Consider the following 72,089-nt stretch of genomic DNA (forward strand, 5'->3'; position numbering starts at 1 on the left):
GATGTCTATGTTTAAATTTTTTCTTGTCTTGCCTTAAAATATGAATTTTATTTCACTACGTCTCTTACCTTAAAAAGTATATCCTCAAGTTAAAGAGATAGGACATCAAGGAAAATAGGAGGCACAGCACACGATATAATGAAAAGGCCTAGGGTTGTGTCAGGAGGCTGTCAGCACTGTCACTTTACCTCTCTACCTCTGGTCACATCTGTGAAATAAAGACATTTATATCAGCTCTGCATCATTACATGGGTACAGTAAGGATCTTGGAAGAAAAGTTATGACCAACCTGGATAGCATATTCAAAAGCAGGGACATTACTTTGCCAACCAAGGTCTGTCTAGTCAAGGCTATGGTTTCTCCAGTGGTCATGTGTGGATGTGAGAGTTGGACTGTGAAGAAGGCTGAGCGCCGAAGAATTGATGCTTTTGAACTGTGGTGTTGGAGAAGACTCTTGAGAGTCCCTTGGGCTGCAAGGAGATCCAACCAGTCCATTCTGAAGGAGATCAGCCCTGGGATTTCTTTGGAAGGAATGATGCTAAAGCTGAAACTCCAGTACTTTGGCCACCTCATGCGCAGAGTTGACTCATTGGGAAAGACTCTGATGCTGGGAGGGATTGAGGGCAAGAGGAGAAGGGGACGACAGAGGATGAGATGGCTGGATGGCATCACTGACTCGATGGACGCGAATCTGAGTGAACTCCGTGAGTTGGTGAACAACAGGGAGGCCTGGCGTGCTGCGATTCATGGGGTCGCAAAGAGTCGGACATGACTGAGTGACTGAACTGAACTGAGTAAGGATCAGGTCAAAAGAATGTGGAATGTTCAGGCAAATCATATTGGAATTATGTAATTGAAAAACTGATAATGAAGAAGCAACATGTTAATAATTATCCTATTTTAAATATGACAAATGTCAAAATCCCATGTTGAACTTCTTGAGTCTATAAAAATGGGGATTTTGGAAATCATCCTAAGGATTAGACAGGAAGACCTAATTCTTGCTGCTTTTCCCTTTGTGATGTCAATATGTCACATTTCCCAAGAAGACAGAATACTCCTTAATAGTTTTAACACCAATCTCTGAAGAAGTTCTTATGTTACTGAGGTTGTTCACACAATCTTGAAAAAGGCACCTCTTCCCCAAAATAAAACTGACCCCATCTTTAGATCCAGAAGTTGTACTTAATTAGTCAGTGGGAATTCTCATTTCCTTTGTTAGTAACTGGTTTGGTAAGAGGCTTATGACTCAACTGAGAACAAAGAAAAGTCCCCTTGCTTAAAGAGAGCTGCTAGATGGAATAGCTTCCCTTGTTCTACTAGATTTTTTTTAAGGAAACTACTAAGACCATGCTACTGTCTGTGCCTGAAGCCAACTCTTAAGAATTGCAGATCACAGGTGGAAAGAATATGAATCACTATAGCATCACAGAGCTATGGACTCAGCACCCCTTAAGTCCTACCAGTGATCTTCCTGTTACATGAGAAAGTAAATTTCCTTAATAGTTAAGCTAATTTGAGTTAAATCTCTGTTACTTTTAGATGAAAGTAGTCTGGTCTAGCATATATATCACAATAACATTTATATAGTTCTTATAACGGAGAAGGCGATGGCACCCCACTCCAGTACTCTTGCCTGGAAAATCCCATGGATGGAGGAGCCTGGTGGGCTGCAGTCCATGGGGTCGCTAGGAGTCGGACACGACTGAGCGACTTCACTTTCACTTTTCACTTTCATGCATTGGAGAAGGAAATGGCAACCCACTCCAGTGTTCTTGCCTGGAGAATCCCAGGGACAGGGGAGCCTGGTGGGCTGCTGTCTCTGGGGTCGCACAGAGTCGGACACAACTGAAGTGACTTAGCAGCAGCAGTTCTTATAATGAACAAGACCCATGATAAATACTCCAAACATTATCTCACTTTATGGAATCATCCCCTAGACCTTCTAAATGTTGTCATTTACAGATGAGGAAACCAAGGACAAATTAAGTGACTTGTCCAAGATCCCATAGGCCAGGTTTAAACCTCAGGCAGTCTGCTTCTAGGCCTTTCCTTTTTTTTACAAAGCATTCTTCTAGAGTATTTAATAATACCTGATTAAAACTATGGAAAAAGCCATTTTTCTTTTAAAATGCACTTGATAAACTAAACACACAATAGGTAGAATTATTACACTGTTTCCAATTTTCTATCCATTTCACAAGTATAATGAGCCAAAAGTTTGTTTAGTGACCCTATTCCTCTTAGACTGTCATGGATTTCCCCCAGAGATGAAAGAAATAATAGAATTAATTTTGTAGAGAAGCCAGTGGAATGTGTAATTCTTAATGAATACGCTGTGCATGCATGTGTATAAGTCTCTTCAGTTGTGTCTGACTCTTTGTGACCCCATGAACCACAGCCTACCAGGCTCCTCTGTCTGTGGGATTTTCCAGACAAGAGTACTGGAGTGGGTTGCCATGCCCTCCTCCAGGGGATCTTCCTGACCCAGGGATTGAACCCATGTCTCTTATGCTTCCTGCAATGGCAGGTGGGTTCTTTACTACTAGCACCACCTGGGAAGCCTGATAAGCTGTAGTTAATATTAATTCACAATTTTTAAAGGGAAGTATAAATACTGCTATAATAGCACAGAACATCTGGACCCCCTAACCAGAAAGCAGGGGTCTTATACCTATTTTGTTGTAAAGAACATAGAAACAGTCAAACAGTGTATGGTTGTTTTCCTCTTAAACAGACTGCTGATCCAACTCAACCAGGTTTATGATTAAACCTGGTTTGATGATTTGGTTTTGCTCAGGATCAGATTCCCTAGGTTGGAATGGGAACTGTACAGCTGTGGATACTCAGAGTCAAGTGTATACCTGACAATGAACCACGGGAAAATGAGGCTCAAAAGTCCAAGAGACAGAAGGCTAGTGCCAAAGCCAAGAGTAAAAGAGCGATCAGCACAAGGGACAAAAAGCCCTTGATCTGGAAGTCAGAATTCTAGCAGACCAGAGCCAGTCCAACAGGACATGAGTTTTCAGAAGAACCGTCTCCACTACTTCTAGGTATTCATGCTCCCTTGAAGAACTAAAGAACCTCTTGATGAAAGTGAAAGAGGAGAGTGGAAAAGTGGGCTTAAAACTCAACATTCAGAAAACTAAGATCATGGCATCCGGTCCCATCACTTCATGATAAATAGATAGGGAAACAGTGGAAAAAGTGACAGACTTTATTTTGGGGGGCTCCAAAATCACTGCAGATGGTGACTGCAGCCATGAAATTAAAAGACGCTTGCTCCTTGGAAGAAAAGTTATGACCAACCTAGACAGCATATTAAAAAGCAGAGACATTACTTTGCCGACAAAGGTCTGTCTAGCCAAGGCTATGGGTTTTCCAGCGGTCATGTATGGATGTGAGAGATGGACTATAAGGAAAGCTTAAGAATTGATGCTTTTGAACTGTGGTGTTGGAGAAGACTCTTGAGAGTCCCTTGGACTGCAAGGAGATCCAACAAATCAGTCCTGAATGACCAATAGGACAGATGCTAAAGCTGAAACTTCAATACTTGGGCACCTGATGTGAAGAAACTGACTCATTGGAAAAGACCCTGATGCTGAGAAAGATTGAAGGCAGGAGGAGAAGGGGATGACAGAGGATGAGATGGTTGGATGGCATCACCAACTCAATGAACATGAGTTTGAGTAAACTCCAGGAGTTGGTGATGGACAGGAAGGCCTGGCATGCTGCAGTCCATGGGGTCGCAAAGAGTCAGACACAACTGAGTGACTAAACTGAACTGAACTGAAGGAGCCAGAAGGTATATGGTGACTGAGAAGATAACAGTGGCTTCAAAGACTGAGTCTGGGCAGACCTCCAAGGATCTCAAATAAAAGCCAAGATTTAAACACTTAAATGTGAATGACCTTAGTGGCTCATAGCAAAATGTTTCTTGCCATGGTGAAAATCTGAAGGCAGAATCTTCCTCTTGGTGCAGCAAATTATCTCGAGTAAGACACAGCACGAGAGGGCACAGCTGTTACGACAATTATAAAGGTCAATAATTCTCAAGTACACTTAAGGATGCTAAAGTTTTAATAATATTCAAATAGTGCAAAAGAGTAAAGACCAAATGTCCTTTACATAATCCTTCTATCAAAAGGCATCAAGATTAACTGAAATTCAAATCTGGACTGCCAGACAGCTATCTGGAAAATTATGTTGCAGAACTACAACATAGCAAAGAAGTCAATCTACAAAGAGGATATGAACTGTAGCCCACTGGACATGTGTTATGTATCACAGGCCATACCAGACCATGCATGCCAGTGACTGTCAATATTCAAACCGGACATAATTTCAGTGATAAATATTGAATATTTACCAGCTGGTTCACCACTGGATCAGTGGGCTTATCCACCTCTCTGAAGTACACACAAAAATAAATGAATAGATTTGGGCTTCCACCAGCAGGAAAGGTTTTCCTGAAAATTGGAAATCAATGATACCACTACAGTTACATCAATAGGTTAAGCGATTAATGGAGGCTGCTGTCATTTTTTTTTAACTACTATAATAACAAGAAAAACAGGTAAAGAAAAATAAGACTTTTTTTTTAATGTTTGCTTTATGTACTTTGAATTTATAAAATGAATTCTTACAGAAGTCTGAGGCTATATGGACTTTTTTCAAGGAACATATTATCCCAAACTAATAATGTCTCCTAATACTAAATCCTGGAGAAGGCAATGGCACCCCACTCCAGTACTCTTGCCTGGAAAATCCCATGGACGGAGGAGCCTGGTAGGCTGCAGTCCGTGGGGTCGTGAAGAGTCAGACACGACTGAGCAACTTCACTTTCACTTTTCACTTTCATGCATTGGAGAAAGAAATGGCAACCCACTCCAGTGTTCTTGCCTGGAGAATCCCAGGGACGAGGGAGCCTGGTGGGCTGCCGTCTCTGGGGTCACACAGAGTCGGACACAACTGAAGCGACTTAGCAGCAGCAGCAGCAATACTAAATCCAGTTCCTGTCTATCTGTTCTTAAAAATATTTTAGGTTCAGATTTTTAGTTCCTGTCTATGCTAAGAAAAAGCACAATGACTAAACTTCTTAAGGAAGAATGGAAGATGGAGCTGCAATAAACAGTGTCATAGAAACATGTTAAAGAAAGAAAAATATGTATGTTTTTCTTTTAATCTGTATTGTATTCTATTAACTCTCATACCATATAACATCTGCTGAAACAAAAAGCTCCCAAGTCATGACTTAATCATGGTAAATTCTGGTGTTAGTGTTGTCTCTCTGAAATGATGACATTGGGCTCTGAAATATGAAAATGAGAGTGTTAGTCACTCAGTCATGTCCAACTCTTTGTGACCCCATAGACTGTAGCCTACCAGGTTCCTCTGTCCATGGGATTTTCCAGGCAGGAGTACTGGAGTGGGTTGCCGTTCCCTTCTCCAGGGGATCTTCCAGACCCAGAGATTGAACCCAGGTCTACTGAATTGCAGGCAGATTCTTTACCATCTGAGCTACCAGGGCTACTGATATTGGGCTCAAAGAGTAAATAACTAGTCTTGGAAACTTATTTAAGGAAATGGTTTATACTAAGATTGTTACTAAAATACTAAGTTGGTGCCTTTATCCATCTCTTCAATAGCCTAAATGAGATCTTCTGGTAGTGTGACAATAACACCTTTGTGAAGTGGCTATGAAAAAACCCAATCGAAGACATGACATAGAATCTTCAGACACACCAGTCAGGGTTTTCATCCATGAATAGCTTATTCCTATTAACCTGAATCAAAGAGTTGGTCCCAGTTAATTCAAAGGAGGTCCAGAAAAGCATCTACTTCTACTTCATTGACTACGCTAAAGCCTTTGACTGTGTGGATCACAACAAACTGTGGTAAATTCCTAAAGAGATGGGAATACTAGACCACCTGACTTGCCTCCTGAGAAATATGTGTGCAGGACAAGAAACAATAGTTAGAACTGGACATGAAACAATAGACTGGTTCCAAATAGGGAAAGGAGTACGTCAAGGCTGTGTATATTGTCACTCTGCTTATTTAATTTGTATGCAGAGTACATCATATGAAATGCTGGGCTAGATCAGAAGCTGGAATCAAGATTTCTGGGAAAAATAGCAACAACCTCAGATACGCAGATGATACCACTCTAATGGCAGAAAGTGAAGAGGAACTAAAGGGCTTTTTGATGAGGCTAAAAGAGGAGAGTGAAAAAGCTGGCTTAAAACTCAACATTCAAAAAACTAAGGTCATGGCATCTGGACCCATCACTTCATAGCAAATAGATAGGGACAAAGTGGAAAAAGTGACAGAACTTATTTTCTTGGATTCCAAAGTCACTGTGGACAGTGACTGTGGCTACAAAATTAAAAGACATTTGCTCCTTGAAAGAAAAGCTATGACAAACCTAGACAGCATATTAAAAAGCAGAGACATCACTCTGTCAACAAAGATATGTCTGGCCAAAGCCATGGTTTTTCCAGTAGTCATGTACGGATGTGAAAGTTGGACCATAAAGAAGGCTGAGCACTGGAAGAATTGGTGCTTTCAAATTCTGGTGCTGGAGAAGACTCTTAAGAGTTCCTTGGACAGCAAGGAGATCAATCCAGTCAACCCTAAAGGCAATCAACCCTGAATATCTGGAAGGACTAATACTGAAGCTGAAGCTCCAATACTTTGGCCACCTGATGCGAAAAGCTGACTCATTAGAAAAAAGCCTGCTGCTGGGAAGACTAGTGGCAGGAGAAGAGAGTGATGGAGGATGAAATGGTTGGATGGTATCACCAACTCAATGGACATGAGTTTGAGCAAACTCCAGGAGACAGTGAAGGACAGAGAAGCCTGGAGTGCTGCAGTTCATGTCAGACATGACTAAATGAATGAACAGCAACAATAACTCAAAGCATAAGACAGCAATGATAAAGGATATTAATGGGGCACATTGATGGAACCAGAAAATATGTCTCTTCTTTGAGAACTGGCACTAATTAAAAGGAGAATATAAGTTACACTTTATTTCTAGCCATAAGCGCTACAACATAGAAAACCATTTCAGGAACCTAAAAATACATTGTTTCTTCCATTGCTATTTTGAAAAATTGTCTTTCCTTGTATGATAATATTCAGTAAGATTCAGAATATTTGAAATGAACAGAGACTTGTTAGCTTTTGTCTGTGCCATAAATCTGTTCTTTATTATGTTACATATTCTTTCTCTGTATTTCCTCATGTGCAATATAAAAGAGATTCTGAAAAGTTAGATTATTTTTCTACAGAATCTATGTTTTTATGAAAATTCCAAAGCTAGAAAACATTGCTTACAAAATAATATGCAAGCAGACATGTCAATAGTAAGAGCTAGCTCAAAATGCCCCTGTCAGTAATCACTTAAGTTGTAAATAGATTACTCTGGCTTGGTTTTCTTTTCATTTCTTTGTTCTTCTAATCTATGCAGATTCCAGAAACTCCCTGGAGGAAACAGCCCAGTCGGTGTGTATTTCCTGCAGCTTCTGTATCAAGCCATACTAAAAAAGCAGATGTCAATAATGCCACCTCTTATTAAAGTGATAATCTCATTCAATAAGCATTCAGCATTTGTTTACTGAGCCCCTACTATACGCTACTACTTCTAAGTTAGATGATGAACAGATAAGACAGTAATCCGGCAGCAAACCATCGAATGCCAGTGTTTTTGTCCAATTAAACATGGTTCAAATGTGAAAAGAAAGTTAAAGTGTTAGTCGTTCAGTCATGTAACTCTTTGCAACTCCATGGACTGTAGCCCGCCAGGCTCCTTTGTACTTGGAATTCTCCAGGAGAGAATACTGGAGTGGGTTGCCATTCCCTTCCCCAGGGGATCTCCCTGACCCAGAGATCGAACCCAAGTCTCCTCCATTGCAGGCAGATCTTTTTGCACCTGAGCCATCAGGAAAGCCCCTTCAAATGTGAAAACATGCATGTAAAATTTAAAGAATATTTCAGCTCTCAAAACTCCTCTTGGTGCAAGCATTGCACATTTTAGTGAGATTTGAGACACCAGAGGACACATTCAACTAAAGGATTTTCATTCAAGTGTTTTCTAAGAATCAGAAACCTGTTAAATGTGGCCTCATGTTCTAGGTCCTGTGATGAGTGAGCAACAACCCAGGGGTAGGAGTAGTGAAAAAGCTGGGTCATTCTGCATAACAGAGGGCAAAGGAGTTTGAAGACCTCTGGGGAAATTTAAAAGAAGAAAGAGGACACAGAGAAGCAGAGGCAAGAGTGAAGAAACAGCAGCAGAGTCTTGGTAGGGGAGAGGCCAAGAAAGAAGTCCAGTTAATGTAAGTTATCTAGTACTATTTTTTTTTTCACCCTAGTCATTAAGTTTCTTGGTGTGTTTGATAATCTTGATACAACTTCCTGGTCAACTCATAAACTTCAATCTTGATTATTTTCTGATTGAATTGACTAATTATTCAATGTCATGCTGCTATGCTATCATGCCATTTCAACTATCAGTTCAGTTCAGTCACTCAGTTGTGTCCAACTCTTCGCAACCCAATGGACTGCAGCACACCAGGCTTCCCTGACTATCACCAACTCCTGGAGTTGCTCAAACGCATGTCCATCAAGTCGGTGATGCCATAATTTAGTGCATAGTATGATTAAATTAAAATTGGGGCTATGAATATGATGACATATCATGCCTGTGATTATTATCTTACAAGGCAAAAGAGATTTTGCACATATAGTTAATTAAGGCTGTTAGTTCTTGGTAAGGTGCTTATTTCCATGCATATATTAGAATGATATTGAACTGTTTCTAGTAGGTAACTGTGTGAACCATTTTTAACAAATAGATAACTGTATGGAATCTGATTCCTTTTTTTTTTTTTTTTTTCTTTTTTTACTGGCAAAGCAAAAGACTTTATTGGAAAGAGGTGCCTGGGCAGAGAGCAGTAGGGTAAGGCAGCCCAGGAGAAGTACTCTGCCACATGGCTTGCAGTCTCAGGTTTTATGGTAACAGAGTTAGTTTCTGGGTTGTCCCTGGCCATCTGTCTTGACTGACCCATACTGAGTCTGACTCAGGGTCCTTCCTAGTGGTGCATGCATCTCTCAGCCAAGACAGATTCCAGCATGCTGAGTCCATTTTTGATGTTTGATGGAACCATCTCTCAAGTCCTATCATGCTCTATGTTACATAGTAAGGTTTGTATGTTACTCAATTGTGTCTGACTCTTCTCCACCCCATGGATTGTAGCCTGCCAGGCTCCTCTGTCCATGGGATTCTTCAGGCAAGAATACTGGAGTGGGTTGCCATTTCCTCCTCCAGGGAATCTTTCCAACCCAGGATGGAACCCAGGTCTCCTGCATTGCAGGAAGATTCTTTATTGTCAAAGCCACCAGGGGGCTCTATGTTACATAATATAGGACACCTATTCCTACTCAATCCTCCCTCCATGTTCCTCCAGTCCATATCTTCAGTAAACATTATCCAAAAAATACACTAACAAAAATTCTTGATGTTATTGGGTTTCTTGACAAAGCTATTGACTGTACAGTGATCCAAATCTGGGTTGATGCAGCCTGAAACAGAATCAGGGTGTGGTTGAGGGGGTGGCTAACATTGGGTTGGTTAGATACATAAAATCTAAAAGCAGGGTAGACTCAGGGTTTCTGGGGCCTAAAGTGATAAAAATTGGAGGAATTATCTTTTAAGGAAAACAATTCCACAAAAATACAAAGTTGAAAACAGGGGCTAGGAAGGAGCCCAGATAAGTGAAGGATACTGAAACTTAAGTTTCATTTGCTTCAAAGCAAATCTACCTCTGCCTATAAATCAGTGAAATCATGGGGACTTCTAAAAGAAATATAACTATTTTGCAAGACTATTCTCTACATAAGACAAGAACCTCAGAACTCTGGATAGAATGGAGAAAAGATGGGAAATGTATAAAAATAAATTTGTTTGTAATGTCAATGTTTAACATTTATCATCTAAGTCATTTCCTATGTCCCTATCATTGACACATTCTTTTAGTTAAATGCATGTCAGATATAGAAGCCATCTCATTATACTGCTATAATCAGACGGGAGCAGTTTATGTCATTACACTTAAATGCATGGTAATTCCCAGTGTCAAGGTAAGTATATATAGAACGTTGATTGAACTGCTTTCCAGTTCCTCTTATTAAGAGTTGCAGATAATCTGCATGAATTATAGAGTGCGTTATTATTATAATTATGGTGCGAAATAAATAGAAAGTAGATTGGATTCGTTTCTCTTTAAATTCTTCTAACAATGAGGGATGTCTGTCTAAGAAAGAAGAAAGAGACATCATAGCAGTCTTTGACCACCCAGCTTTCGTAATCAATGCCTTTCCTTCAGCTCAGCGCCTTTCCTTTCAGAATGTTCAACTGAGAATCTACACAAAAACATCAGAAGAACACAGAAAGCATGGCAAAGAATCAGATTTTTAATCTGAACATTGTCTTTGTACCTGCAATCGTGTTGACATCATGTTAGGTGATATGGCTTAAGGGTGCGTGTGTAGTTGCTTCCGTCGTGTCCAACTCTTTACAACCCTATAGACTGTAGCCCACCAGGCTCCTCTGTCCATGGGATTCTTCAGGCAAGAATATTGTAGTGGATTGCCATGCCCTCCTCTAGGGGATCTTCTTGACCCAGGAATTGAACCCATATCTCCTGTGAGATCAAGATTCCGGGGGGAAAAACCAATAACCTCAGATATGCAGATGACACCACCCTTATGGCAGAAAGTGAAGAGGAACTCAAAAGCTTCTTGATGAAACTGAAAGTGAAGAGTGAAAAAGTTGGCTTAAAGCTCAACATTCAGAAAACGAAGATCATGGCATCCGGTCCCACCACTTCATGGGAAATAGATGGGGAAACGGTGGAAACAGTGTCAGACTTTATTTTTCTGGGCTCCAAAATCACTGCAGATGGAGACTTCAGCTATGAAATTAAAAGACGCTTACTCCTTGGAAGGAAAGTTATGAACCACCTAGATAGCATATTGAAAAGCAGAGACATTACTTTGCCAACAAAGGTTCGTCTAGTCAAGGCTATGGTTTTTCCAGTGGTCATGTATGGATATGAGAGTTGGACTGTGAAGAAGGCTGAGCACCGAAGAATTGATGCTTTTGAACTGTGGTGTTGGAGAAGACTCTTGAGAGTCCCTTGGACTGCAAGGAGATCCAACCAGTCCATTCTGAAGGAGATCAGCCCTGGGATTTCTTTGGAGGGAATGATGCTGAAGCTGAAACTCCAGTACTTTGGCCACCTCCTGCGAAGAGTTGACTCATTGGGAAAGACTCTGATGCTGGGAGGGATTGGGGGCAGGAGGAGAAGGGGACGACAGAGGATGAGATGGCTGGATGGCATCTTTGACTCGATGGACATGAGTCTGAGTGAACTCCGGGAGTTGGTGATGGACAGGGAGGCCTGGCATGCTGCAATTCATGGGGTTGCAAAGAGTCGAACACGACTGAGTGACTGAAATGAACTGAGCACGCTGGGCTAGCCTCCCTTCCCATGTGTCCTGTCAACAACTTCTGCTTTCCATTTGAAAAACCAAACCCCTTCCCATTCTTTTGGTCCCATGGACACTGGAAAAAGGGCATGTGATCTAGGCCAGACTAATTGGATTGTCTTTCCTGGGAGGCTCCATCTATCTACAATGGCAGGAAAAACAGATGGAAGCCATTAGGGCTGAGTTTTTCCAAGGGCACTGTGAGATGGTCAGTGGATTCCTGACAAACCCCTGGACTTGTTCCAGCTCCTGTCCTTCCATAGGCCTGGGGATTCCACAGTTCCTTGGAATGTGTAAGAGCTCCAGAATCCTTCCTACAAAATCCTTATATGCTTAAGTGAGAAAGAATCAGTATCTATTGCTTGCAATCAGTGTGCCCTAATGTGGGAAGTGTTAGTCACTCAACTGTGTCTGACTCTTAGCGACCCCACAGACTATAGTCCACCAGGCTCCTCTGTTCATGGAATTCTCCAGGCAATAATACTGGAGTGGGTTGCCATTCCCTTCTCCAGGGCATCTTCTGAACCCAGGGATCAAACCTGGGTCTCTGGCATCTGATCCACCAGAGAACATGGGAAGACAGGTGCTGACCCCGCTGTGGAAGGTAAGTTAGCATTAAATTAACAGGGCGTAAACTATCTGAGTTCCTAGTTATGCTCAATTCTCCCTTTTATCTTGGATCTACTTTTGAGAGAAATCTAAAAGCAGACTTAAAAATTCCCTTCATTTCCCCCCTCAAAAAATTTTTCATGAAAAGTTTAAAAATATTTAGTTCCTTTCATACTTCATCAAAGCTGCCATACTGTGTCTAAAAATACATGCAAAATGCAATATGAGAATAATAGTGTCTTATATGGAAATCCCCAAAAGAAAATTTTTTTTTCAAATGCTTATACAAGCCAGATGAATTTTGGAATTAAAAAAAAATTGTCTCTTGTGGTTTGAGACCTTACTGAGATTTTTTTTTAAACCCTCTTTAAGATCTAATTTGCAAGTTTGTAGTCACTTCTAGGGGACTTTTAGTTTTAAAATAATTTCAAAAATGATTAGCTAATTTTTTAATTATTTAAAATACTTTTGGCAGGTTTATACTTATATGTATGTTTGTATAACATGAAAGAAATTACTTTTGACAAATTGAAATTGGAAAGCCAGTTACCTCTAATAGCAGCTTAATTGCTTTATCTATTTGAACAACAAAAATAAGCTGATATAGAGAATTTTCCAAGCACAGCATTTTCCTAATGATTTCACTACCAGCCTAGTGAATCATATGACTCACAAATATAGACAAAGAGAGTGAGCCCTCAGTGGAATCACTCAGAAGAGATCCCCCCTTACCTCTTTTTCTGTATCAGATCATGCTGGAGATAGGCCTTTCCTCTCCCCAGATTATGACAGGACTTAAATTCAACAACTGCCTAGCTATCTGCTCTAAATTCTTCAGTGTCTGTTTTCCAGAGATGAGCCAAATGCATTTCTAGACTTGTGTATGAAAATGTTTTTAAAACAACAAAGGAAATCTATGTCCAATGTAGTATTAAATATTCATAAATTGCTATGAATTACAAAATAACCTTTGACTTTTTCTGCCTGTACTTCTGAATCACTCAAATTAGGACACACTTTCTCTAGAAGCAATGCATCTGATCTTTCAGAGACTAATTACTAACCATAGTTCAAGTCAGGGTAAGAGAATGGAAAGCTAGGGTTTCAGCACCACCTATAAACATCTAGATAACATTTGCTGATACTGAGATTATGGAGATAGTGTGTGCTATAATGTCAAAGAGCAAAGAAACTGATAAAAGTCTTGGTGACACCCATATTTTGGGTCTTCTTTAGAAATCAAAATTGAAGTAGAATATTACTTGTTTTGTTTTGTTTTTTTCTTTTTAATAGCAACGTGAGTTACGGGGTAGGGAGTTGTTCAGTCACTAAGTTGTGCTCTACTCTTTGTGACCCCATGGACTGCAGCACACCAGGCTTCCCTGTCCCTCATCATCTCCTGGAGTTCACCCCAGTTCATTTCCATTGAGTCAGTGATGCCATCCAGCCACCTCATCCTCTGCCGCCCCCTTCTCCTCCTGCCTTCAATCTTTCTCAGCATCAGGGTCTTTTCCAATGAGTCAGTTTCTTCACATCCGATGGCCAAAGTATTGAAGTTCCAGCTTTAGCATTAGTCCTTCCAATGAGTATTCAGGATTGATTTCCCTTAGGATTGACTGGTTTGATCTCCTTGCCATTCAAGGGACTCGCAAGAGTCTTCTCCAACACCACAGTTCAAAAGCATCAATTCTTCGGTGTTCAGCCTTCTTTATGGTCCAACTCTCACATTCATACATGACTACTGGAAAAACCATAGCTTTGACTACACAGACCTTTGTCAGCAGAGTGATGTCTTTGATTTTTAATACACTGTCTAAGTTTGTCATAGTCTTCCTTTCAAGAAGGAAGTAGGAATAGGGAGATAGCTTTAGAAAACATGTTTTTGTTGCTCACATAACAGAGATGGTACACGTGGCCATGTTTCCACATGTCCAGCTCTGAGAAAGAATCTCAAGTTGTTTCTCTTTGGTCACACCAAGTAAAGGCAGGAGGGTTTTCCTGTCCCATGTCCCATATCCCACTGTTTGTCAAGCACCTAAATTTCTGGTTTTGGATGTATTCTCTAGATGGCATTGGGAGTGACATTAGAACCACTAAGTTTTCTGGGTCACTACGAGGGGGAGATCCATACTGAGGGTTTCAGATGGAGCTGAACAGGCATCAATTTTTCCCATCACATCAGCTCTTAGCAAATACCCACACAGTTGCTGTAGCTGCTCTGCATCAGGTGTGATGCTGGCCACATGAACAGGAATGCACGGGTGCTGATGCACCGCCATGCCCTCAATAGCGTGCATGTGGCCGGAGCTGGCCGTCTCAAGTCTCCTCTGCTCTTTGTTGTGGGGTCCTTCCAAATCTTTCCCTTTCATCACATGGCCCATGCATGACATGTCACAGTCACACATAATCCTTCTCACACGTCACAGTCCATGCATAATCCTCTTGCACCACCACTGACCACACTACTCCCATCTCCTGAGGGCTCTGCATCCATTTCCTTCCCTGGCAATTGTGTACATGTGTGTCATCTTGCTTCGTTTATCTCCTTGGCTAGCTTGACTAGCTTTGCATTCCTAGAAGTGACATTTGCTGGCATCTGAGTGTACTGCATACAACCTGCTCTTCCCAGAAAGTGGGATAAAGTTAACAACTGGAATCTGTTTCTTCAGAACAAGAGGCTACCCAACAACATGTTTATTGGATGCAAATCTATTGAAGTGCTCACATCTTTCTACTGGAGAATCACCATTTGTTTTTCTAGACACTCTCCTTTCTTCCAGCATCACTGACCACAGCCACCCCACCGCACCCAGATTGCCCAGCCTCAGACACAGGCATGGCTTCCCTTGAGAGCCGACAGGCTTCAGGTAGTGCTTGCTCAAGGAGAGTGAGCAGCTGCTCTTGTTTAAGGGCAGAGAAAAGTACTGGGGTAAACACCAACACAGTCTCCTGCCATTCCTTTCTCCTCCCCAAAGTCATTGAGTCTCTGAGGCGTGGTCACCTACTCTGTGTAGATTTTATCTTCACTTTCTGGATCCTTTCTCATGCCCCCTCCCACTCCCTCCCTCGGGTTTCCCGAGTCTGCTTTAGTATCCCAATTCCTAGCTTGAAAATTTCTTCCTTTCCTGATAATGGGGTAAGCTCTCTTCTTTCAAAGACCCTCCTAATATGTCCCAGGCCTCCATACTTTTCATCTAAGATTGGACAGCATTTTCTCTTCAGGAAGAAGAGAAAACTACTCTTCAGTAGTTTCAGCTCCTGTATGTCTGTAACTGGGGCCTTTCCATGTCCATCCTTTGCTGTGATACACTTTCAGTCATGGGCTTATGAAAGTTTCTGTTCCAAAATCAGAGGGGACTTCAGAAAACATATTTCTTTGCTGCACACCATATTTCCCATTGGCTCGCAACTCTGATTTCAAGCTGACTTGTTCCAATGCTCATCTAAGATTATGTTATTTGTTTGTGGAGCAGAGGTGCCTTATACAAGAGTTCTTCATCATCCCAGACAAGTGTCCATGTACAAGGAATATGAATTTCAACAATCACCGAAGGCAATTTGTATAGCAATAGAGTTTTCCTTATACCTCCATAACTGAACACATCTCATACACTCCTTTTTTTTCCCTGCTGAAACTAAAAACATAATTATTTCAAGTATGGATATAAAGAATGGTAAAAGAGTCAAGTGGGAGGGGACATGGGCAAACATTTCCATGACTGATTCATGTTGATGTTTGGTAGAAACCAATGCAATACTCAAGAGCAATTATCCTCGAATTAAAAATGAATAAATTTTAAAAAGAAAATGTTACATCTAAGTTTTGGCTGAAGCTTCAAAATTATGGATGCCAGTCATTCCCACACTTGACTTCCTACAGTGGAGGTAGTTAAAACAAAAATAAAAACAAAAACAGTTACACAATCATTGGCCCCTAACCCACCAGTGAGTGTAAAGGGAGGAGTGTGGAATCTTTCTTGTGACCTCTAACCAAGTAAGAAAAGATTCAAAGAGACCAGTTCATAAAGTTTCCTAGCCACAGATGGAATGAGAAAGGTTCAAATAAATTGTGTTCTTCTTTCACAATTAGGGTAGGCCCCATAGGTTATCCAGGTGGTGTTAGTGGTAAAGAACCTGCCTGCCAATACAGGAGACATAAGAGGTGTAGGTTCAATCCCTGGGTCAGGAAGATCCCCTGGAGGAGGGCATGGCCACCCACTTCAATATTATTGCCTGGAGAATCCCTGTGGACAGAGGAGCTTGGCAGACTACAGTCCCTAGGGTCACATAGAGTTGGACGTGACTGAAGTGACTTAGCACTCATGCACCATAGGTTATCTGCTGCTGCTGCTGCTGCTAAGTCACTTCAGTCGTGTCCGACTCTGTGTGACCCTGTGGACTGCAGCCTACCAGGCTCCTCCATCCATGGGATTTTCCAGGCAAGAGTACTGGAGTGGGGTGCCACTGCCTTCTCCAATAGGTTATCTAACTTTCCTCAAATAATATCCTCCAGTTATGCCAGTACTGCCTAAAATAGACTTGTCTTAGTAATTGAGGTGTGTTTTATGTAATAACCAAAAACTTAATCTTCATTCAGAGTAAAAACTTCTACCTTCCATAGCTCTAACCCATGATAGGTGGGAAACCAGTAGTGGAAAAGGAAAGGTAGATTCTTCCTTCTTTATTCCATCAGCATCTCCAGAAACCTGTCCTACTTAATGGCCACAGTTTCTGATCCCTCAGGGCTTAGAGCATGGAAAGGAAGAAGAGACAAGGAAAGAAAAAATTTTGCCCAATTGGCACCAATCTGAAATTTGTTTCCACAGAGATTGGCTGGCGTGTAAAATGGATTCTTTCTCTCATGGGTGTCTCTTCATAGACTCTTTGGCAGGATGCTCTAGGCCAGCCCCAGGTCTGTTTGCTGTCAAATTCATTCTTATCCCACCTGTCCTGGATTTCAGCAAGCTGGCTTCTTTGGGTTTGGCCAATTAGGGCACTAAATGGGGACCAGAAAGGGGCTGGGGAGAGAAGCCAGGATAATTCTCCTCATGTCACTTGACTTCCAATGTCCTCTTCAGAAATAAATGGCTGTGCTTCCTCAGAGAGTCAGTCCTAGCAAAGAGCCCCACTCTGATGCCACCTTCTTTCTGCTGGTCCCAGCCCATGGACTGCAATAGCACCATTCCTCACTGTTCTCCACCCTAAGGATGTAGTGGTTTCCTGCTCTTTCCAATTTCTGGCTCACCTCTCCAGCCCCTGTCTGGTTCTCAGCTCCTCTGTCACCCACATAGACAACTCCCCACATTAAGTTTCATTCACTGGAAATACAAGAAGGTATTTTTTATCTGTTTTCCTAGTTAGACCCTGATGATGCTCTCCAACACACACACACACACACATTGTCTCCCCCAGTACTGGGACCTCATCTTCAATTCCCAGACATGGACGTGTACTCTGGGTAGGCACTTGCAGTTCCTGCCTCCTTCTGATCCTTGAAGATACTTTAGTATCTTTCAGTTGAGACCTCCTTGCCCTCCTTTCCTTTCTTTCCTTGGCCAATGGCCATCTTTGATGGGATTTAAGACAGACCAAGCAAATCTGATTTTTAAGAAAACAAACTGTAAGAACTGTCAGAGAAAGTCTAATTACTTCCTGTTTTAGCCTGGGTTCCCCTAAAAGCAGACTCTGAGACACAGGTGTCTGTATAAGCAATTAATATGGGAATATGATCCCAAGGAACAGAGTAAGGGATGAGGGAATTAAACACAGATGCTCTATTAGTTTTCTATTACTGCTGTATCTTAAAACAATGAAATTTATTATCTCATAGCCGTGAAGTCAGATGTCTGAAGTGGGTCTTACAGGCTAAAATCAAGGTGCTGACAGTGCTGGTTTATTTTGGAGCTTCTGAAAGCAGAATCCATTCCCTTGGGTTTTTTATTTTGTTTTATTTTTTTCAGATTCTACTTAGATGCTGCCAGTATTCCTTAGCTCCACAACCCCTTTTCCACAAAACTCCAGCCTCTTGTATCCATCATTATACTTTCTATTATCTCTAATTCTACTGCTTCCTTCTTTTTTATTTTTACTTTTGGCTACACCATGCAGCATGCAGGATCTTAGTTCCCCGACCAGAGATTGAATCCATGCCCATGCTGTGGAAGCACAGTCTTAACACTGGACCACCAGGGAAGTCCCCTACTGCCTCCTTCTTACAAAGTCTCTTTTGATTACATTTGGTCCATCCAGATAACTCAAGATAACCTACTCACCTCAAAATCCTCAATGCATTCATATCTGAAAATTCCCTTATGCCATAAGATAACATATTTACAGGTTCCAGGGTAAGAACATGATTATCTTTGGGGTATCATTTTTCAACCTACCGCAGATGCACTGGCCACTCCTATGTCAATTCATTCTGGTAGAACCTTCTAAGTAGTCATGAAATCCATCTCAGGCCACCCAGCTAGGGGAAGAAAGGAAGACAGAGTTCTCTGGCAGCAGCTGCTGCGGCTGCTGCTGTCGCTTCAGTCGTGTCCGACTCTGTGCAACCCCATAGACGGCAGCCCACCAGGCTCTGCCCTCTCTGGGATTTTCCAGGCAAGAACACTGGAGTGGGTTGCCATTTCCTTCTCCAATGCATGAAAGTGAAAAGTGAAAGCGAAATCACTCAGTCGTGTCCGACTCTTAGCGACCCCATGGACTGCAGCCTACCAGGCTCCTCTGTCCATGGGATTTTCCAGGCAAGAGTACTGGAGTGGGGTGCCATTGCCTCCTCTGGCGGCACCCATCCCTTATCGATCAAGGTTGTGCCTTGGGTGTAAACTCCCCCATAAGTCCAGAAGCTCATGCATTAGTGTGAAGTGGGGTCCTACAATGTCCTACAACATTCACCACAGCCTCAGAAAAACCACAGCACAGGAAGCAAGAGGTTCAAGGTAAGATATAGTCAATTCTCACTTCCCAAAATAGACTGACACCTGAATGGCTAAAGTAAGAGGTGAAACTTAAAGAATGTGAAGAGATTAATACTAGGCATCCAATTCACTTCCTTGCTCTCATCTGAAGACACTGGCAATTTTAGCCAGTTTGCTTCCCTTTCTTGGGCATCAGGCCACTCTTTCTTCCTTAGAACCCTTCTCACAGGGCTTTAGGCAAAAAGGAAGCATCCCATGGCCACATCCCATGAGGGAGAAAAGCAGTCAAGAGTACAAACTCTTCAAAAGCCTAAAATGAAAGAATCAAAATATATCTCTAGTGACTATCACAAGGAAGTGACACAGAAAGAAACTCCCAAAGATTGCACTAAAGCACAGGAAAGGAAGTCAAAGAAGTGTGGTTCCCTCTAGCTAGAGACAATTATTAGAGTTCAAACTCTTCTCAGAGAGAACCAGGGAGAGAGCATTTGTGTCCTGAACTGGCATATTTCTAAAATACTACCAAAGTGACAGAATCAGGAGGTAAACAAGATTTACGCCTTTGGGGTCATCCGTGTTCTCAATGACAATTCCCTTTAATGAACAAACATCCAGATTTCTTGCAAACCTTAGGGCTGACTTCACTCTTCTACCATCAGAAATGGGAGGAAAGTATTGGCTTGTGTATGGAGACTGGAGGTGCAGTGAATAGCAACATGGTCACACTGATAATCAAGAGTGTGAACAAAGACCATATTGTCTTGCTTATCAGATAAGCAAAGATCCAGACGAGAAAATAAATATAGTTTTGAAGAAAGGATGAAATAATTAATATTCTAAAAATGCAAAGTATAAATTGATAGTTTTTTAAGGGCAATCTGGCCTTATCTATCAAAATATAATGGGTGCTAGTCATGTGACTCGTAATTCTACTCCAGAAAAAATATCTAACAGAAATACATAAACAGATGAGCAAAAACGTATATTAAGGCATGCTTATTACAACATTGTTTTGAATAGCAAACCATTTGAAAAGCTATCTTAGAAAAAAAAAAGAATGAGTTAGTTCTTTACTGATGTGAAGGGGTTCATAATCTACAAAGAGAAATAAGCAATTTGCAAAACACAAGGTGTTACAATCCAGTTTATATATATATATATATATATATATATATATATAATATTTGCCCTTGTGAAAACTTAGGTAGGACTTCAATATAATGTCACATCCTTAATATGTTAAAAGACAAACACTGTTTATATTGTCCCTATCATGGCCAACATCAAGTTCACGGAAAAGAAGCCGTGAGAGCTACTTCCTGTGTTTCAGAAAAACTCTTTTGCTCCTCACAAGAATGGTAAAGTGGGTGATCAAGATGAGAATAATGAATATGAGCTCTGTGTTAATGAGAGTGCTAATATCAATAAGAAAAGAAAATCCACTCTCTTGAACAAAAACTGTGTATAATCAAATGTTAGATGTGCCCAGGGGTGTTTACATTTTGTTGCTATTCTTTTCAGAGTTACTCAAATTCTCAGAGATAAAAAAAATTTTGTTTTAAAATTCTAAACTCTACAGTTTCAACTCCTTTTTCTTTTGAAATAATTTATTAAGTGACTTTTTAAAAAGCCAGACAGACTTCCTAAAGAAGAAAATAACAGCAGAACAAGTTTATATATGTTCATAAAAATCTAAAAAGTCTGAAGACTTCAGGCTAACATGGCAGATGGAATGTGAACATAACTCCCTTGCAAAACCCACTAAAATAAGAGAAGATATCAAATCAAGATTTAAACCCACCCCTGCAGTATCAAGTTTTATATAAGTTACATCTGAGGGTGTATTTATTTTCATTTTACTTTTAAGAAGATTCATTATATCTATTCAATATTTCTTCATAGTGATATGTCTTTTTATCATCAACTTTATGGCTGTGATAGTAAATAATATGTTAATTGATTTTATATACTATTAAATAACTTAGGCACAAAATGCATGAAAATTAATGTTAAGCATTTATGTACTTTTGAAGTTTAATAAAAATTAATAATGCATTCGAAAAGAAGATTCACAAGGACTAAGAGAATGTAAGAGATAGTAGTAAAAAAGCAGTGTTGGGACATCCCTGGTGGCCCAGGGGCTAAGACTGTGTGCTCCCAGAGCGGGGGGCCCAGGTCAGGGAAGTAGACCCCACAGGCTGCAACTATGAGTGCGAATGCTGCAACTAAAGATCCTACACACTGCGACTAAGACCCGGCACAGCCAAATACACACATACATTAAAATATTTTAATAAATACATTAATGAGCAGTGTCAAGACATTTTGGAAGATGGAAAAGTATTCAAGTTACCAAAAGCTAAACAAGTGCTCCCAATGAGCACTGGAAAGGGAGGAAGAAGGGAATGAAGCAAGTCACTTCATTTCACAAAAATCCAGAGACTCAGGCACTGGGAGGGGAATAGTTGTCTCAAAAGCTGGGCAGAGAACCACACACAGAAGGAGTGTCTGAAAGCCTGCTACACTCCAGGTCCCCTTCCTCATCTGTCACCTCCAGACAACAGCTGCTGATCAGAGCTCAGAAACACATGGCTGTCTTGTTTCTGCATTCACAAGATACTGAAACGCCTACATGAGAGGCAGGGGTAAAACAGTTTCTGGAGGGAGAATAGCAGAAACTTGGGACTACCACCTGCATCTTTGTAATCCTGGGAAAACTACCACCATTCCAGTAGGAAGGAGGAGAAATCCAGGAAGGAGGAAAAGGCAGAGGAAAAGCTTGAGACCTTGTAAAGGAGAAAAGCAAACCCTTCTCCAGGAGAATCAGAATTGAATTCCAAGACTGAGAAAGTAAAACTGTTTAATGGACATTATATGAGAGGATAGGCTGCCCCTTTGTAATTGGTTTTCCCTCAAAGCAGCACGCCACAGTTTTCAGAGCACTTTTTTAAAAATGACCATGGTCTGCCCTGGAAGAAAGGGAAAAAAAAAGTTTAAGATGGCTGAAGATATCAAATTTAAATTCCAGACTTGTATCCACTAGAGTCAGCAGAAAACTCTGCCAATATAGACAGTTTATTTGGGAAATACTCAAAGCAGCAAAAACTTAGAGCAAGTATGGAGAGATTTCTTGTCCTTGGAGTGAGAGAGAAAGAAGTCCAGGGACATAGTGTGGTGACCCACGACTTCAATCAGCATGCACAGGCCCATGACAGTGGTGGTTAGGAAAGCACTCAGAACTACCCCGTGTGACAAGAGAAATATTGTTTCACATATGTGATTTCTATTCAAATCCACTTAGGTCCAGAGAAGGGGATCCTATAAAGAAGTGCTCATTAACTCGGGTTACGAAGGTCTGAGACCACTCCCAAGAAGGCCTACAACCTGAAAAGTTCAATGAATTTAACTCAACTTATTGGTGACAGTGAACTTTGGGTCACCATCCAGTCCCAACTGTATTAGCTATCTCTTGCTATGACACCTTTAACATAAACCAACCACAAATCTTAAGTGACTCACCATCTTAAACATTTATTTTGCTCACAAGTCTATGGGCCATTTGGATGACCCTTCTGCAATGGGACAGGCTTAGCTGATGTTGGCTGGACTTGCTCATGGATCTGAGTCAGCTGGGGTCTGGCTGTCTATGGCTTCAGTATACAGCTGGGATATCTCCTATCCCATTCATGTAGTTCCTCTGTTCAGCAGGTTAGCCCAGACTTGTTCTCATAGAGGAGGCTGGGGTCAAAGGGAGGGAGCAATAGCCACCCGAGGCTTCTTGGGATCCAGGCTTGGAATAAGTAGATATTGATATCAGCTGCATTTTATTGGCCAAAGCAAGTCACAAGGTCAGCTGGATTCAAGAATGTGGAGGTAGAGCACTTCTTTATAGGAGATACTAAGATTTCACATTGCAAGAAGCATGGATACAGGGAGGGGTCATCAATGAAGGCCATTAGGACAACTAATCTACCACACTAGCAACTGATGTAAGAGAATTAGTTTTGTGAGTAAATCAAAGGAACTTGGTTAAAGACAATGTGATATCCTGGCACAGCAACAAAAAAATCATATTGGTGAGAAAACTACTGAAATCTGAATGAAGTCTGTATTTTAAGAAAGAGTAATATTAATCTCCTAGTTCTGAAAAATTCATCGTGATTATAAGATGTCAGCAAGTGGAGAAGCCAGGCAAAGGACATATGGGAATTATACCGTCTTTGCAACTTTTCTGTAAAACTAAAATTAATTTAAAATAAGGAAGCTTGTTTTGGGGCTTCCCTGGGTCTCAGTGGTAAAGAATCTGCCAACGCCTGGCAATGCAGGAGACACGAGTTTGATCCCTGAACTGGAAAGATCCCATAGGCCATGAATCTAAACTCATGCAGCACAATTATTGACCCTGTGCTTTAGAGCCTGTGCTCCACAACATGAGAAGTCAACGCAATGAGAAGCCCACACACCGCAAGAGAGTAGTCCTCGCTTACCGCAGCTAGAGAAAACTAGCCCTCACCCCGGCCCATGGAGCAACAAAGACCCAGCACAGCCAAAAATAAATAAATAAAATTATTAAATAATAATAAACGAAGTTCAGTTATAAAAAGGAAGGGAGGGACATTATAAAAAGAACCTGGAACCTAAACCATGTCGGTGTGCAGCACCCTTACCTGGGTGCATCTCTGAGAGTCACGGTGAATGCTCTTAACCCATATTCAGAAACCTCGGTGCCCTGGGAAATTTTGGCAGCGGTGCGGGGGTGGGGGGGGGGGTTGGGCACTGAAAAGCCAGAGCAGGTGGTTTGGCCAGGGCCACGTCTCTGCAGACCTCCCAGGCGACAGCTACACTGAGCCTCAGGCTTCGGCAGGGGAGGTTTCAAGCTCAGCGGGGCCAGTGGTTGTGCCAGGATCCTTTCTCAGTGTGATGGATGGGGTGGTGACCCCACTGGCGCTGGTGGTTACAGCACACGGCACACGGCCATGGGGCTGCAGCGCTTAGGGAGTCTCTTTCCTTCCCTTTTCAAACAAATGAACTCCAGACTGTACCATGGCCTCCTGACTTTGTGGGAGGGACAAATTGTGATCTTCTTTGCCATGCTGTAGCTCTGAGTCTAACACAGAGGCTCAGTGAGACACATAAACACACAATTACGGCACAATGGTTGTACCTGGTTGTTCAGAGCAACCCATCCATGTGAGCATTGAAATTGGGCAAGGGAGAGGCACGTGAGTGGAAGACTGTGATTTCACCATTTTAAACCAACTTCCAGGCGGATAAATCCCATCTCATTATCCCAGCCTGTTCCAAGAACAGGGACCAAGAGGGAAACAGATGAATACATTGCTAAGAAACAGGAACTCTAAGTGGGCTAATCAGGCCTTCTCCATCACATTTGAGACATGGTCTCTGGGAAAAGAAGAGTCTTCTTTCGCTGGTGCTAGAAAGTGAAAGGGTCAGTCACTCAGTCATCTCTGACTCTTTGCTAGAAGCAGTTATAAAAATATAGACTGAAGCTAAAGACTACCAAAGAGAAGAGCCAAGATATGGAGAGGGAAAAAAAACTCATCGTAAGGTAGTTTAGGTCCCAGGATGCAGCCAACCGTGAGATCAGAGACACCTATTGGATTTCCATACTTCTAACCATAGTCTAATTTGAGTTGGGTTTCTCTCACTTGCACCCACAAGAATTCTGCCTAAAACAGCAATCAGTAGTGGGAAGCGGGGTGTTGAAACTGACAGGCATTACAACATGAGTCTGGTTGAAAACAAGCAGGATGCTGGGCAGTGAGAGTGGCCTTTTGTTACTGGGAGGGTGACAGTACTGGATAAGTGGTAACAAAGCAGCCTGGCAGATTTTTCCTATCTGTGTTCTGGGACTCAATCTAGTTCACTTACGTGTGTCTGGGGAACCAGCTATGACAAAGTTAAAGCGGGTTGACCGTGTTTTAATCATGCTTCAGTGAGGTCCTAGACGTTTCAGGCCAAGCTCACCCTCTGATAGGAGAAGGGAAGGGTCCACAGAGTCTCACCATTTCTTCTTCCAGCAATCTTTATGCGGACACAAGAACTTATTTTTCTATTTTGAAAGGAAATCATATGGGAAGGTAGGAAGAGCTAGAACACCGAGGAAACCAAATTTCCCCAGCCCTCACCAAGTACTTCAGGCTAAATGCTCCCACCTGAAATAGACTATGATGTCACCATTTTAAAGCAACTTCCGGGAGGATAAACCCCATCTCATTATCCCAGCCTATTCCAAGAACAGGGACCAAGAGGGAAACAGGTAAAGACATTGCTAAGAAATAGGAACTCCAAGTGGGCTAATCAGGAACTCTTAAAGCAGGTTGGATTCAAGGATCAGGCTGTGGTATGACTGTGTCTTAGTTGCTAGCCTATTGGATTTCCAGACATTGAATAGGCTGACCTCCCTCTGAGATTTTAAGGAAGTGTTATTTCCAGAGACTCTGCAAGCCCTGCAAACAGGCTTGTGATTGATTGCTCAACCCCTGAGGCTGTCCCCAGGCCCCACCAAAACCTCTACCAGAAGTTCTCCAGCAGGTCTTCCTGAACTTTATGGTTAAGTTCAAGGAAAAGATTCCAGGAAGTCATATTTTAGCCCGCCTCTGGCCCAAGCCCCAGTGCAGCATGATCAGTAGTGAACCGGACACTGCATTTTCATCTCCATCTGGCTTGTGTGTCGAACACACAACTGATTCTGAATCTGGAAAGGAAGAACGGTAAGTAAGCTTCTGCCTCAAACCCCAACACCAAGGAGCTGGTACTTTATCCCATACACTTTGGGAAACAGTAGGGACTTATCACCAGTTTTAAGCAGGCTTAAGGCAGATAAAACTTGTGGTATGTTTTGTAAAGGTAACTATGGCAACATGGTGGATTGGCAGGAAAAGGGTAATACTGGAAAAATGAACCAAAAAAATTAGCAAGCAATAGCAATAGGAAAACTTATAAGGGCTTGAAGAGTTACAATGAGTAGGGGAAACACTGAAGGAGGCAGGAAGATGAAAAGCTAGCTGATGCAGGAAATGCAACAGAAGGAATGCATCCCTACTGGTAAAGGGAGCACCAAGGTGAAACTCTGTGGCCTGTAAATGGATACAAGTCACTCGCTTTGTTTTTGCTGGAGGGAAGGAAGAAACGGACAGCTGGAATTCTGTCCACAACAGAAGGGAAGATTTTTAAACCCCTGTTTATTTTACACTTGAAAAGGATCCATCCTGAAAACTGCCAAGCGGTAAAGATGCTCTTAAGGGATTTTGGCAAGATGTACACAAAGGAAAGCCTCGGTTAGCTACTGAACTGTTGCCCCCTGGAACCTTCAACTATAGCAGGCACTCAGGAGTCTCCAGGTCCAAGGCACAAAGTTTGTGGTTAGATAATAAGGCTGAATGACTTTCTTTTTAGATCCCCTTTACCCTGGATGAGAGCATTGTGCTAAGCTATCCTCAAGGACTCAGCAGACTATAGAAACATGCAGACCAGAAAAAACTCACAACACACTTCCGTGATTTAGAAAGGCTCGAAGAGATGATTACTTGCCCAAGGGAGTTTAGCATCAGTCCTGTTTCGTCAACATCCCTTCTGTTAAACACTGCATTTCTCACTGCTGTGCCTTTCCTGCTTTGTCACAGCTTTATTTTAGTCCCTAAGTAATTCTACTAGGGGCACTGAATAAATACTCATCGGTCTCTGAGGCAAATGTAGATTCTGTTTGGCAGTTAGAGTTTGTTCATCTTGCAGGGTTTATGTGAGGTCTATCAAGTGGGCTGAGTGCCTAGCTTAGATCCCACCATATAAGAAGAAAATATGGCGTCTATCCCCAACTACACAGAAAATTGTGGCTTTAGCTACAAAAGTGTTTAGCAAAAAGACACTTTGCTATTACAAATATCTGGTAACCCTTCCCTGTGTTCACTCCCATCTGTACTTCCTTCCCCTTTGATGTTTCTCAAGAATTACATTTATCACAAGAATTCAGAAACTTAGTAGGTTACACTAAAAAAGAAAAAACTTAATGGTAATCAAAACACCACTCAAAACATTCTTCGGCTGGCCCCGAGGTTATTATTCAACAGCATACTGCTTCTAACTCTTCACAAAGACTAAAAACTGTTTCTCATCATCAGTAAGAAGACTTAAGTTCTTTCCCAGAAACAGCTTAAAGTTCTTCCCCAACTTGGCCAGCTGCACTTGAATTCAGGGTTTCCGCCCTAGAAAGAATGTAGTTGTGTCCAAGTGGCATGAGTCACAGAATTCTAAGCAGGGGAGTTTTCATCTCTTTAAGAGGGGCAACGGTGAGTTGTTTTTTCTGGTGAAATAATGCTTAAAGTGGACCAGGACTCGAGCCGGCCCATCTCATAGTTTTTATCCATGCCTGGGAGAGATAAAAGGAAAAACTGATGAGAAAGAGAATATTTGAACTCTGGCTGTGGGCCAATCAACTTTGCAGGTTTACCAAGTAATCTTAGCCAAGAACAAAGGTTCTTGAGTGGCGGTATGGACAGTATGGCGGGCAACAGTCCATGGGGTCACAAAGACTCAGACATGACTGTGTCTGAGTACAGCACATGGAAGATTAAGCCCCTCTGGGATGCCCATGAAGGGCTGGCTGGCTATCTGTAGGGAGCCCTATAGTCTGCTGAGTCCTTGAGGATCACTCAGCACAGTGCTCTCATCAAGTCCTGCCACCCTATTTACTGCTGTGATCTCCAAAGATAGACTGCATCCCAGCTTCACCTTCTTTGGACTTTTATCTGGAGAGCTCCGTCATTGTTTCTGAGATTTGCAACAGTTCATCATGACTGGAACATCATTTACATAAAGATGAGTTTTTATTCATAGAAAGAAAAAGTTTTCAGATGGACTTACGATTATGTGACTCATGCAGGCTTTTTTTTTTTTTTTTTGCTGAGGATGGATCCATTTAATTTTACCGAAAATCTTCCATACAATATTTCGGATTTGAGAAAGATACAATAGATAATATCAGTTCTATTTGATAGAATCACATAACACGCATGCAGCAAACACCTACTAGAATGTGAGCTGCTCTGCTAGAAGCTTTGGGAAATAAAAAGCTGAGTAATGCATAGGCCCCGCTCTCTGATAGCTCATAATCAAGAGGCAAGACAAAGCAAAGGCACGTGTAACCACAATACAAAATGGGCTGTGAGAAGCTTTTGGTTACTTTCCATAGACTAATGGAAACACACTGAAGGACTGCACGCAGGAGAGTGACATGACTGTGACTGCATTTTACAAAGATCACCTGGCCAGCAGGATGGAGAACAGATTTAAAGGGAAGAACTGAAGCAAAAAGCATTAGGAGGTTATGGCAACAATTGAGGTACAATACAAAGGAGACTCAACCTAGCACAAGGAATACAGAGGAAATGCATGAAAAGGTTTTAAGCAGAAGAAATTAATAGGATGGAGTGGCAAAGGATCAACTGGTGAGGGATGCTGAGGGAATGTAAAAAGGAACAGCTAGGCTTCTGCCTTCAGCTGCTGGGTAGAAAGCAGTGTGTGCACTGTAGGAGAACACGGCAGAGCGAGGACAATCAGGCCAGGCTGACACGAAAGAGCCAGGGGAGCCCTAGGGAACCACGCCACCCATGACAGAGTGGGTGCCTGCAGTAGCTTCACAGCAGGCCTGGTCAGGAAGGCAGGCTCTGGGCCACGGATGCCAAGCACAGAGTTGGACTTGAATTCAGCGAGCTGGGGAGAGGCTTGAAAGCAGGAGAAAAACAAGATTGAAGCAGTTCTCCTCTAAAACTAACCTAATCAACAAAGAGACAAAGATTCCAAAAGGTGAAGCGGTATGAAGACACCTAGTTAGTGTCAGAGACAAATTAAAAGGCAAGTCTTTGGACTCCTGGTCCAGTCTGTGCAAAGACAAGGAACCCTGCCTGCTTCTCAGAATTCTATGTCCTCCTCTATCCAAGAAGTCCTTCCCCCTGAGGGTAAGATGATTTGAGAGAATAGCATTGAAGCATGTATATTACCATATGTGAAATAGATGACCAGCCCAAGCTCAGTGCATGAAACAGGGCACTCAAAGCCAGTGCACTGGGACAACTCAGAGGAATGAAATGGGGAGGGAGGTGGGAAGGGGGTTCGGGCCGGGGGGGAACACATGTACACCCGTGGCTGATTCATGTCAATGTATGGTAAAAACCACCACAATATTGTAAAGTACTTAGCCTCCAATTATAATAAATAAATATTTTTTAAATATATAAGAAATACCAAGTAAGAAAAAAAAGAAGTCCTTCTCCCTTAATCTATCCCAGCCATAATATTTAGCTTGGACTAGAACATTTGGCACATTAAGAAAATGAATGGCTACTTCCACTATTTTTTGGTAACAACCAAAGAGCCCAGTCCAGTGTTCTAATCAAAAAAAGCTTAAAAATACTGGTGATTATAAATGCAGATAGTGGCAATGCTCTTTAAGACTCTTTAAAAGTCTAGTGGGAATAAAAAGGGTAGAAAGACACTTTAAAAAACACTTTAAAAATAATAAAACGGCTTCCAAACACACGTTAGTATAGTTGCTGTCGTTCAACCATCAAGTTGTGTCCAGCTCTCTGCAGCCTCATAGATGGCAGCACTCCAGGCTTCCCTGTCCTTCACCGTCTCCTGGAGTTTGCTCCAACTTATGTCCATTGAGTCAGGGATGCTATCCAACCATCTCATCCTCTGAGCCCCCTTCTCCTTTTACCTTCAATCTTTCCCAGCATCAGGGTCTTTTCCAATGAGTCAGCTCTTCACATCAAGTGGCCATAGTTCCCAATTGCAGCAAAACTGTTCGGGAAGAACAAGTTTCTATTACCCAGGAAATAAATTGAAGAGGAGGGCAGAATGAGAGGTGAGTGGACTGCCATTAACTTCATTTGTCTTAAATAAGCACTTTGATGAACAAAAACAATCATGAAATCTCAATACACCAACTTCTAGTCAGCAGATGTGTTTCAGGCACATGTGAGCTTGCGTGCACGCATGCACTCACAGTTCATCTAGAACTTGAGGGGAAACATTGGAAATCCAACAGTCAAGGTCAGGCTGAAGCAATGGACGTTCCAGTGGACTTCCCAGAGCTATTATTTTCATGACATAAAATGCTGTGCATTTGTTCTCCCTTTTTATTAAGGCCCTTGGGTATATTTATTTTTTATGGTTGTTATTATTTGCTAAAGTGAATTTAAGAGAGAAATTCCATGAGAGCAAAAGGATGAGTTTTTTAAACAAATACTTTGTAATATAACTTTACCTCAACAGCTCTCTTTACCATGTTTATTCATGAGCAGGCAGTGAATTTTAAATCTGCTCCTTCTGTAATCCATCTCTTGAGAAGAATGAAAGTTGAGCTTGATGAGAGAGAAGGCTCACAGGAGAAAATTTCTTACTCTGTGCTAAGCAGTCATCCTAGTTGAGAACGGATTATGGGAAAGAGGAGCCATAAAAAATAGCATCATCAAAGTAGCCTATGGGAAAGGAAAAAGAAAGAAGCAGAGTGATAAAATAAAATAAAAGCAAGATTATTAGAACCAGCAAAAATTGATTCTTTTACATGTACTGATCCTTTTTTCCAACATTGCTTCACCTAATATTATCATTTTCATAGTACTGTCTGGATTATATCAAAAGTGTTGGCCCACTGCAGCATCAAGTTTGGGAGCCATGTGGTCAATCCCATCACCAGCAAAGCAATTAATTATATACAACTACTTCAAGGGTGGCTCAGGCAGTAGAGAATCTGCTTGCAATGCAAGAGACCTGGGTTCGATCCCTGGGTTGGGAAGATCCCCTGGAGCAGGCAATAGCAACCCACTGTAGTCTTCCTGCCTGGAGAATTTCATGGACAGAGAACCTGATGGGCTACAGTCCATGGGATCACAAAGAGTCAGACACAACTGAGCAACTAACGCTTTCACTTTCACTCTCCCAAATAAACAAATGCTGATTTAGAGAAGGGATGTAGACAGAAGTAATGGATGACAATAGAAAGAACTGGGGAGGAATGGGGGTGGGGGGAAAGTCACTCAGAAGCACAAGACGTGATTCCTTATGAAAGAAAATGCATGTTTAAATTTTATATTTAAAAAAGAAATGTACAGTAAATCTCAAAAATGTATTACTACAGCTATTCAAAACTAAAATTAAACAGATATGATGCACACTGAAACTAAATATTAATATATTCAAAAAAGAGAAAATGGGGAATATAAACTAAAGCCACAGATAATCTCAATAATGTTGAAATTACTCAACATTACTCAAATTTACTCAAAATTACTCAAAAGACTGTAAATCTAGATGAACACTTAAAGGCAATTTATTCAAGAATGAAAAAAAAGAAAGTGAAAGTATCAGCCACTTAGTTGTGTCCGACTCTTGGAGACCGGGCTCCTCTGTCCATGGGACTGACTATCCAGGCAAGAATATTGGAGTGGGTAGCCATTCCCTTCTCAGGGGAGCTTCCTGACTTGGGTCTCCTGCATGGCAGGCAGATTCTTTACAGTCTCAAACCTAAAAGAAAGGTTATTTATTTACATGACAGAATTATCTGAGAGCTTATGAATACCACTGATCATGTTTTATAAGTGAGACAAATGTCTTTAACAGAAAAATAAAAGATTTTTGAACTTAGTGTGTCAAATGAATTGCTAAAAAAAATTTTTTAAAGGACTTGGTCTAGGATCACCAAAAATATTACAAGAAATTATCTACCATAACTCCTTCTTTCTTGGTTTTTCTATAAATAGTAATTTTACATTGGAAAACTTGGGGAGTATTTGCCATTGAATCATAGATCTGGAAATAATCTCAAGAAGTTGTCTAAAAACCTACATTCTTCCAGACAGTAATGATTTCAAACTAGGCTGACTTATTCCTATTTAAACTTTTCTAACAAGGCTCAGAAAAGGAGATGCTACAATCAGCCTTGAAAATGCCCATTGGTCAATTCCCAACAGCCTCAAAAGACTGTTTTTAACTCTATCATGGAACAACAAAAATAATCAAGTTTCAGAAAAGACATTTTTCCTAAATTTGATTGTCTTTGGGGTAGTATGCTGTTTTCTTCTTATGACTAAAAAGTATAAACTAAATTAATTTAGTCTATTTTGCTAAAATAAAAAAAAAATTATTTAGGTTTAGAGGCTAGGCAGTCCAAGGAAGAGCCTGGGAAAGACCCAGACAAGCAACAATCTAGCTCCAAGGAGACCCCATGTCCACTATGGGCAAACTATGACATGACTGGCCCACTGGGTGAATCACAACAGCCTATCTATGTCTGGAAATGACAATGCAGAAGTAATCAACTTCTCCGCACTATTTGTGGTTGGAATCTTCAGTCCTAGCCTTGGAAAAGGCCCTCCACATCCCCCCTTCCTTGTAACAAAAATGAAAAGCTAAGAGAAATTTTCCTCCCTTCTTAATCAATGTCCCTAATTTCAGCTTGGAGCCTGTACAAAAGCAAAATGTTGGTACCTTGTGGAAGTCACAGCCTCAACAACAACAGTGCCCCTTTCTGGATCCTGCCCATCTCCTTTCACACTATGCCTCTTTTTAAAGTTCATCCACAATTAACCAGTAACAACCTTGCATCTCCTGTGCCACCTGTTGCTGAATATAGCATAAAAGCACTTTTGCTCAGCTTGCCACCCTAGAGAAACCCACAAAAATATCTAAAAATACAGAGGAAAAGCTCCCACTTCTGCAAAACATGGGCAGTATCACAACCACAAACCACGCATCCGAGAGCCAACCTACCAGGCACTGTGCAATCTAGACTGAGTCACTTAACTGCGTACGTGCACAGTTTCTCAGATGTTAGGTGAGATAAAGGCATCCCCCACAGTAAGTGAAGGTCACAGCCAGTAATCTTTGAACTGAAACCATGTGTTCTTGACATGAAAACAGATGATGAGAGGCAGAGAATGGTCCCAGACAGTCATAGAGCAATATCACAAAACTGGAGAAAGGAGAAGGAGCTCAAAGTGAAAGCATGTCACCTTACCTTTTCTATGGGATGATCCAGCCTCTTACCCAAGGGAAATAGGCAGAAGTGAAGCAGAGTGGAGGAAGGAGAGGAAACAGTGATGGGCAGAGAACAGTGAGCCTGTGATCCAAATGACGGCTGTTCACTATACTATTCTCTATATAGGGGAAAAACACAGGAAAATTGTGTCCCTAGGCAAAAAGGGAGTGTCAACTTTGGGAAGGGAGAAAGTCTCCAAGACAAGAAACCCTAAGGCGGTCAGCAGGTATCCATGACTTACTGCACCATTGCTACCCATTCAGTGTTACCCCCAACACCCATTCTCTACATACACACAAACACACCCACATAAGAACTAGGGCCAGGAGTAAGGTGAGGCAAGTAAGGAGCCCAGGGAGACCCTGAAAGTCTGTTGCTCTTGAATTTTGCACCCCAGGCACTGCTTGTCTCACCTTAACCCCAGTTCTGGCACACAAATGCATCAGTGTGTCAGGAAACCACTGGCTCTATTCAAATATGAGGAGTGAGTAGGGGAAAGAAAGAAAATGAAGATAAGAGACAAACAGCTCTCCTTGGCCTCATAGAAAAGACAAAGTCATCAGAAGGGGAGGGAGGGAGTGTAAGCCCAAAGGAGGGGAAATAACAGTACAAAGAAGAGCTTGTTAAATTCTAGAAGAATATCATATGCAAGAAAGCAGAGCTCAGAAAATAAATGGAAGAGGAAAACAACATTTCAGTGGTAGATGCTACACAAGAAGAAATTAAGAAAATGGAATAAGAACAACTGAAAATATCCTCAGGGACATAATAAGTAGTCTTGAGAAAATTAAACAAAATGAGATAGAAAAGAGGAATAATATACTTAGAATGTCTAGAAAAAGTGATACATAGGGAAGCTAGATTTAAAAATGAACATACACATAATTGTTGTGAAGACAGAACAGAAAAATGGAATAGAAGAAAATGTACAAAGATATCCTAGAAAAATAAATAAATTTCCTTGAACTAGACCCTTCCAGGTACAAATTATTAGAGTAAAACATGCAGTTGTAAAAACATTACCAGTATGATCAATGGCAGTGTACACCCTGGAAAAGTATCTGACTGCCATTAAAAATTAACAAACATTGTTTAAATCTAGGCATAAAAAGCAAGTAACTAATCAGATAGATCCCAAATTTTTCCACAAAATTTCTCAATTCCAGAAAATATTTATAGTCTTGAGAGTCAGTTTGGGCAATAACTTAGAAACTCTATAACCCATAAGACCTAAAAGGAAAGAAAAATGAAAAACTGGGAATTCCCTGGCAGTCCAATGGTTAGGACTTGCCACATTCACTGCCTTGGGCCCAGGTTTGATCCCTGGTCAGGGAACTAAGACCCCGCAAGTTGCCCGCCCCAAAAAATTTTAATTTAATTTAAAGATTTTTTAAATATTGAAAGGTAAGATCCAGTCAACATAAAAATGAACAAAAATAAATTACTTTGGAAAGAACAGACAGGTGGTAAACATCAAATCAGTGTGTACATAGAACTATGCATAAACATAAATCTCAAAAATCTTGAAAATAAAAAAAATTATAATATGAATAATTTTCAAAACTGCCATCCAGGTGAAAGCTGGAGGGGGGAAATGTGCTAATTTTCTAATATTCAGAGCAAGGAGTCAATAGATACTATCCAAAATTTAAATCTGTAGTTTTTAAAAAAACGACTACATTCTCTGTATCCTCTTAGCAAGATACCTTGAGAGCCAATTTGCCTTACAGTGAAAATTTATTTGAACTTCAGCAATACTTCATTTAATTCTGTTTCTTCTTTTTTTTGGCTAAATTATTAACAAGATAAAATTTAATGCATAGCACTTTCAAGTAGCAGTGGAGAATAACTCCATTTTTTATAAGTATTTATATCTCTATGTATCTATCTTTCAAATATATACAGAAAGGTGTCTGAAATAACCATAAGTTATTTCTGGTAGGTAATTGAAGATATTTATAATCATTGCAGTTTTATACTTTCAGCATTGTGTGATATTTTATGGTGAGCAAGTATGATTTTTTTTTAAAGATAATGTCAATATTTTTTATGTGACTTGTGGCTCTGTGGGTACAGAATCCATTGGCAATGCAGGAGAACTGGCTTTAATCCCTAGGTGGGGAAGATCCCCTGGAGGAGGTCATGACAATTCACTCCAGTATTCTAGCCTGGAGAATCCCCATGGATAGAAGAGTCTGGCAGGGTAGCCATCCATGTAACCATCCATGGGGTTACAAAGAGTTGGACACGACTGAGCAACTAAGCACACAAAGAGAAAGAAACAGGAGGCGAGTGAGAAAAGAAGGGAGGGAGGTGTGGAAAGCAAGAAAATTTTCACCACATACACTCAAGCCAAGTGCCTTCTTTGAGGAAAACATGACTAAGCCACATTAAACAATTAGTGGGAAGAACACTTCACTTGGGATGGAGTCCAAGGCAGAACAGCAATAGTGATGGGCAGGAAGAGGGTATAGTAACCAGAGTTCTGCTGTTACCCTCTCTCTATCAAGGAGCCCAGGATTGCTTGTCTGCTTCTCCCTCTCTCCCAACAAATACAAACAATTGCACTTCTTCATTTTGCTCTGATAATAGGTGCCAATGGGAAACAATGCACCCTTGTGTTGTTCACCCCTCCCCTTGAAATATGCCCTTGGTTAGCCTGTTGGTGGGCATAATGCCTTAATATAAAGCACAAATTCCAAAGGTGAGAAATTTGTCAAATGAGTGCTAGGCAGTGGCAGGGACTTTGTCAGGAGAATTTCAGTTGAATTAAGCTTCTCAGGCTAGTACTTATCAACTGTTTGTCTATACCATCCTACCAGAAACAAAACTCTTTAACTCACAGTGGGAATTTTTGATGGTGAGTTTCTGACATGAGGACATTTGTGACTTTTCCTCCATTCGGAAATATTACTCCACACCTGAGCAGTTCAGGAGAGGCTGAGTTGCAGGAATGGGATAAGCTCATGACTGGAAAGGATCCAGGATAAGGTATGTAGAGATGGAGTGAGTATCTACTGCACACATTGTATAGTGATTTCTTTTTAAGATGGAAATTTAACATTCGTTTTGAAGGTCACTCTTGGCCTATTCAAGAGATAACTGTTTGACTCTTCATGCTTAAATGGCTTTCTACATCTCTCTGCCTGTGCTGGCTGTGGATCTTGGCAGGCTGGAAATTGCTCTGGGGTGGGCGGGGACACTCAATGACTGGGGGAGAGGAGTAGATGGATAAATACTCTGCAATAAGAGGAATCGGAGATGTGTTCCACAATCCTTCAGAAGCTCCCCAGAAGCACTGAGATCCAATTCCACATAGCCCAGTTCACTCATGACCACACTTTTCACTGGTTTTCCTTCCTTCTTCGTCTCACAACCCCACCATCTCACAGTGCTTTCTGGCACCTCATGCCGAAGAAACTACTGGTGTTCAAACCCTTATCTCAGGTACAGTTTTTGGCAGAAATCATCTATGTTAATCACCTCAGGTTGCCATAACAAAATAGCATGGACTGAGTGACTTAAACAACAGATATGTATTTTCTCACAGTACTGGAAGCTAGAAGTCCAAGATCATGGTGTTGCGAAGGTTGGTTCTAGTGATGCGTTTCCTCCTGGTTTGTAGATGGCCATCTTCTTGCCATGTCCTCACATGGCCTCTCCTCTGTGTACTGGCAAAGAGAGAGATCTCATATCACCTCCTCTTCTTACAAGGATACCAGACCTCTTAGATTAATCCCTACCCTTATGATTCATTTAATCTTTATGACCTTCTCAGAGGCTCTGTCTCCAAATACAGTCATGTTGGGAGTTGAAGCTTCAACATATGAATTGGTAGAAGGAGAAGACACAATTCAGTACATTAAGACATCCTGAGATGGGACTTTCCAGGAGGGAGACATCAATTCCAAGATGCTTCCGCAGGGACTCTCCATCACAAGCGTGAGAGCTGCTTAACCTGAGTCAAGAGAAGGATGGGTAAGTTGTCCCCTTGTCCGACTATAGGCTTAACCAGGTTTCAACAGGTGTTACCATCAGAAGCTGCAGGTGAAGTTTCAGAATGGCAGGACATCATGACCTGGAGATTTCTAGCTCTTCTTACCATCTTAGTTGAGATGAGTAGCAACCAAGTAGTGGCAGTAGGGAGTGTAGGATGTCAATATACTCTCACAGAAGGGAGGAGCTGCAAATTCTCAAAAGAAATCTCACAGCCTTGAAAGTCAAGTTATAGAAACCTTACACTTGACTCCAAACCCCAGATACCCAATAAATGAAAGACATAGTTTAAAAAATTACTTATGGCCTTGATATATTTTTTCCTAAGTGACAGAACCACAGTTTCCTCCTTTGCAAAACAGCAATAATAATGCTGAATTGCAGGGTTGTGATGAATAAATGAGATCGAACACATCAAGTGTTTAGCCTAGTGCGTGGCACTCCATAAGTATGACTTCCCTTTCCCTTTCCACAAATATGAGCATCCTTCCTTCATCCCAGGAAACTGGGACATATACTGGTCTCTGGCTTCACTCCAGGACATTAGTCACACTTATTCTACTATTGTCATTAGTAGTTTTTAAAAACCACCTCTCGGTTCTTGTGTTTCCAATCAAATGATGTTAAATGAAAACAAAATCTCTTTTTCTTGGGTTCCTTAAGCCTTCTGGTTTCTACCAATGTAAAATTCTAGATGCAAATCTATCTTTAACTGATTTTTTTTTAAAAATCAAGCTTACTTTAAATATGTTATCACTATGGTTTATCCATCAGGTTCCTAGATTGAAACAAGGAATATCACAAGTGCCTACTTCTAGAGCTTGGAGGTTGGGAGTAGACCAGATAATACATTTTTCACCAAAGGAGAGTTCTATTTCATAGGAAAGAAGAGATAAAGTTATTTCCATTGCTTCTTCTCTTACTTATTCAATATGCTTTGTCTCTGTAAGTCAAGTTCCTTTTCAAGTTCTAGTTCTTTGATCTATAAGCATCCAAAGAACATCTCTTTTTCTTCCTCTCCCATTTCTGTGTTTCAAATTCCCATCCTACAGTGATTCCGCTCCTTTCCTCTCAGTACATCTATGTATTTCTCATACCACTTCTCTCACTCTCCCAAGCTTACACTTGCCGTTTCTTTTCTTCCTATTAGCTACAACAAAGCCATTACAGGAAAGGATGTCTATGATGCCTTGTGACAGAACAGTGAAAGCCTTCAAGACAGTCAGGTCCTCAGACAACACACAGGTCCCAACTGATGTTCACACCATGCTCAGGGCTTACTGAGAGGGTCTATAGCTTTTAGGGGCTTTCCTGGTGGCTCAGGGGTAAAGAATCTGCCTGCAGTGAGGGAGAGATGGGTTTGATCCCTGGATCAGAAGATCCCCTGGAGAATGAAATCGCCACCCACTGCAGTATTCTTGCCTGGAGAATTCCATGGACAGAGGAGTCTGGTGGGGTCCATGGGGTCAGAAAGAGTCAGACACAGCTGAACAACTAACACTAATTATAGCTTTTATAAGAGTATTCTTTGACAACCTCCACAAAGGATTCCCACGTGGTGCCAGTGGTAAAGAACCTGCCTGCCAATGTAGGAAACATAAGAGATTTGGGTTCAATCCCTGGGAGGGAAGATCCCGTGGAGAAAGAAATGGAAACCCACTCTGGTATTCTTGCCTGGAGAATCCTACAGACAGAGAAGCCTAGTGGGCTAGTCCATAGGGTCACAAAGAGTCAGACATGACTAAAGCAACTTACCATGCACAAATGCTTTGACCTTCACCTTCTCAACTTCTCCAAAGTTAACGAGAGGAAAGCTCTTGTGGTCCCAGTGGAAAAACAGGGCAAGTCTGGTGTCAATAAACAAATTCCTTTATGAGTTGACCAAATATTCAGCCCCAACTTGCTGGGTGCTTCTCCCTGCTACCCAGTGTTCCAGTGCAGATTTGCAGACTTCCCTGTTGGCCACCAGGGACCTCAACCTCACAACTCACAGTACACAGGAGACAGGGGAACTCACAACAAGAAATGGGTTCACAGCCTTAAGCCATCGGAAAAGCTCAGTGCAGACTACCATCAGCGATCTCAGTAACATCCTGCCTTTAAGTCAACTAGCAACTTGGAACTCTCCCCATATCTCATGCACAGACCACAGACACCATCCCCCATGCTCTCAACCAGGAAAAGAACTCTGTTTGTCATTTTCCAAAAGTCTAGTTGCTCAACCTTTGCTGGACTATTTCTAGAAGGCAGCAAACCCAACAAGCCTGAAGGGACAATGTGGACAGAGTTTGCTCCCTCTTTCACATCTCATTTTAATCTCTTCTTCTGCAAAATAAACAGTCCAAGGCCCTTCTCTCATTCCCTGTTTATGGATACTTTGGTCCCTTAGTTGCCCTATTCTTATTACATTTGGGTATCAAAGCTAGTTTCACCAAGGATGTTTCCCATCATCACCAAGGGTGTTTACAATTCTAGTTAATATTATTGATAATGCTATTGACACAGTACTACAGATAATGTATTATTTATCACTTGTCTCTATAATGGGAGGCAAATGCCTGGGCCTTTAGGAGTGATTATTTACTTTCCTCTTTACATACTGGAGCACATAGTAACCACCACTTAGCTGCTAATTTCTGATTTTTCTCAAATAGTTGGGGAAGGGGTTTTTAAAAAATCACATCCATTTTCTTTCAAAATCAAAATATAGCTTCTAAAAGTCAAATTATTTCCCACGTATTTTTAAAAATTTAATATGATACCATTCCTGGAAAGAACCATCAACGAGAACTAAAGAGCAGTGAGATTTAATTCAATGAGGACTGAAGGGAAATGCATGTTAAAATATGTGGAAAATCTATGTGACACTGAAGAGGATCACACTGAGTCGAGCTAAATATAGAAGCCAAATTTTTAAAAAATTCTGAGTTTGTGTCCATAAGCTAAAATGCTGCTAAATATGTCGATATTAAAGAAAGCAGCAAACCAAGGCCCACTGTCCTGCTTCCTATATGAAGTGGGCATATATTAAGAAGACACTGGGAGGTCATTATACTTTAGAATCACTGCATAGCAGGCTGAGAATAGCATAGCAGGGAAGGACAAATGGAAGTCAAGAGGAGAAAGAAGGAAAAGGATTAAATCAGTAACAGAACAAGTCAAGCCTACTTGCCTCTACAAATACCATTTCTGCCAAGAGAACAGAGGATGAGAATAGTGTTTCATCTTCAATAATCCATCTAACAACCTCTCATGTAGCTACTATAATGATTTATGCAGTAATTTGTAGAAACCATCCTTATCTGTATTATCTAACATGGATTTGAAAAAAGAACATCACGTATATACCCTGAAATAAGAAAACTTTAAGAGACATAAGCACACATCCAGAGCTACTATTGAAGAGAGAGGAGTAAAAAGAAAGAATTGTTCTTTCCTGACATCAAAATGTGGCAGGTTTAAAACCAGGAGGAAGTTATCTATGGGTTTGTGCTGTTTTGTTTTGTTTAGATGATAGAATTTGCTGAGAGACTTTTAGAAATGGAAAGAAAAGCTACAGCAGATGCAGCCGAGACAACATGAAGAGCTGTCTTTCCTGAATCCCAAACAGCAGCAGATAAAAAGCAGAGAGTAAACAAAAAGGTCATCTCACACTCGTGGCCTTCTGAGTTTGGGGTTTTCCTTTTTCCTTTGGCCACTACCTTGCCAGTCATTTCCATGTTGTTTTTCTTGTTTAATCAAGAAAAACAGGCAAGACAAAAGGGATTATTTTCCAGAAGCTCTGCTTGTCTAGCGTCATAGGAATTTAAGGTTGTTATCTAGTATATTTGGGCTGATTCTTCAGGGGTAACAGCAAAGTCTACAATGTTTATGAATTTGTTTCCTAGTGTGATATTTCCACCACCTTTTACTCTTCCGGATGGGTTTCAACTGCATCTGTTTGCTTTTCCTGTTGCTTATGAAAGTACACCTAGTGTTCACTATCCACAGCTGCTTTGTATGAGCCTCAGAGAATTCTATGAGCAGGGAAATTTTATAACATACGAGACACAGAGTTTTTCATAAAGTCTTATTAATCATATTTTGAAAGGGATAAACGTCTTGCCAAATTTGTCTGAATTTCTGGTCAAGTAAAAGGCAGGTCTTCAAACCATCAGACAAAATGTATTCAGTTTATATCTAGTGTGTCCAGAACTACACCCAGCTACCACATGGGATGTGGCATTTTTAAAATACAAGACATGGTCCTTGCTCTCCTACATGGTTTAAAGTTTAACTGAAACAATTTAGAGAGCAATGAAAAGGTAAAGCAGGAGGAAGAGAGGTCTCAGGAGGAACAGAAATGCCAGCAAGACCTTGAACTATTTAGGATTAGTGGAGAGGTAGAGAAAGGGGACTCCAGTCCAGGAATAGCAAGATTAAAGATATACAGGAGGGTTGCTTTGAGAATTTTCAGGAACACTGAGTAAGCCTGTGAGGAAGCAAGCAGAGAAAGCCAATTAACAAGTTCAAAAAGTTTCAATTATTTCATTTCAATTATTTCCAGGAAGGGGACATTTTTATGCTCATTAGAGAATTAAATGCTTTGATTAAATGGGTTTTTATCCCCATTTATCTTAAGTTCTATTTCCTTTAATGCACCATATATATATATATATATATATTTTTTTTTTTGTAGTAAACTAAATACAGGACCTGAAATAGTGCTTCTTCACAACCAAAGTATGACCTCTTCCCTGAAGAAACCACGTGTTAGCAGCACATGTTCCTCCTACCACCTGCCCACCCTACTGCCAGCCTGGTGATAGTTGGGGGTAGAGGGAATAACAGCATGAGTGCCTTAGGACTGGGTTTGAATTTTCTGGTTTGGGGTTTTGGTGGGACTTGTTTGTTAGTATTTTATATACAGATAACATTTTATTAATTACTTAAGTTCAATTCCCCTGGAAATGGAAATGATATCAGAAACCCATACCTGGAGAGAAAGAATAATTATTTTGTTTGGCTTCGGTAACATCCATGAAAGAATCTCCTTCTTTCTCAAAGCAATATATCTCAGAGGAGGCAGCCTATGTTTCTGTGTTCAATTAATATCCAGTAGATTACTGTGAAACTCTTGGTTCTGCTGTTTAATTTTAAAATTCCCCTTCACTTCTCCCCCTTCAATTGAACTGATGTTCAGGTAAAGCTATGAAACAATCCAAAGACAAATAAAAGGAAAGACAAACAACAGTAAGTACCATTTGGTGGTATCTTTCCCATGTCAGATCTCTGCCAAGTGCTTTACCTGCATTATCTTATTTAATCCTTCCCACCATCCTACGAGATTGGCATTATAATCCCCATTCTATAAACAGGGAAACTGACAGGGTGGGTTGTTTCTAAAAGTTGCATTCTAGTGAGTGATGGAGCTAGGATTCAAGGCCTAGCTCCAAGAGGAGCCTGGTGTGCTGCAGTCTACGGATTCATGGCCTTAACCACCATGCAAATTTTAATATGGAATGTGGAAAAAGTGAAAGGGAAGAAGGGCTACAGAAGAGAACTGAAAGATGATACTGGGTGTCAAAATGACTGATCATTCTGAAGCAAGAAGGTAATTGAGGAAGTACTAGGATTAAAAAGTTTAAGACTAATGAGAGATACAGAACTGATGAGCAATACCTGGATAGTTAATGTTTAGCCTCATCTATAAACACTCTGAACTGCTAAAATGCAAATTGAAACCACAATGAGATACCACCTCACACCTGTCAAAATGGGTATTATCAAAAATACCACAAATAACAAGTGTTGCCAAGGATGCAGAGAAAAGGAAAGCCTGTTAGTGGGAATGTAAATTGGTACAGTTACTAAGGAAAATGGTTTCCTTAGTATGGAGTTTACTCAAAAAATTAAAAATAGAACTACCATACAACTTAGCAATTTCACTCCTGAGTATTCATCCAAAGAAAGAGAAAATAGTAACTTGAAAAGATATAAACACCCCTATGTTTATTGCAACATTATTTACAATAGCAAGACATGGAAATAATCCAGGTATCAACTGAGGGATAAATGAATAAGGAAAATGTGGCATATCCATATGGTGGAATATTATTCGGCCATAAAAAGGAGTGAAATCTTGCCATTTGCACCAACATGGATTGATATTGACAGTATTATGGTAAGTGAAATATGCCAAACAGAGAAAGACAAATACTGTATCAACTCACTAATATGTGGAATCTAACAAATCTGAACTCATAGAAACAGAGAACACACTGGTGCCTGCCAGAAGCAATCCAGGGTGGGAGAAGTGGGTGAAGAAAGTCAAAAGGTACAAACTTAAAGTTACAAAACAATTAAGTCATGGGTATATATAATGTGCGTGTGGTGATTGTAGTTAATAATTGTATATTTTAAAGTTGCTTAGAGAATAAATCTTAAAAACTCTCATAAAAAGAAAAAAAAATGTAATTATGTGAGATGAGGATGCGACAGAGAATGAGACAGTTAGATAGCATCACCAACTCAATGGACTTGAATCTAAGCAAACTCGGGGAATAGTAGAGGACAGAGGAGCCTGGTGTGCTGCAGTCTATAGAATTGCAAAGAGTTGGACACAACTTAGCAACTGAACAACAGCAACGTGAGGTGACATGTTAACTAGACTTATTGTGGAGATCATTATACATGTGGCAATGTATACAAATATTGAATCTTTATAAAACTAATATATGAATTACATCTCAATAAAAAAGATAAACTGAGCTCCTAAATGCTCTATTTTAACCACAAATTATCTATGTGGGATCTGCTCCATATGAATATAGTCAAAATGAAAGAAGTGACCTTCTCAGAAAAGCCAAATATGGCCTCTATTTTTACACTTGGGTGGTAACTACCTCTTATGAGGAAGTAAGATCAACAGAAGAACCAAAGAATAGAGGAATAAGTTCTGTCAGCAATACCATGTTTATCTTCAAAGCACACTATCTGGAACATTTTATCATCTTTTAGACCACCAGTGTTGAGAAGAGATTATTCAGAAGGATAATAATTTAAATGTAACAGGATGCTGTTTCATAAGCTAGACCACCAGTTGGGTTGGACCAGCATGTGGATTTAGGCAACACTTCTGGGAGTACTTATGATCTTCCCTAAGACCTAAAAAATGTATCTTTCATTATCACAATCCTCAGAGACCTGCAAAACATGGAAAGGGCTCAAACTATGACAACAATGATATTCAGGTACATTAAATATATGACTTCTGGAAATGTCCAGAGGAAACTGGATGGCAGGAAAGGACAGCCAAAGGAAACATTGTAAATAAGGAGAGAATGTGGGAGCAAATGAGAAGCCAAACAACATTTAAGTATCCAAAGCTAAAGTGCTGACTGGCCCAGAGCAAGGTGATACACACTGACACTCACACTTTTCAGGAGTTTGGGATAAACATGTACACACTGCTGTATTTAAAATGGGTAACAGATAAGGACCTACTGTATGGCACAGGGAATTCTGCTCAATGTTATGTGGTAGCCTGGATCCCCTGGGAGGGGATTTTGGTGGAGAATTGAACACATGTATATGTGTGGCTGGGGCTTCCCAGGTGGCGCTAGTGGTAAAGAACCTGCCTGCTAATGCAGGGGTTCGATCGCTGGGTCGGGAAGATCCCCTGGAGGACAGCATGGCAACCCACTCCAATATTCTCGCCTGGAGAATCCCATGAACAGAGGAGCCTGGCAGGCTACAGTCCGTAGGTTCACACAGAGTCAGACACAAATGAAGAGACTTGGCATGCACACACGCATATGTATGGCTGGGTCTCTTTGCTGTCCACCTGAAACTACACAACATTGTTAAGCAGCCATCCTGCAAAACAAAACTAAAAAAAGAAAACTCAGTCTCTTGATTGGGTTTCAAGCAAAAGGAATTCACTAAAGAACATCTGGGCATCTTTGTCTCTTTTAAATCAAGGCTCAGAATTTAAACACAGTCCATAAAGCCTACATATCTGCTCTCATTATTCATGTTGTTCAAGTCTCAGGGAAATTTCACATCTCTCATCCTGTCTTTGAAAGGAATGACAACTATATCCAAATGCCACGAAGGTTTGAGGGCTATGACCCTGCCAACTTCAGAGACTGACAATGCTTCAGAGTACAGGGAGAGTGTTAGCAGCTAAAAGTGCTTAAGAAAAGAAAACCATAATAAAGAATGTGTCACACTCACCCCCCAATATTATGAATATAATAACTTCATGCATAATGAGGTATCATTTCCCATTACTACTGAGCATTCAGTCTTCTTTCTTTTTATGTTTCAAATTGGGGGTCCAGAGGCACTCACAAATCAGCACACTGCTTATAGAAGTTGCATGTGCAAAATGAGTAACATTCTTCAATATTAAATAGTTCACATGACTCTTCAGTTATATAAGTTCACATTTTAAAACAATGCATAAAGATCTAAACAAAACATGCATGAAGCAAAATATCTTTATAGTGGCAACTAGATGGACTTTGAACACTAGAAGTAGTAATAGTTTTATTTTTATAGATATATTTAAATTATTTTATTTATATCCAGAAAATTAAATATCCAGCTTTATTTTCAAAATTGATTAAAATTTATGACATTTACTAATTCCCACTTGAATTTTACATCTTAATTTTCAATAGAGTTTTTTTAATATTTCAGAAGAAAATAAAAGAACCTTTTGGAAAATACAAAAATATTTTATTTTTCAATCTTTACATCTATTTTATGTTTTTAAAAAGTGTCTTCAAATTTAGTACACTATACTCTAGATCATCAAGGTTGAAAACAAGACAAAATTATGATAGAAAATGAGAAATGAGTTCAAAAAATGTAAAAAGGCTGAAATTTTTAAAATGGAAATTTCATTGAAATAAAGGGACATTTGTCATTAGGAGAATAAGATGTATTTTATATAATACATTCAGTTCAGTTCAGTCGCTCAGTCTTGTCCGACTCTTTGCGACCCCATGATTGCAGCACGCCAGGCCTCCCTGTCCATCACCAACTCCCGGAGTTCACCCAAACTCCTGTCCATTGAGTCAGTGATGCCATCCAGCCATCTCATCCTCTATCTTCCCCTTCTCCTCCTGTCCCCAATCCCTCCTAGCATCAGAGTCTTTTCCAATGAGTCAACTCTTCGCATGAGGTGGCCAAAGTATTGGAGTTTCAGCTTTAGCATCAGTCCTTCCAAAGAACACCCAGGACTGATCTCCTTTAGAATGGACTGGTTGGATCTCCTTGCAGTGGTTTGCTTGATTTATACTCAAGTATTTAGACTTTTACATGTGCATCTCCATTTTTTTACTCTTACTCTGGGCCTCAAAAATGTTGAGGGCAGGACTGCCTACACACCTTAAAAAAGAGAGAAATATGTTAAAAAAAAAACAACTTTCTTTAAATGTGCAAACCTGTCACAGTAAGACCCTAAGCCACTCTGCTGTATGAATTGCCATTTTGCCACTGGAGAGCTCATAACATAACTGAAATTCATGTTAGCTCTTAAAGTCTGTTATGAGGCAGTCATTACTTCCCACCCACATGCTCAAGAAGGAGAGACCTGGACTCTAGAAGGAAAGGCCATTTGCCCATTGACCAAAGGGTGAAATGAACAGCTTAGGTCAGGAGGCAGAATTCCAGACCACAGCAACTCAGGATAAACACTCCAGGCCACTAGAGGTCAAGAGCAAGCTGCACACGCCAAGCAGAGAGGCAGCAGCCAACCTACAGGACTAGAAAGGCCAAGCCAGGCAGCTTCTGCCCTCTTCTCCTGTACTTCTGGAGGTTTCCCTGAATAACACAGTAGCCACAACAAATCAGGGCCTGCCTCTCAGAAGAAATGGTCACTGATGGACGCAGTGAGAGGACTACTGCTGTGGGAGTCATCTCAGCCTGGGGACTTAAACAAGCTAGTGGAATCTAAGAACTATTCAACTTCTATTGATACAAGGGAAAATATTTGTATGAATATTATTAAGTAACAATATCCCAAGTTCAGTGCTTAAGTAATATAAAACTTAGAAAAAGGACATTACTATGTAAGACTAATCTGTTTAAAAAATTTCCCTGAATACAATAAAATACTATTTTGAGATATATATTTAAAAATCTAGAATTTTCAACTTTTTTTGTCTCAACCTTAAACTACATAATATAATACATGAGGTACTTTAAGAAACCAAAAATTCTCAAGAGATAACTTGGCAAACTTTAGGTTGGCTAGTTTTTTGACAGCATAATTGATATGTTACACTCTTCTAGGCCATAAATGTCAGAGGCACCACTTAACCAAAAGAAATAAACATACTTGAAAGAGAGGCTCTCTGTTCTAAATAAAACATAGCAAATAAAATGCATTGGGAAAGGATTTTTCTCAAAGAGCTCTAAACACTATTATAATCAGCTTTTTCTGGAAAGATGATTCCATTCTTTTGTAATAAGCAACATTTCCTTGGAAAATAAACGGAAGTTATTCTGTATGCTTAGGATATTTGCATCCAAGGGACAATTTTACTGGGGAATTTATCAGTCCAGTCACTGGTGAAAATGTGAGAACACTCCAGAAGAACATGTTCTGTAAGCCTCCCATCAGGAGGAACCTCTAATGCCCTCAGCCACGTTCAAGCCTTTCTGGTGACTGAAATGCTATGCAGGAGTCCGTCTTCCCAGATAGGGCTACTCTAGGCAGATGAGAGGAACTGAGACATAATGTAATGGAACTGTCTATATAGTTAATATTTCTCTCTGCTACTAAGGGAGACTTTCTTCTGACCATTTAAATAGGCATGATATTCGCCACATATGTTAACTGCCTAGAAATATTTTTTTTAAAAAACTCTTCCAACTGACCTCTTTTAAACAAATTATGCTGCTTTGTCTGTAGTTGGAAAAGCAGCCCACACCCAAATATCAGCTTCCCACTTGGAATACATAGGCTGAGGAATTTTCCCATTCATCTCCTCATTTTGTTGGCTCTCTTATGCTAGCTGTGTTTCACTCTAAGCTATTAAGGCAAGAACTTAATAATCCAGCAATCCCAGTCTTCAATGTAAATCTGGAAAAGATGAAAATTGCAATTCAAAAAGGTGTATGTCCCTCATTGGTCGTACCAGCACTATGCCAAGACATGAAAAAAATCCAAGTGACCATCAACAGACAGTTGGCTTAAGAAGTGGTATATATAGAGTGGAATAGTATTCAGCCATAAAAAGAATGAAATATTGCTACTTGCAGCAACATAGATAGACCTAGAAAAAACTATACTAAGTGAAGTAAGTGTAATAGAAAAAGACAAATACTATATGATATCAGTTATATGTGGAATCAAAAAAATAATACAAATGAATCTATATATGAAACAGACCCACAGACAGAGAAAATAAGCTATGGTTACCAAAGGGTTTAACTAAGGAAGGGTTAAATCAGGACTATGAAATTAACAGATACAAACTAGTACACATTAAATAGATACGCATAAGGATTTACTATATAACACAGGGAAATACAGTCAATGTCTTACATTAACCTATAATAGAAAATAATCTGAAAAATATAAATATATAACTGAATCAAATTACTATACACTTGAAGATAACACTATATTGTAAATTAACTATATTTCAATTAAAATTTAGATAAAATAAAGTCACAAAAAGCCAGTATTTAATGAGCATTCACTATATGTCTGACACTAGCTTGTAAGTTATCCATGAATTATCTCACTTAGTCTTTTTAATAACACTGTAAGTTTAGAACTATTGTTATTATGCTCCTTTTTCAGATGAAGGTGCTGAGGTTTCAGTCCAGTTCAGTCACTTAGTCGTGTCCGACTCTTTGTGACCCCATGATTTGCAGCACTCCAGGCCTCCCTGTACATCACCAACTCCCGGAGTTCACTCAAACTCATGTCCATCGAGTCGGTGATGCCATCTAGCCATCTCATCCTCTGTCATCCTCTTTTCCTCCTGCCCCCAATCCCTCCCAGCATCAGAGTCTTTTCCAATGAGTCAACTCTTTGCATGAGGTGGCCAAAGTACTGGAGTTTCAGCTTCAGCATCAATCAGTCCTTCCAAAGAACACCCAGGACTGATTGCCTTTAGAATGGACTGGTTGGATCTCCTTGCAGTCCAAGGGACTCTCAAGAGTCTTCTCCAACACCACAGTTCAAAAGCATCAATTCTTCAGCGCTCAGCTTTCTTCACAGTCCAACTGTCACATCCATACATGACCACTGGAAAAACCATAGCCTTGACTAGACGGACTGTTGGCAAAGTAATGTCTCTGCTTTTTAATGTGGTGTCTAGTTTGGTCATAACTTTCCTTCCAAGGAGTAAGTGTCTTTTAATTTCATGGCTGAAATCACCATCTGCAGTAATTTTGGAGCCCAAAAAAATAATGATGTTTCCACTGTTTCCCCATCTATTTCCCATGAAGTGATGGGACCAGATGCCATGATCTTCGTTTTCTGAATGTTGAGCTTTACGCCAACTTTTTCACTCTCCTTTTTCACTTTCATCAAGAGGCTTTTTAGTTCCTCTTCACTTTCTGCCATAAGGGTGTTGTCATCTGCATATCTGAGGTTATTGAGATTTCTCCCGGCAATCTTGATTCCAGCTTGTGCTTCTTCCAGCCCAGCGTTTCTCATGATGTACTATGCATAGAAGTTAAATAAGCAGGGTGACAATAGAGAGCCTTGATGTACTCTTTCCCTATTTGGAACCAGTCTGTTGTTCCATGTCCAGTTCTAACTGTTGCTTCCTGACCTGCATATAGATTTCTCAAGAGGCAGGTCAGGTGATCTGGTATTCCCATCTCTTGAAGAATTTTCCACAGTTTATTGTAATCCACACAGTCAAAGATTTTGGCATAGTCAATAAAGCAGAAATAGATGTTTTTCTGGAACTCTCTTGCTTTTACCATGATCCAGCAGATGTTGGCAATTTGATCTCTGGTTCCTCTGCCTTTCCTAAAACCAGCTTGAACATCTGGAAGTTCACAGTTCAAGTATTGCTGAAGCCTGGCTTGGAGAATTTTGAGCATTACTTTACTAGCATGTGAGATGAGTGCAATTGTGCAGTAGTTTGAGCATTCTTTAGCATTGCCTTTCTTTGAGATTGGAATGAAAACTGACCTTTTCCAGTCCTGTGGCCACTGCTGAGTTTTCCAAATTTGCTGGCATATTGAGTGTAGCACTTTCACAGCATCATCTTTCAGGATTTGAAATAGCTCAACTGAAATTCCATCACCTCCACTAGCTTTGTTTGTAGTGATGCTTTCTAAGGCCCACTTGACTTCACATTCCAGGATGTCTGGCTCTAGGTCAGTGATCACACCATCATGATTATCTTGGTCATGAAGATCTTTTTTGTACAGTTCCTCTGTGTATTCTTGCCACCTCTTCTTAACATCTTTTGTTTCTGTTAGGTCGCTACAATTTCTGTCCTTTATCAAGCCCATCTTTGCATGAAATGTTCCCTTGGTATCTCTAATTTTCTTGAAGAGATCTCTAGTCTTTCCCATTCTGTTGTTTTCCTCTATTTCTTTGCATTGATCACTGAAGAAGGTTTTCTTATCTCTTCTTGCTATTCTTTGGGACTCTGCATTCAGATGCTTATATCTTTCCTTTTCTCCTTTGCTTTTCGCTTCTCTTCTTTTCAAGGCTATTTGTGAGGCCTCCCCAGACAGCCATTTTGCTTTTTTGCATTTCTCTTCCATGGGGATGGTCTTGATCCCTGTCTCCTGTACAATGTCATGAACCTCTGTCCATAGTTCATCAGGCACTCTATCTATTAGATCTAGTCCCTTAAATCTATTTCTCACTTTCACTGTATAGTCATAAGGAATTTGATTTAGGTCATACCTAAATGGTCTAGTGGTTTTCCCTACTTTCTTCAATTTCAGTCTGAATTTGGCAATAAGGAGTTCACGATCTGAGCCACAGTCAGCTCCCGGTCTTGTTTTTGCTGGCTGTATAGAGAGAGATTAAATAAACTGCTCCAGAAATTTGATACCAGAATCCAAACTCTGAAGTACTTAATTGCACTAATTCTAAGAGGCATATTTTTTTCACATTTAAACATCTCTGAAATCTCTGGGGTTACCTGACAACATTAAAAAAAATACAATTAAAAAAATTATAAACATACAATTAAAACTGGCAGCGATTTTCTTCCTTAATGGTACATAAAATAACACTGTGTTTATAACCTATGACATCTTCATTCCTCTGACCGGTCTTGGTCACTTGTAATTTCTGTCTTAGTCATATTTAATTCCCCCATAGGACCTGACTCTATCCAGTACAGGGTAGACATTCAATAATTCCTTTCTTATCTTCCTCCTCATTACTCTTTTTCTCTCCATTTTATTGAGATACAATTGGTATATAAATTGTATTAGTTTAAAGCATACACCATAATGGTTTGATGTATGTTTATAATGCAAAGTGATTACCACAATAAGTTTAGTTAACATCCATCACCTCGCAATAGGACTCCTTAATGTACCTGCCCTTTCAGGGTGATTCCAAGGTCTCTCTTTCCATTGACCAAGTTGTCCTGTGATTTCAGGGTAAAAGTTGGGACATCCCTAGTAGCTTAGTATACTAGCTTGCTAACTGGCACAAGAAGATCTAGTGTGTAGTCATATTTATAATTCTGACCCCAGAAAATTTCACATACCTCATATAGCTCAGAAAAAAATGACAAAATAACTGGGTGATGTGTTGTCTGTAGATCAAATGAGCTCATCACATCTGCATCTTCTCTTCTCATGAAGCAACAGAGACCACGTGCTGTATAATCCTTTCCATCACCAGTTACTCAGCATCCACACATTATCTTCCACATGGGCAAAGATCCCACACCCATCAATGTTTGCAGCTCCCTAATACAATCCTTTCAAATAGACTTTTTTTTTTAATTTTTTTTAATTTAATTTTATTTTTAAACTTTACAATATTGTATTAGTTTTGCCAAATATCGAAATGGACTTGAGCAGCATCTTTTCTGGCCCTACAAAAACTTCACAGGTGCCCCATCACTCCTGCCTTTGAATGTCCCTTATGATAGCTTTCATATAATTCATGTTAATATAATTCATTTGTTCTTATAAAGAAAGCTAGACTAAAAATCCAGGGCTTTCCTTGTGGTTCAACTGGTAATGAATCCTCAGGCAATGCAGGGGACCTGAGTTTGATCCCTGGGTTGGGAAGATCCCCTGGAGAAGGGAAAGGCTACCCACTCTTGTATTCTGGTCTGGAGAATTCCATGGACTCTATAGTCCATGGTGTCGCAAAGAGTAAGACAGGACTGAGCGACTTTCACTTTCAGACTAAAAATTCAACCCTAAATATAATGAGAATAACCTGGAGTACGCCTCATTTGCATATCATAAAAATATCTGAAGGACAAACAGAAAATCATACTAACTAATTTTTAAAATAAAAGTGTTTATCTATAGTAAGGTAGTAATTGCATGCAGCTGGGTTGAAGCCAAGACCGAAATTTCCAGTGGTACCAGAGGTAAATCTGCCATGTATATATGGGCGGCTCTCTTTCCAGCTCTGGGTTTATGAGGCTTTAAAAGCAGGTGACACACACGTATCCCAGCACCTCCAAACTATCTGCCTAAATTTACATTTATGGAGGTTGCTGTCAGGTAAAACTTCTGCCCAAACCTAAAGACAAGCAAGCATGTCAACTAAATGGAAATCTGTAAAAAGGTAAAGAGGAAACAGCCCCTGAGGGGAAAATGAACAGGATTCAACCTCATTTTCAGAAACTTCACACACCTATTCAGACTCTGCAGGCCTGTGGAGCATGCTCTAGTGCATATGGTGGGTAGAATGTCAGGGAGTGAAGCCAGCCTTCATTTGACCTCTGTGCCTGTCACGCTCCTGACATTATTTGAGGCTCTCTCCTTCCCCCAAGTTCTTGAGATACATAGTCCTCACCTTGCTCCTCATTGGCCCTTCTTTGCACTAATTTAATTGGTTAACTTAATACATCTCATCTTTTCCATCTTCAACAACACCCCCATCCCTTCATGTCCCCACAAAGTACACTATACCTTCAGAGCTTGAAATGTTCCATTTCCCCTTCCATGTCTTCCCTACCAAACAGGCTCTCTTCCTTTGTCAAGAGAGCCACTAATCCTTTAGATCCAGGAAACAGAGATGCTGAGACATTGCCATATTCTCAGAGTAGGCTAACTAAACTCCAGTCTTAATAAACAACCCATTAGTCACTCAAAAGACTTTGAAGCCAAAGACACATGAGCCCTACTACATCTGCCAGCACTGAAGTCTGAATCACACAGAAGCGTGAGTGAATTAGGGACTTGAGGTCCACTTGGAAGAGCAGCCACACTTGGAATCTCCATGGTTTCCCATAGCGCCAGGTAAAGATTCCTCCAGCAGTCCAAAGAATACATGCTGAAGTCTCAGTCTGGGATCCAATGGGCTTCTGAATTGGTCAGGGCTCTCTAAAGAAACAGAACCAATAGGATATATGAAGTGAAAGTGAAAGTGTCAGTCGCTCAGTCGTCTCCGACTCTGTGACCCCATGGACTGTAGCCCACCAGTTCTCCTCTGTCCATGGAATTCTCCAGGCAAGAATACTGGACTGGGTTGCCCTTCCCTTCTCCAAGGGATCTTTCTGACCCAGGGATCGAACCTGGGTCTCCTGCCTTGCAGGCAGATTCTTTCCCATCTGAGCCATTAGGGAAGCCACTAATATGATGTGTGTGTGTGTGTGTCTGTGTGTGTGTGTGTACACATAGATTTATTTTAAGTGATTGACTCAAGTAATGGTAGGGGCAAGTCCAAATTGTGCAGAGTAGACCAGCAGGCTGGAAAGTCCAGCAGAGTCAATGTTGCACCCTTGAGTCCAAAGGCAGACTGGAAAGCTGAATTCCTTCCTCTTCTAGGGACTTCAGTCTTTTCCATGAAGGCCTTCAACTGATTGGATAAGGCTTCCCTACATTATGGAGGGTAATCTGCTTTACTCAAAGTCCACTGGTTTAATTACATTTGAAAAATACCTTCACAGCAACACAGCAACGTCTAGACTTGCATTTGGCCAGACAACCATGGCCTACCACCATGAGTTCCAAGAAACCTAATCTCTCCCCAGGATCCTCTAAGCGTGATCCCCTCTTCTCCAGGCCACTTAGCCTGGGAGCTGATCCATTCTCCATCTGTATAAAGTCACCCCTTTGACATAGTCATATCCCAAACATGAAAGATCCCAAAGGCCCAGAGATTTCTCAGCCATCCCAGATTTCAGGGGCAGGTCTCTCCCCTCCAGAGCTCAACATTGTGTCCAAACATGGAAAGTGGGGTTCTTCTCTCCACACCCACAAAGATCAAAATGGAGCCTCCTCACTCCACCAAGAGAATTGAACTAGATGGTTGATAGAGTCCCTGAATCCACCTGTCACATATTTCTAGACTGTGTCTCTTAAGCATCCAAACCGAACACTCTTAAGTATTTATCCTTAAATCACTCAGAGATCTCTAGATTGGTATCATTTTACTTAAAAAAAAAATGGGCATTTTTCATATATCAAAATTTATATATGTTAGGAAATGTGTTCATTTGATCTGTAAACTTACTCATAATTTTAGAAGTAGACTCCTTCCTTACTGTTTTTGGCAATAGAAATTATAGCTCTGAGAAAACACAAATAAAAGAAGATACACCCCAGATTCAGAGACCATGTGAACTGAGTTCTTGAAGCCACAGAGTAAGTCAGGAGGCAGAGATCACTGAAAACAAAGCATGGCACCAGTTGGCATCACTTTTATATGCAGAGTCTTTGTAAAGAATTCTGGAAGCCAAGGGAGAGGAATGTCATTCAGCAGAGGGAAAAACAAAATATGAGCAATAGCATCTCCACCAGAGAGTAGATTTTCCAAACACTTCTTCATTCTCTAGCCAGACAACTGCAAGCAACTGTAGCATCCTAAGATGAGTTACCTAAGATTCTAGTAGCACTGTGGAAATGAAATTAGTTCCTCTATTCTTAGTACAATCGATCATTCAAATGGAGATGGGCGGCTGCAGCCAACCCCATAGAGCCTTGGGTTCAAGGAGGAAGTGGCCACCGTTTCTGCTTCATGCTGGTCTGTTCCTTGGCCTCAGAAGGAAGTTGAATGCTGTGAACAGCTGATCTTATCTGCCCTGTTAGCATCATTAGTATTTGACATTTACCCGGAATAGATAGTACATAAGGGTCTGGCAGAGACTAAAACTACACAGTGGGCCCTCAGCCTGATTTCAACCCCAAAATGTCAAAAAGGTCAACCACCAAAAATTCATAACAAGAGGGAGGGGACTTGCCTCGTCAGACCAAGAATTGGCCAGATTACAAAACAGGAAAAAGAAGCAGCCGGGAAAGAACCTGAAAGAGGAAAGTAGATTTTTGGAAATGTGTCATTTCTTTCCTTCACTCATTGACCTCTTTTGTAGGACTTTTGCAATGAAGGGATAACTATTTACAGAAATGGTTTACAGCCATTTAGATAAGAAAATTATTACAGATTTCCTTTTGAATAGAGGAAGTTTTGATTTTGGGTGAATATAAAAAAGTTCTTCTTCTTACAAGTCGTAGTTAGTCACAGGAAAACTGAACATCTACAATAGCCCTGGTGCCACAAGTCAAATTTGACATACAAAGAAAATGTCCTTATAACAAATAGGAAGTGCTTGTTTCTGTTCTACAGTAGGTCTTTTGGGCATGAGTCAAATTTTTGGCATACTAGTCATGTGACTTTAAACAACTCACAACTTTTGTGTCTCTGTTTCAACATTTGTAAAATAGAGATAACAATGAAAGTAGTCTGAAAGTGTTATTGTGAAGTTATTGTGAAGATCCAGTGAAATAACACATATGAAACCCTGGCATGTAGTAGGTACTCAATAGATATTAACTACAACGTGAGAGCTCTTCACAAACCTCTAGTGTGCCACAAATGCTGGTCCCCTTATATGATGAATGGTTACAGAATCAGCTTTTGTTGTTGTTGTTCAGTCACCAAGTCATGTCTGACTCTTTGTGACCCCATGGACTGCAGCATGCCAGGCTTCCCTGTCCCTCACCATCTCCCGGAGTTTGCCCAAGTTCATGTCCACTGAGTCAGTGATGCCATCCAATTTCTGCCTTCAGTCATTCCCATCATCTGCTTTTAATTGCTTCCAAATAACATGTTTGCCTTCTGTAAACAGACCCCTGTGGTAAGAAGTGTCCTGTCATGGTGTTTCCTGTCTGACTAGAGGCCAAAGTAACAGAGAGGTGGCCTCCTGAACTGGGGAGAAAGGTGAGGGAAGAGGTACTGATTTCAAACTCCACTTCTGCAATGCTAACTGGGCTGCAAAGTCCTTCTGTTGCTGGTGCAGCAACATTTTTCATCTTCCATGCATGTGCAAGCTAATGTTACTTCAGTCATGTCTGACTCTGTGTGACCCTATGGGCTGTAGCCCACCAGGCTCCTCTGTCCATGGGATTCTCTAGGCAAGAATACAGGAGTGGGTTACCATGCCTTCCTCCAGGGGATCTTCCTATCAGCGGAGTTTGTAATTTTCTCAGTTCTGTCTCACCACAGCAAAAATTTGAAGTGACAGATAGACCAGTGTTACAGCTCAGTTTCATTTGGCAAGCAAAGTAAAATACATCCTCGAGGTGTGAGGGCAGGCCAACCCAAAAGAAACAAAGAGAAGAGAAGCCTGTGGCTCAATTTTGGCTCCTCTTTTTGTATTTTTTTTCTCCTCTTCCTGAGCCTGCCCTGTGTAAATTGGGCTAGCCAGCAGGGCTGTTTTCTTCACATGAGTTCTCACCCCAGTCCTTGGACATTCCTTTCCTACTTTTGTGGGCTTTTTCTTTCTTTGTCTTTTAGCCACCACTATTTTAGACTCCTTTTTCTGATTCTAGCTACCTAATATTCCCTCCTCAAAAGATGGGAGGCCCAATTATTTGGGAATAGGGGCATCAAGGTCTCTCTTGCTACTTCCTGCTGAACTGGGACAGCAAGGGACATAGGGCCTCTCCCTCTTGCTAGTCTCAAGCTTCAGAGTCCTTATAGTGGTGTCCATCTAAGGGTGAGTGATATCTTCCATGGTCAGGTGTAGGTTTATATATCCTTGTTGAACTGGCACTGCATGTTGTAGCTTATGAACCTGGGCAGAGACAAAACAGCGTAGACAATTGACAATACATGGAGCAATCATAAGCAGCATCAATATGGTGATAACAGGGATTAGTAAGGGCATTAACCAACTCCAAATTCCTGCTTGCCAGGAGAAAAATGCCCCAAGAGAGATTGTAGCCACCCCAAGAACTCTCCAGGTCATTCTTTGAGATCCTGTAGGATCTGAATGTTTTTCTTGAGGAATGTGAGACTTTTTTTAACTTGGCTGGAGGTATTTAGCCAGAAACAACATGTCTCATTTGACATGGGTCAAGTCTCTCCTTGTTTAGGGATCAGGAGATCCGTCTCCCGTCTATTTTGTGTTGTCCCTGCCAAGCTGTGTTGGCTCTTTAGAGCTATCCTCAGAAATCTTATCTCCAGAAACTTAATTTTGGGGGTGTTCATTAGAATGGCACTCATTTGTAGTCCTGAATAGGTATCTGAGATCCCCCAGGTGCTCACAGGTGTATTGAGTGTCCTCTTCTATTTTCTTCCATGGCTTGACTCATGAGTAGTGAATCCAGGAGTCATGTCCTGGTACCTTAACTGCTGTGGGGGGTAGAAAGTATCACAGGGTAGGGGCCCTTCCATGTAAGCTGGAGTTGAGCCTTTGGGGGCCCATCTATCGAGACTTTAATCAGGGCTTGAGTCCCTGGGTAGCTCTTTAGAATCTTTTCGGTCCTGGTTGACGCCCAACAAGTGTATATCTTGTTGGAATTGCCCAATGGCCATGGTATAAGACCAGAGGATCTGAGCCTCTGAATCTAGGAAAAATCATTAACATAAACAAAAAGTCTCCCATATAGCATCTCATAAGGACTAAGACCAACCTGTTCCTTAGAGGCAAGATGGGTGTATTGGTAGGAGGAGAGCTATTGGTAAAGCCTCATTCCATCTCAGGGAGGTCTCCTGGGTTTTCTTTTTTATCACTGATTTTAAGAATTGGTTGGCTTTTTCTACTTTTCCTGAAGACTGAGGCCTCCAGGCACAATGGAGATAATAAGCAATGCCCAATGCTTTTGAGACCCCTAGTGTGACCTTAAAAGTAAATGATGTCCCATTGTCAATTTGAAATGACCTGGGCAGGCCAAATCTGAGAATGATTTCATGGAGCAGTTTTTTTTGTTGTTGTTGTTGTTTTTTTACCACCTCCTCAGCCTTCTCAGTCTGGGTGGGAAAGCCTTCAATCCATCCTGTGAATGTATCTATCATAACTAATAGGTATTTATACCCTTGAGAAACTGGCAACTGGGTAAAGTCCATCTGCCAGTTTCCTCCTGGGTAGGTCCCATGCTGATGGAGGGGCTGGGCAAGCTGGGGTCTTCGATCTCCTTGGGGGTTGTTTAATTGGCATGTGGGAAAAGAGGAGACTACTTGCTTTACAGTCATATTGGAGGCCTGTTCCTCTGAAGGACCTTTTTAGTAATCTTTGGAGGGCGTTTTTCCCTAAATGAGTGGTGGCATGTAAGGAGTTAACAAACTTCCATTGGAGGTTCCCAGGCAGAAAAAGGAGTCCCTACTTCTGGAACCACCCATAACATCTTCTTGAAAGCCCTCACTCTTAGCTTTAAGAGTCTCACCTTCAATATATGAAGGAGTTTCTGGAAAATTAGTCTGCAAAACTAGGGTGGCAATCCCTATTAGGTCATTGTTCTGTAATGCTGATCTCTTAGATGCGTGATCTGCTGCTTGGATCCCTCCTGCCACTTTTGTGTTCCCTTTTTGGTGTCCTTTACAATGGGAGACTAAAACCTCAACAGGCAGATGGACTGCCTCCAAGAGCCTAGGGATTTGATTGCTATATTTGACTGGGGACCCTTGGGTGGTCAAGTGGCCTCTTTCTTTCCAAATGCAGCATGTGCATGTAGCACCAGAAAGGCATGCTTGGAGTCAGTGTAAATGGCTACTCTTTTTCCTTTTCCCAGCTCTAAAGCTCAAGTCAGGACTATAAGCTCAGCTAATTGGGCTGAAGTACCTGGTGGCAAAGGATTATCCTCTATGATCTCAAAATTGGAGACTACTGCATATCTGGCTCTTCTTTTTCCATCCAAGACAAAGCTGCTTCCATCCATGTACCAGATTTCCTCAGGATTGGTCAGAGGATCTTCTGACAATCCCTCTCAGAGTTTTGTCCAGTGGTCCAAGGTTTCTAGGCAAGAGTGAAAGGGCAGAGAGCCCTCAGGGGTAGGCAGGAGGTTAGCTGAGTTAAGAACCTCACACGGGGATATAATCAGGCCTGGATTTTCCATCAGCAGTATTTGATATCTGAGGATCCTTTGATCAGACATCTATAAATGGCCTCTCCCATTCAGGGGTTGTTTCACTTCGTGGTTGGTAAAAATAGTTAATTTGCCCCCAAGAGAGTTTTAAAGCATCTTCTATCAGAACTGTGATAGCTTCAACATTTCGAAGGCAGGGAAAGACCTCTTCCCAATAAGGGAGTAGGACACTCAGGGGCTACCAGAAACTGGTGGGAAAATATTTGTCCATTCCAGCAACAAAGAAGTGCTCAGGTGAATCTTTTTGTAATTGTTTTTCCTGTAGCACCCAAAATGGTACAGGTTTGAGAGGAGAAGGCTCTGGAGTAGGAAGTCAGGACAGAGTAGGCAGCCCCTGTGTCAACCAAGAAATTCTCGGGCCTACCTGCCACATCCAGTTGCACCCTTGACTCCCTCCCTGTGATGGCTATCTATGACAGGTGGGCTGGCTGGAGCAGGCCACTTCAGTCCTGTTGAGCCATTGTGAGGGAAGGCTTGGCTCTTGACCTTGAGGCTCTTGGGTCCTGAGGGCAGAGTGCCTCCTAGTGTCCCAACTGATGGCATTTATAGCAAGCCATTTTAGAAGACTTGTCACAGTTTGGACACTCTTTGGCCCAATGTCCCACCTGTCTACAGATTAGGCATTTGCCTTGCGCCTTGTCCTTCAAAGACTTGGGGTTTGCCATAGGGCTTCCCTGGAGTGTGGCCAGCATCTGGGCATACCTTGTCTCTTTCCTTTTCTCCCTTTCCTGAGCCTTGGCTTCCCTCTCCTGTTCTCTGTTATAAAAGTTACTGGTGGCTGTCTGGACCATCTTGTATAAAGAGGCAGCAGAGTCCTGCTGCTTTACTGTTGTAACTCTATCCTGATGTCTGATGCACATTGGGACAGGAAATCGTCCTTTAAAATCACCTGTCCCTTGTAAGAGTCTAAGTCCTTTAGTAATCCTTTGGAGGGTCTCTTTTAGCCTTTCCAGAAAGGCAATGGGGTTTTCAATGGGCTCCTGAGTTATTGCTGAGACCCGGCACAGTCCCACAACTAATAGGCTTTCTTCTATTTTTATGGGTGGACTTCCTTAGGAAGTGAGTCTCTCTGAAGCTTATCCTACCCAGTACTGTTGTAACCTGACAGCTGGGCATCCCCAGGTCAGGCGCAGACCCCTGGGCATGCTGAGTCATAACAGCCTCCTGGAGTTTAAATCCCCGGGCAGGTCAAGGCACGTCAGCCTCCTGAGAACTGGGTCCCTGGGCAGGTCATGGCCTGTCAACCTCCTGGGACCCCTGGCCTGGAGTTGGGCATCACCAAGGTCTCCCGTATGACCAGTGCTGGGTAGGATTAAGGGATTGTAATCTTAACTTATTGCCAGTTTGTCCGCCATGGATGGGAATAGATACCATGATGTAAAGCAATCCAAGCATGTTCCCTGAGACTGGGAACCTGGTGAAACAGCCCTAAACCTTATCCTCTTTTTGTTCTGAGAGGATGTAAGTCACTGATTTTCTCCCCTAAGCCTCCATAAGAACAGTTTACAATGTCTCCAGTGGTAAACATTTCATTGTCAGAGACCCACTCTAGGTAATAACAGAAGCAATGACAAAGGAGTGGGTTATCTGGTCCTGTTAGGGGCCTTAAGAGTATTTTAATAATAAGTGGGGTGGAATGATGTTGCTTATAAGGAGGCAGAGTCCTGGTTGTAGGAGTTAGTAAGTGGCTTAAGAACAAATTGATAAGAAGCAACAAACCCGATGTTCCATAAAAGTGGAGTGGAGATTTTATCCAGGGGTATGTTTGTAACTTTAGGAAAAGAATGGTAAGGGTTTGGGCCCAAACAGCCTGCAGGGATAATTCCCAAAGTGGCAAATATTATCCCTGGAAGCCCATTTTCCCTTGGAGGGATGCCATGAACAGATGAACTTCTAACAGGCATTGTGTGCCTGTTACCTGCCCTAGCAAGTTCACTTAAAGATGATGTTTTTGTACATGTTGTTGGAAACATGGAAGATGAAGGCCTAAATATCTAGAGAGATTGGATATTATACAGTTACTTCCCTCTCAAGGGCCAGCTATTTTCTGGTGGTCCCTCCAGAAGATTGTAGAGACAAAATTGTGGGCCCAGACGGGGCTCAGGAAAAGAGCATGGAACAGGAGGGAAGGGGAGAGGGCACAACTTTTGAAAGAATTGCATAGCCCAAGGGCATAACATAAACTAAAATCAAATGGGTCCAAAATGACAAGTCAACTTTAACTAAACCTTGGTCCTCAATCTGTAAGCTAAATGACACACCCAAAGGTGCCAGGACAGTTCCAAGGCACTGTCAAAAGATGGAGGAGTGGGTGGTTCTCCAATTGTTGGGATGACCCTCCCACTCATTAGCATATGAAATCACCCAGCTTGCTAAAACTAACCACACCACATTCCCTGGCACCTTCACTCCCTTCTGTGATGGCCCACACTCTTGGAGTGTGGTTCTCTCTGAATCTAAACCTCCTACCTATCCCTGTGTCTCTCACTGATTTTTTTTTTTTTTCCCCAATGAGACATCAAGAACCTGAGCTTCATTAGGACCTGAAACCAGGCCCTGTGGGTTTTGGCCAGGCTCAAGTCCCAGTCAGATGCAACTGAGTGACTAAGCATAGCACAGAGTCCCTGCCATGTGGGTTTGAGTCTCAATCTTAGATAATCAGTTTCAAACACAACTTTAAGAAATGAAAAGATGATGACCTGCCCAATACTTTGTAAGCAGCAGCATAGATGGAGAGAGGAGCTGAAAGATAGGAGGAAACAGTGGTAGGGAAAACATGGTGAGGAATCCCCTTCATAACCTGCTGGAAAATCTGCTAAATACCTGACCTGTGCTCATAGTTTTCATTGGCCTGATCCTTAGATCAAAGAAGATTAAGGACAGAAGAACCCCCACCCACCTGGGCAACAGGTACTAAGTAGCCCCTGCCAGAGTCCCTCAACTGCACCCACTGCTGCTCGCCTATTCACAGAGAGTTTGAGAAAAAAAGAAACGAAAGATTGTAAAGGAATTAAGATTTTGTTAGCCATATGTCCTTCCAGCCATAGGGGAGAGGACTTCCTACCCCAACCGAAGGTCTTCTGGAATCTGAGACTGAACCACATGAGCTTTCTGCTGAGTTTGTTTTTGCTGTCCTGATTTCCAGCATGCTGGGCTTCTTGTCATTTCCACTGTGCAGGGTTTTCTTCACATTCAGCTTCCACCACAGGAGTTTTTGCTGAGTTGGGCTTCTGCTGTGCTTGGCCTCTGCCTTGAGCTGAGGTTATTTCAGCCAGGTTAAATCCCAGAAATGGCACCATATATTTCGGGGGTAATTTCCTCGGTTCTGTCTCACCACAGCAAAAATTTGAAGTGATGGACAGACCAGTGTTACAGCTCAGTTTTATTTGGCAAGCAAAGGAAAATACATTCTTGAGGCATGAGGGTGGGCCGACCCAAAAGAAGCAAAGTGAAAAGAATCCCACGGCTCAATTTTGACTCCTCTTTTTATATGTTTTTTTCTCTTCCCCCTGAGCCCGCCCTATGTAAACTGGGCTAGCCAGGAGGGCTGTTTGCTTCACCTGAGGGTCTTACCTTTGTTCTTCACCTTTGTTCCTCGGATGTTTCTTTGTTCTATTTTTGTGGGCTTTTTCCTTTCTTTGTCTTTAAGCCAGCACTATTTTGGACTCCTTTTTCCTATTCTAGCTACCTAACATCCCCAAACCCACAGCCCTTACATGTCCTGCATTGGCAGGTAGGTTCCTTACCACTACCATCACCTGGGAAGCCCTCGTCTATGCATCAGTCAGTCAGTCAGTTCAGTCGCTCAGTCGTGTCCGATTCTTTGTGACCCCATGAACCGCAGCACACCAGGCCTCCCTGTCCATCACCAACTCCTGGAGTCCACCCAAACCCATGCCCGTTGAGTTGGTGATGCCACCCAACCATCTCATATTAACCCCTAAAATTAAGTCCACTGACAGAAAGGGTAACTCCTGGCAGCATTCGATTGGGGAGCTGCCATGGATCTGCAAGAATAATGTATTCCCCAGCCCTCACCCTTTTTCCCTTTCCCCTCCTCTACTCGGAGAAGGTGATGGCACCCCACTCCAGTACTCTTGCCTGGAGAATCCCATGGACGGAGGAGCCTGGTGGGCTGCAGTTCATGGGGTCGCGAAGAGTTGGACACGACTGAGCAACTTCCCTTTCACTTTTTACTTTCATGCATTGGAGAAGGAAATGGCAACCCACTCCAGTGTTCTTGCCTGGAGAATCCCAGGGACGGGGGAGCCTGGTGAGCTTCCGTCTATAGGGTCACACAGAGTTGGACACGACTGAAGTGACTTAGCAGCCTCCTCTACTCACACCCTCCAGTGGAGCTCTGGAGCTCTGCACAGAGCTGCCATTTCTGTCCATGGGAGGCAACCTACTGTGATGCCAAAATGTAAGCCATGGTCAGACCACATGGATTCAAGTGCCATGTACCTTTGAGAAAGTTACCTTGGCCCTTTGTCCTTCAAGTTTCTTGTCTCTTAAATGCAAATAATGGAAATGCTTACACCAAACATTTGTTGTGAGTATTCAATGTGATAATACATGTAAAAAATAGGTGGTCAATAAACATTATCTATTAGAATAACCATCTTCATCCCCATCTTCTTCATCATCATCCCCATCATTACCCTATTATTATTATATACTCCTCTCAGAATATTCCTCACTCTTCTCAGAATATCAACCCTCAAGTTTGACAGTCCATCATCCTCTCTGTGAAAGGATTAAATCATCTATGGCAACCAGTATACTAAGTAAGGAGAATAAGAGGACAAATGCAGAGGGGCCACAAATACACTGCCACAGCCTGAATTAGACCAGCATGAGAGAGGCACGCTGCCACAGCCTGAGTTAGAAGAGTTCATCAGCATGACAGAGGCCAAGCACTGAGTGTAAAGTTGAGTGAGGAATGAAACAGGATATCCTCGAGATCACTAAAGGTTTCATGTCCAATACAAGGGAGCATTCTTTAGGAATGATTCATCTGTGCTTCAGGCCCACTGCCTGGTTTCACAGATGAGGAAAGCATGGTCCAGGAGCTAATGGCTTGCCCAGGGAATTAACATCAGAATCCAGAACCTAAGCCTCCTGATGTCCAGCCCAGCTCTCTTCCATGGCTCCCCGACTGACTGACAAATTGTACCAACTCTCATCCAGGTTGAGGGGGAGGGGAAGGCAGGCTGAGTACTGGGGCCTCATTCATCGTGGACAATTCCAGTTGCATCTACCAGTAAGTTGACTTTCTTCCCATCCTGTCCTTATTTCCTTGTTGCTCAGTTCCTCTTTCTCTCCCAGGTCACAGTCAGGCTTACAAGAAGATTCAATAGTAACAGTTCTTAAGCAATAAAATGAAGGTTCTCAGGGTCAAAACCCTTTTCAGGCCCCTCTCCTCCCTCTCTTACTGACCACACTTCCTCTGGGTTCTCATCCTTTCCATGTAGGCCCTTTGACAACTAGTCCTAGAGTCTCTCCCTTGAAGCCCTTATTTCCCTGTTTCTCTGTCATCTTTGCTCTCACCCTCTGCAGGAAATGCCTGTCTTCCCCCTTCTATCCAGTCACCTGGCTAGCCTTCTCTCCTGTAAATCTTAGTTCTGAGCTCCCTAGTTCAGCATATTTCTGAATCACTTCCACCCACCACCAGATGAGCCCCAAGAATCTCCCTTTCTGGTTCCTGAGTGTGTTTTTCCATCTCTGGCATTCTTGCCCTTACCACACTTTTTACAGTTTTGCTTCCCTAGTACCTACAGTCCTTCGAGGGCAGTGACCGTCTGCTCTCACATCCCTGGGACATAGCATAGTGCCTGATCCAATACTGGATCTCAGCAAGCATTTGTTTGAATGAATGTAGCACAAGTGAAGCTCTCCCAGCTATGCCATTAGGTCCAACTGCCCCTGTTTGCATGTCAGTGACTTAAAACCCTTTCATGAATTCTTTAACACATTATTATTTTTGCAGAAACTAACCTGGGTGACCAGCTTGATTCGTTATGTAAGTGAATATTGAAATGTTTCTGGTCAATAACATTCAGGTAACAAAAGATGTATTATGATAATAAGTTTCTGGTCAATATGCTGTAAATTGTTGAAACAAGCAGCAGTGTTATGTTCTCCTCTCCTGACTGATTTCCAAACCTTCTCTCATGAGATATCCCCTCATTTCTTTTTCTTTTTTTCCCAAAACTTACAATTTCAAAATCATCCTTCCAACTCAAGTGGTCAAAACAGACTTGCGATTATGGGGGTTGCACAAATTGTGGAATTGTTGAGTAAATAGGAAGTATAACTTTTGCAATGACAAATACACAGAACTAGTGGTAGGGAGGTCTCACTGCATCAAGGCACATGCTATAGCTGAACACAGGTGCCCTGGAGAACCACACCTCCACATTTGGTCACTCACTCACTTCTCGCTGCCTGAGAAACTCTCAAGTTGCCTCTGATGCATTCCTCCTTCTGATTTCTACTTCCTCCTTTCTCCTCAAACCTCCAGCCCGCCTCCTCATTCTCACCCTCAGCAGCTGTGACCTTACTTACACTTTCACTGGAAAGAGAAGCCACCCAAAGGGAGCTCCTGCAAGCTTGCACCTCTTCATATGTGCCCACCCTGTGGATACACTAGGGACACTGGACCCTCCTCCTCTCCTAGAAAATGCTAAGTCTCCCACCCATGCACTAGATCCCAACCCTTCTTACCTCTTCTAGGACATTCCTCCAGCTTTTCTCCCCAGTCTTGTGCAACATCCATTTTTTCTCCTTATACTGAATATAGCCACCAGGAAACAACATGTTCTCTTGTAGTTATCTTAGGTAAAAAAAACCTCTCTCAATTACTTCCACGTTTTCTCCTTCCCTTTATAGCAAGGTTCCCCAGGATCTGTCATGAGAAGTGTTCTCAACTTAATGTTCTCTGTTGTGACTTGAACTGACTGCAGTCATACTTTTGCCCTCCAAACTCCATCAACGTGAGTGCCCTCCACATTACCACAGCTATGGCCCAAACTCTTGTCTTCAGCTCGCTGATCTGTTGCAGCATTTGAGACAGGTGATAACGGTACTTTCCTGTCACTTCCCTCTATGGCTTTAAGGACCCCTCACTCTCCTGATTTTCTTCCTACCTGTCGGGATACTCCATTCTGATCTTTTTTTCTGGTTCCTCTTCCTCTCTCAAGTTCCTAATTGTTGGAGTACCCCAAACTTAGCCCCAAGTTCTCTATCTGTACTCACTCTCTTGGTAATCTTATCTAGCTTTATAGCTTGAAATGCCATTTTCATGCTGACCACTTCCAAAGATGTCTAATTGGCATCTTCAACTTATCCTGTTTAAACTCTTGATTTATACTCCTAACTTAGCTCCTTTGATGCTAACTACAACTCAGTTCTTTCAGTAACTCCAGCTGAAACTCTTGGAGTCATCTTTAGCTCCCTTTTCTCTTTACATCAACTTTGTCAGCAAATCCCATTGACCCCACTCATTTTCTGCCCCCATCAGCATCTTCTATTATTATTAAGAACTCGAAGCCTCACACAACTACAGAAATTCAAAAGGAACCACAGATGCTGTCAAGAAAGCCAAGGAACATAGACAACCTTTATACACAACTCTGCCAGACCCTCAGAGCCTCCTTATTCCCCACCTACACTGACACTTCTGCCCTACCCTTACATTAGCTAATAATATTGCTTAACTTTTTTTGTTTAGAAATATTTACAGATGCACAGGAAGTTGCAAAGCATGGAGATCCCACATAATTTTTAAACCACTTTTCAATGATGTTACATCTTACATAACCACAGCACATTATCAAAACCAGGGAATTGACATCTGTGTGTATGTATTGCTCCATGACATTTAATCAGGTGGTGGCCCCTGTAATCACCACTGCAATCTCGAGACAGAATAATTCCATCATGAAAAAGAAAAAATTTCTCACGCTACCCCTTTATAATAAAAATTTCTCGTAATCCCCTCATCCTTAACCCCTACAAAATTGCTAACCTGTTTTCCATCTCTTTGATTTTTTCATTTCTTTAATGTCATATAAATGGAGCCAATAAAGTATGTGATCCTTTGAGATTGGTTTTTTCATTCATCGTAATACCCTTAAGGTCCTTATTGTATGTATCAATAATTTGTTCCTTTTTCATTGCTAAGTAGTATTTTGTGGTACAGATAGTCTGGAGTTGTTGAACCACTAATTTATTGAAGGCCATTTTGATTGTTTCCAGTTTTTTTACCATTACAAATAAAGTTGTAATGAATAATCCTGTACAGGTTTTTGTGTGAATATATTTATTTCTCTGAGATATTGCCCAGGAGTGTAACTGCTGGGTTGTATGGTAAATGCATGTTTAGGGTTTTATGTCTGTTTATTATTTTTGCTTTGTTTTAGAAACTGCCAAACTATTTTACGTAGTGGTGTTGTTTTACATTCCAAAGTGTTTCCAGAATCCAACCACTTGTCCTGCTCTCTTCTCTCCCTGGGATCACTTCAATAGCACCATGACCACAGCCTCTCCTTGATGTTCTCTGCCCTACTGCTTCAGTCTGTTTCAATCCAGCAACCAGAGTGATCCTGGAGAAATGAAATTCAGATTGGGTGACTCTGTCTGAGACCATACAATAGCTTCTCATGTCACCCTGAGAAAAGCCAAACCCCTTACCATGACCTTGATAATGTGTCAGTCCTCTGACTCTATTTCCAGTTACTCTCCCCATCACTCATTCATTATCACTCCCTCACTCACCATCCTTCCCAGCTAGGACAACAGCCCCCTTGCCCTGCCCTCCACTTTTGTTGATTTCACATTTGCTGTGCCCTATGCCTGGAGCAGCCTTCCTACACACCTCATTCCCAAAATCCTTGGGTCTTTATTCAAACACCCCTCTCAGGGAGGCTTTGATACCCACCCTACCTCCTTACCAACCTCCCCGGCTATGTTCTTCTCCTCAATATATTCATCACCCCCTGATATGCCACATGCTAATCTCACCTTCTTACCTCTCATCCTTCAAGCATCCTGAAGGCAGAGATATGTGTCTCTTTTGTTCTTGTGTTTACTGCTGGTCTAGAATAAAGGCACTTGATAGATGAACAATGAACATGTTTTAGGGGAATGGAGGGATAAGTTAGTTGCCGGGAGCCAGCGTGAGGAACTCTGCCCATGGCAAAGGTCATGAGGAAGGAGGCTCAGCATACGCAAAGGTGGGATCGAGCCTCAGGAGTCCCCCTGGAAATTCTCAAGCACCTACCCCCAAAACCAGAGTCTGCCTACTTTACTGCTCTGTGCTCTCACCTACACCTCTGACTTTACGGGGGGCTGTCCCCCACCACCTCTCTCTGAAAGAGCTAACTTACAGCTCCAGTTAATAAAGTTCCTGGGCATGACAAGAGTGTTTCAACCTACAAACTCCCTTGGAAGTCCTCTAGCCTGCCTGAATAGGTTCTTCCGGCCACATGTGATTGTTCACAGCCTCCCAACCATGAGAGGCATGAGATGTTCTAAACTGTCTAAATACAGATTCCTTTGAGCAGTTAAAAGATTGATTAGAAATTGTATTGGTGAAGGGTTTTTCACTTGTTGGGCCAATGTTTGCTGCTAAGTTTCCATATCCCTTACCTACTGTGTCCCTGGCAGTGTATTGATTAATATAATTGGTGTATAGGAATGTAAGTAGTAGCTTTAATGTTTGTAACCTTGGACCCTTGAGTTAATTCTTTTTCTTGCTATAGCCCACCACACCTTTGCCCTATAGGAATGCAACTTTATCTAATGCTTTTGGAGGGTGGCACCTGACTTTAGAATAATCACCTTCAGAGAAAAATAAGTTTTCTGAAGAAAGGATCATAAAATGTTAACAGGCCTCTTGGCCAGAAGATGATGTAAATCTCCTAAACTTTTGCATATGATAAGTTTGAAAGCCTGGCTTCGATTAGGATCAAGGACTACTCTCCTTGCCTGACTCTACCCCTTCCCCCATTATCCTCTATGCACAACTTAAGGTATAAAAACTACTTTGGAAAATAAAGTGCGGGCCTTTTTCACTGAAATTTGGTCTCCCCATGTCATTCTTTCTCTCACCTTCCGGCTGAATTCCCATCTTGAGCGTGGAGGCTCGTCAAGCCTACTAATTTTGCCTGGGCTTCTAAGATCTGACCTGGGAGGCCTTAGTGTCTCCTCCCCTTCAGGAGGACGGGAGGACACCTGCGGCCTACGTAGGTGACACAAATTCCTTATTTTGGAATTTTATTAGCTTTCCACATAAACCAAGTTATTCAGCCTCTTTTCTCTGCTGAATTTTCTCACTGAGCTATCCTTATTTGATCATTCTTTATATCTTTAATTCTATCGTATCCTGATCGCCGAAGCCGTCTCCCCTTCGAAACCCCTGACTCCACTGGGGCTGGACCCCAGTAGTGAGTCATCAGTCACCAACTGCAGAAATATGATTGCCAGCATTTCATGCTTGTTCACAACATCCCTGGGTGGAATGCCACTCAGAGCACATTGAAATGGAGGTCAGAATAAAGCACCAAGACCATTTAAAAATGTTCCTGGGAATTACTGACAAACATATGTTTGTAAATGGAATCATCAGTAGTATACCTGGCCACTCAGCTAGAGTCCTGTGCATTTCTATGTCACTAGAATGCAACTCTGGAACTGACCCAGTTCTGAAGTGTCACACTGGTACACACAGCTCAGGAAGCTGAACAGGAAACCAAACCACAAGTTTATTTCCTGATAAGGTGGACAACAAAGCCATGTAAATTTCACATCCACCCTTTGATTGTCCATCCAAACACAAAGATGGGCTCCTTCACTCCTACAATGACTGTTTCTCAAAGCCCATTACACTTTGAACCAAACTTATATTCAGTAAGTGATAGCATTTAACCAAAAAACAACAGACAAAGAGTTCACAGAGGGTAGAAGAAAGTTCAAAGTCTATGAAAAAAGCTTGTTTACAGATTAGCAAGGCATGGCATGGACCTAATAGAAGAAAATTCTAAGGAGGCTAGTTTATACTTGCATGTGTGTGTGCATGCTAAGTTGCTTCAGTTGTGTCTGACTCTTTGCAAAGCTATGGACTATAGCCCATCAGGTTCTTCTGTCCATGGGACTCTCCAGACAAGAATACTGGAGTAGGTTGCCAGGCCCTCCTACAGGGGATCTTCCCAACACAGGGATCAAACCCATGTCTCTTACATCCCCTGCCTGTAGGCAGGTTCTTTGGCAGTCAGGTTTTTTACCATTAGCACCACCTGGGAAGCACCAATTTATACTTACTGGTATTATTGCTTTTTTTTTTTTTTGAGTGCTTGCTCTAAAAATAGTCAATAATAATATAGCACAGACTACATATCAAGGACTATTCTAAACACCTCATTAACTCAACCAACACACCCCAAGAAAACACAACGAGGTAGATAGTATACTGGGTCCCCAAATTACACAAAATTTTACTAATGGATCCAAAAGCACACAGCCAGTGAGCTAGGCCCCCTAACCTTGAACCTGGGCAGCCTGGCTCTGGAATCTGCATTCTTCACCTTTCCTCTCCATTTTGTGCTAAAGTCTCTGTTAAAATGTTATCCTCATTATCTCATTTGATGTTTAAAACCAATTCAAGAGGTAACAGAAGAGGAACTGAAGTTTAAAGAGGTGAAGTAAGTAGACTGGGAAGTAGTAGCAAGGGTTTCAAACTCAGGTCAGCCTGACTCTTGAAGTCCATCCACCTGGCCTCTTCTGGCCCCTCCTACCTTTTCCTACCTGGCTCCCCCATTGGAGGACAGGTTGCTGTCCCCAGGACCACCCTCACTGCCCTGTCTCCAGCCTATAAGGCTCCACACACAGGTGAACCTCTCTTTCCTATACATTTCCCTCAATTATGCAGTGTTAAATGAAAATATCTCCTGCTATATCAATAAACAAGAAATGTCACAGTCATAAGTGGTTTCTGGCCTCCAAATGTGAATGAGGGCCCCCAAAACTGTGATCCGTCAGATGCTGCCATGCCCCATGATGATTGCTGAGGAGCTGGGGGAATGCAAAAAGCAAGGTAAACAAGGAAACCGGAGTGGCCCTAGATAGCTGAGGTGCATATGAGTGGAATGAATTCAGTGAGCCCAGGGGATAGCTGATCTTTGATGTTCAGACTGCCTGCTCGCTTTGTTGCAAACTAGTATATAGCCTGACTTCCCCATCAGAACTACTGAGATGCTGTCTCTCAGGCTTGGAGCCCTAAACATTCCCACCAAATAAAATAACTCTCTACTTTCAGGTTGTGACTATATTTTTTAGTTGACAGTAGGAAAGTAAATGTGACTTGTCTCTTTCTTGAGGCTTTCCTTTGAATAAAATCTACCCTCAACACTTAACTCAAATGAAGCTTGTACTGATCAGGTTTCAGACTAAGATAAGAATCTCAG

The 72,089-nt window shown here is 41.5% G+C and overlaps 1 long non-coding RNA gene across 1 annotated transcript; it reads right to left on the minus strand.

Annotated features, from left to right (window-relative positions):
- Window positions 1-29,574: 29,574 nt before the first annotated feature.
- On the minus strand, window positions 29,575-33,251 carry LOC129624142 (uncharacterized). The gene is made up of 3 exons (XR_008700775.1): window positions 33,121-33,251; window positions 30,370-30,583; window positions 29,575-29,903 (listed from the first exon to the last, which is right to left on the minus strand). It is a non-coding gene; the product is annotated as an uncharacterized LOC129624142 (long non-coding RNA).
- Between the last annotated feature and the right edge of the window lie 38,838 nt (window positions 33,252-72,089).

This window comes from Bubalus kerabau, chromosome 12 (genome assembly GCF_029407905.1).
Source record: "Bubalus kerabau isolate K-KA32 ecotype Philippines breed swamp buffalo chromosome 12, PCC_UOA_SB_1v2, whole genome shotgun sequence".
NCBI classification, from domain to species: domain Eukaryota; kingdom Metazoa; phylum Chordata; class Mammalia; order Artiodactyla; family Bovidae; genus Bubalus; species Bubalus kerabau.